The sequence below is a fragment of the Saccostrea echinata genome, unplaced genomic scaffold (assembly GCF_033153115.1).
Source record: "Saccostrea echinata isolate AGI-Se365-2 ecotype Australia unplaced genomic scaffold, CSIRO_AGI_Sech_v1 ptg000003l, whole genome shotgun sequence".
NCBI lineage: Eukaryota > Metazoa > Mollusca > Bivalvia > Ostreida > Ostreidae > Saccostrea > Saccostrea echinata.
This window is the reverse complement of record NW_026889752.1, coordinates 8,536,196-8,608,284: the sequence shown is the minus strand read 5'-3', so window position 1 is coordinate 8,608,284 and position 72,089 is coordinate 8,536,196. Positions and strand designations below refer to the sequence as shown.

Below are 72,089 nucleotides of genomic sequence, written 5' to 3'. Positions count from 1 at the left end.
AATTACTGCTAAAAAATTTAAGGTTACTCAAAATTACTTGATCCGCCTTACACTGCACATATTATACATCATGATGATATCATGATGTTGCTATGCCGAAAAGTTAAATACAATCAGATACTTGCTCTCTCTCTCTCTCTCTCTCTCTCTCTCTCTCTATATATATATATATATATACAGTACCAACCAGACCCAACCTGACACCCAATCAGTCCCAGAAAGCAGTCCCCGGGACTGCTTTGGAACTGCTCTGGGACTGCTGTGGACTGCTTAAGAAAGCAAACCCAGCAGTCCAGCAGTCCCTGGGACTGCTTTCTGGGACTGCTTTTTTCACCCATCCGTGAAAATGATTCTGAGTGACAAGAAAGCCCCGCCCCTTGTGTACTCCGAATTGGCAGGTTTTATTTTGTACAGTAGTTTTGTTTACTATCAGCAGAAAAATCACTTCGGATTTCCCCCCCCCCCCCCCCAAAAAAAAAATAAAACAAGTACGTTTAGTTACTGAAGAAAAATGGGATATTAATGTTCGTCAACCGCCTATTTCGCTCCATTGCATTGTAAAATCAATTGAAAAATTAATGAAATGTTGGTAATAATATAAAAAAGTTGTTTTACCAGTTAAAAAAAAACGGAAGTCAGAATTTTTTTAATTCGTGTATTTAACGTAAATTCAGGTGTTTGAAACTAAGCAATTTGTTTTATTAATTAAAGCTGTTAAATTATGTACTCAAAGTTTACATTATTCTATGTCCGAAAGAAGGAAACAATCACGTCATTAAAGTTTTAAAAAATGTTCAAAGCTACATGCTGCACTGGAAAGAGAGTATTTTTAAATTGTAAAGACCGCTATGATGAAAAAAAAAATCAAAACCTATTAATTAATTCAAATTAAAACAATCTTTTTCTATGAGATAAGTTATCTGACATTCTCCTGTCATATAAACAACGTGAGCAATTATTCGTTGATTTTTTTTTTCGGATTAAAATTTCAACTTCTAAGTTTTACAAAAAAATACAAAATTATATTTTTAAATAAATATGGTTGAAAATATCGGAATTTGTGTTTTATTTCTTATTTCTTTTTGTGTACGATTGAGGAGAAACAAGATACACGTAACAACTGCATTTCTGGTTGATTAAAAGCCATACACATGTATAAAATGACAGTGTAAACACCTGGCAAAGGTTTCAATCGCCTTTGGGCATAAATAGCAGACAGTCCATGCGTTTTATTTGGGTATCAATGTTGCACATCACTGACCATGCTGGTCAACAATGGCATTCATTTCATTCTTCAAACTGCAAAAAATCCTTGTTTTAATTAATAAGTTATAAATGGAATTCAGGATTATTTAATTTTCAAAATATCTGAGGTATCACTTTCATGATTTACATGTACATGCACACTAATGTAAGGGCTCAGAAAATATTTTAGCAAAATTATTTTACTTTGCCTAAAGATTCTAACAATAATTAAATCGACAAGTCAATGAAAATGATAGCCAGAATATATTAGTATGCAAGATTTCAAAAAGAATTAACTGTCATCAGATTCACGTTATATTTTCTCAAGCTTTAACGTAAATGAAAAACGTATACTGAGTGATATGGGAATAGGCCTTGCTCTAAAATTGTAGGGTCTCTTTCAAATTCATTAAATTCTAGTCTAAAAATAAGCAATTCACTTTAATTAGCACATGATAAATTTTCCATGAAAAAAATATTCGGTTACCATTATCAATAAATCAAATTTAATAAACAAATTGGTTTAATTTAGTGTCAAATTGATATGCTACAGAATGATGTAATTATTTAGTGTGAAAGTCTCTTTTCTGCTATTATTAATTGTTTTTATTTATGTACTGTAATTTTGTTAATTATTCAGAAATATTTGTCTCATAAGAATTGTGAATATGCTGTACATGTAAATTGTCTACTATAACACTTTTTTCTCCTAAAAAAGAACTGTATCATTAATTTCAACTGCCTTTATATTACTGACATTATTTGTTGATACACTGTCTAATCTCAGTTATGACTAAGCTCCGCCCATTGCATTATTGACCTTGCCTACTGTGACTGCTTTCGTGGACTGCTTTCTGGGACCACTGGGATAGCTGGGACCATTGTTGGACTACTGCGGGATTTCTTCAGCAGTCCCAGAGGAGTCCCAGAAAGCAGTCCCCGGGACTGCTCTGGGACTGCTCTCTGAGAGGTTGGGCCTGGTTGGTATTTTATTTAGGAATTAAATGCAATCAATATTGAATGCATGATTTTCAACCGAATTTAACTGAAGTCAGTTAATAAATGGTTGAAGAATAGTTGAAGTTATTCCGCTTTAATGTTTTACAATGATGAAGTCCTGAGTTTTCTTGTTTTCAATTATCATCCTTTAATTAGTAAAGCAAATCTGAGACGTAAACATGAACAGTGCATTACTCTTGTTATTCATCTGCTTCAGAATCCATCAGTTCCGCCATCTAAATGAGAAATATGACATTATTAATGCAAAGTAAATAAATACACGAGACAACTGTTTTTTTTTTTCTGAGTTCCTTTAAAGTGTACTCACTCGAATTTGTTCTGGTTCAATTTTTTTCACATCGTGCTGTAATATGATAAAGGTAGGAAGATAATATAGGGACAATACTTTTTAAGACAAAAACTCTTGCTCTCATCTTTCACAGGTGTCTCTGGTCCGTTTCAACACGCTGTAACCCATAGTGTATTAATTGTGTTATTTAAGATGGGATTCTTGATATCAATTGATCTCAGATCTTACTAGCAAACATTGATTATTTAATAGACAGAATGATGTCTTAATATTACAACATTAAAATCAAATAATGTTAGATTTGACCTTTAATGACTCTGCCTCTATAGACAAAATTTTATTTTATTTTTTAAGCTTTGTTTTTGAATTTTTTCTGTTACTAAACACACATTCTAGAAATATCCCGTTTGGATATACTGGCATTCACAATTTCTTTAGTGAAACATATGGAGATAACAAACAGTATTCAAGCTCAAAAGTCAATTGAACATTACAAAATAGGAGCAGAGCAAACACGGACCTCCAAAACATCAGAGGTGGAATCAGGTGCCATGGAGGAGTGAGCATCCCCTGCCGACCGGTCACACCCTTGTCATGACTGGGAAATAACGGACAAATCCGTCGACAATTCAGTGTGTAAATAATGGCCAAACAATTAGTATGAAAAACGTCAGCCAGCATTTGACGTAATGATAAATTGCATTTGCTGACAATGCCATTGTATCGACCATAAAACCTACGAAATGATGACTTTAAACGAGACTGCTGATATACTTGTTTCATCAACTTGTTTGTCAATAATTTAACTCGTTTTAGAAATTGTACATACGTAGAGCATGCTCTTGCCTATCGAATCAACTGAGATATATAAACCTCGTAAGCAGGTGATGAAAGTATATTGCTGCATAAGTAAGGGAAGTTGACGATTGAAAAGTTAATCATCACGTTTATCAGGAAGCACTTAAAGATTTGTCAACCTTTATCAACTTAGTTTATATTTTTGTTAAAAGCATGAATTAGGTAGTCCGATAGGCAAAGGGTCTGTGAGGATTGAAAATGGTCAGATGGCAAAAAATAATTAAAGTATCTTTTCTCTGCAATCTTGGTCTAGAATCTAATTCAAACAGATTTATAGAGTATTACAATTCATGTAAAAAGAAATATGATTCAATATAAGTTCTAAGACTAATTTAAAAGAAAATACAGAAAGAGTGCACATATTTGGAACATAGACAAAAATGATTTGCATAATAATCAAAGATATCGTGTTTACAATTTTTTCCCTGACCCAACAACGACATCCCCACTAGCCGCAATCGCAACCCCCTTTCGTTTTCTTGGCCGTTTTAGTTTCTCCTTCCTCAAACAGACAATAGAAAAGTAGCAGAACAACCAAGTACATTGTAGTCCTCATCTAAATGAAGTAAGATATACTTATTTTAAAAACGTTATTCTATTGCAAAAAAGAAAAAAAGAAAAAGAAAACTTAAGAGCATGTTTAATATAAACTTATTTACATTTCTCCCACACTTTAAGTCTTGTATATGACAAAACTCGAAAATGTAAAACGCATCAAAGGTTTGGAACATTTGAAGGATAATCATGGCACGAATCTACTAGAATAATTCAGTAACTTGAAAAATGGAACATGCAGATATGCTATCGAATTTCCCGAAATAAAATTTAATTCCACTAATTAGAAGATCTGAGATTCTATGAAGTAACAAAAGTTGATACATATTTTGAGGTTATGTAGATAGCAATGACGGTGAATCATCAAAAGCCGATTTTAAGATTGAAAAAGAGACAATTTTTTTTTAAAAAGGTGTGGTATCCACATTATATTTTTTCCTGTTCAGATTGCAGTTGAAGAACAAATAAACCTTTTCATACATTGAGGACAAAACGCGTAGTATGTTTCACGGGTTAAATTGCACTTCTCAGTGTTAAAAGGGAGCAGTGTATTGCCTGATCTTAATATGTATTGTTTATAAAGTTTATGATATTGATCTTTATATTCAATTTTTATTTATTTAGTTTTTTTCTTACTTTGAAACACCAAATGCAAAGAAATATACTGCTAAGCCTTTGAAATCACGTCCAAATTCATATAGTAGAATGCTTTCGTTTTGATAACTCATTACTTTGAGATGGCCATATCAACATGTTTTGTTTCACTCGATGAATTGATAAAACCATAAATATTTTCAAACGTTTTGGCACAAGCCGTGTTTTTTTTTTCAAAGCTTACATGAGTTGGAAGAAAAATATACAGTTATGTAACTCTTTTAAAAGAAGTCCTTCCATTTCTGAAGGGAAGAGTAAAATATAATGTCAACTTAATAGAATAAAGGTAAACGATTACGTCTTAATATCGAAATGAAGTGCTCTAAATGGCATCAGCAATATACAGAATTGTTTTTGTAGCCAGTAGATTTGCTTATGTAGTTGATTTTCTCCACACCTTTGCAGGGAATGGATATGAGTGGGATTCTTTCTACCTCTCCTTTTATATATATATATATATATATATATATATATATATATATATATATATATATATATATATATATATATATATATATATATATATAATTTATATATATATATATATATATATATATATATATATATATATATATATATATATATATATATATATATATATATATATATATATATATATATATATATATATATATATATATATATATGTATATATATATATATACACATATCGGGTTGCATTGTTCCCGGAGTCAAATTTGAATATATATATATATATATATATATATATATATATATATATATATATATATATATATATATATATATATATATATATATATAAAACACTAAAAATGACCAACAACACGAACAATAAAAATTGTCAAACTTTCTGGACGAGCTGTCCCTTCATCAGGACAAAGAAAAAAAGTTAAGAAGTCAAAAAAAAAAAAAAAAAAAAAAAAAAAAAAAAAAAACAGAAAGAAAGGAAACAGAGAAACAAAAACAACTAGCACTACTACTTAACTACCAAACACTTAATATTTACATTGTTACATTTTTAATTTGAAGTTTATAAACAGTTGTGAAGAAAGAACTCCGGAGCGCTGTGAATTGCGTCCGGTCTATCGGGTGTACTCTGATACTCACTAATATATTTTAATATATCTCTTTGTCGGCTTTGGAAATCAAAAACGGCATAAGATAGAGAGCTGAAATTTTCAGCGATGATAGACGACTCATCGCTTTTGTACACCTGGGTTTTCAAATTTTACGGAAGTGCCTAGAATGTAAACTCGGTAGGGGTCGAATTTTCGGACATTTTTTATCATTACTTCAAAACCATGAATATTTTCTTACAATATATTGATTTTTTTTTTTTTTTATAGAATTACAAGATATTTTATATGATATCAAGAAAAAAGGGACTGACTCGTCATATTAGGGACCAAGAGATGCCAAAAGTCAAATCCATAACTCTTTATTGATCAATATTTTGTTATGTATAATTGAAGCAAAAATGCTTATCTTAACAATCTACAACTATATAGTATGATATTTTCGTCATATGTTACATAAATAGGGGCCATAAAAGACCGGAATGCTAAATATTTGAGGCTTTATATCTCAAACGTGGGGAATATTTCGATATGCAAATTGAACAAAAGATGGTCAAAATGATATTCTGAACAATATGCAACATTTCAGGTTTTGCTAAACGTCCTCACAAAGGAGTTGAAAAACCGTCCCCTAAATATTTCTTTTGCAAAAATCTCGGAAACGAAAAATAATTTTTTGAAAAGTTGTTGAACAAAAACACTACTGGACGAAAAATGTGCTGAGAATCCCAAATTTTACTGATAATGTTTGATAATTACTGATACGGTGCTGTTCTTGCTGATAAATACTGATATTTACTGTTATTAATACTGTCGTTGCTGATAATTTTAGTTGTTTCTGATAAATACTGATAATAACTGTCGTCTTTACTGTTGAGTCTGATGAATACTGATAAATACTGTTGATGTGCTGTTTATGCTGAGATTTACTGATAATTACTGTGGTCTTTGTTCTTAAGCTGGGAAGGGCTAAAGAAGAACTGAGGGCTGTAAAAACCTTCAATTATTTCTTTCTTTTAATTATGAATTATTATTACGACATTTTCATATTTCTTTAAATGTTCTGCTAGTGACAAAAATTACGCTGATCTCATTTACATGTAGTACAATACGGTTGTGAAAATGTTGACAATAAATAAATGAAACCTTCCGTGTATATTAAGCAAATGTTTTCTACCAATCTATGAAAATAGTATAATTTATCTGTGAGCAAGATAAATGGAATTTTATTAATGTACTGTAAATAAAAAGAAAATAAGGTTATCTTTTAAAAAGATTCATCGCCGCCCTCTCCCGACTCCAAGATATTTGGGTAGGGAGGTCGGTGATGTTTTTTTTTTTTTCAATAATAAGAAATAGTTCTTAATGGGTGGAAAAAAAAAAATCGGGATAAAAAATATTTCCTGCAGGTTAGAAAAGTTTGATTCGCACGGTTTCACTCCGTCAACTGGTCAATTAAGAGAGGACATTTTTTTTTTAAAGATAACCTTTCATATAGCTATTTTTGTTTTTTCTTTCTCAAAGACATTTTTTTAAATGTTCGGTTTTCTGGTCTCTGTCAAGATATTTGAAAATTTGCTCGACAATTAGAAATTTTATTCATTTTTAAATTTAATAAAGAGATGAAAACAGAGGTGAATATGTTCAATCTGGAGGCACAGATTATTTATTTATTTATTTATTTATTTATTTATTTATTCATTCATTAATTCATTCATTCATTTATTTGAACGTAATATAGGCATTTTAGATTCTTCCAGAATATCTCTTCTACATCTACATGAACATGATACAATCATACATGTGCAACCGGCAGATTGGGGGCTGATTAAAAATTAGTGCATTGTCAGAATCCCCAGTGTCAGAGCGAAGGTACACATGTGTTTATGATTTTTTGATGTTGGTCTCTTAAAATTTCATGTCACGAAACATTTTTATCCAATAAGTTTTAAAATTTCATTAATTTAATTTTATGGCATGTGAAATAAGAAATGAAACCTAATATAATACATGTATGTTTACTTAGTAAAGTACATGTATATGATCAAATTGATCGATTTTAATCTTGTGTGGTCAAAAATTGCATGGAATAAATTGATCTTCATTGATCAAAAATCGAAGATCAGTCTCTGATTTGGCTGTATTGTGTACACGTCTTCCGCCCCGGGGTAGAACGGGGTACAACTTGTATATTCCATGTAAATTGTAGTGGTCAGCTTAACAATGGGCACTAATTACCTATTGTTCCTCGTCTGCGTCCACCGGGGTACATAATAAACAAACTACCTACACTGTACATGTACTTTCTTCTTTGAGCAGGAAAATCTTTACGGTCGCACGGAAAAAAAAAATTATCCAGTAATATTCAATTTGTTGACGAATAAAATTGAAAATTGAAAGAAAAAAAAACTATTTAGCAAAATAGGACATTGCAGTACTAAGATAATAAAAAAAAAAAAAGAAAAGAAATGAAGTTATATATTTATACATTGTACAGACTTAATATTCAATAATTATTTTAATTCACATCAATCTATCTTTGCTCAGTATTTAATTTTATTTGTTATTTTTATGCACATTTCTTGACATGCTTGAGACAAATTTAAAAGAAAATCCCGGGGAGGGGGCTACATGTATTTTCAATTCTGAATCTCGGTTAACGATGGTTTGGGGCCCGTGAAACGGAGACGAGAAATTCACACGGAATATTTGACTTCATCTTATAATTAAAACATTATGCAAAATGTACATATAAATTTAAAAAAAATATAGATGGTTTAGTGAAAGCAATTATTGAAATTATATTAGAATTAACTGTTCACAATTCAGAAACAGGGAATTAAACTCCACATCGCTCAGAATCCGTGAAAAAATCTTTTATGAATTTTGAATGACAATAACATGACGTTGTTTATCGCACCCATAAATAAATGTTATAGTTCTGAATTTGGTATCGTTCATTGATTCTCTAAAATAATTTTATTCATGTATATAAAAAATATGTAATAAGTAATTATAACATGTATGCCTTTTTAAACATAAAACTAAAGAATCAACCTTGCGTGTATCAGTTTTTCAGTTAACAGTATTTCACCCCTTCCCCCCCCCCCCCCCCCCCCCACCCCCTTTTTGTGCTACAATAAAGCATAATCAAGTCGGTAAGCGCCCAGCCTGTACTGTTCGTTTATACAAAGGTCTCCGACAATGAGAAAATGGAATTAAAAAACATTATAATCTCTGTACAAAACTATTTCTAATTTTACAAAATTTATGTCGCACGATACACAGAATGTAGTAATAATTGACCCGATTCTCAAAACGAAAGTAGAACTTTTACACGTGATTGACATGTGTGTTCCAGAACAGCAATTTAACTAGACGGCATTAATGGACGAAAGTAACTTCAAGTTTTGTTTTATTAGGTCTTTCCACCTTTCTGTCGAAAGACCTCTTGAAATGCTTATGTTTATTATTATTATTATTAGGTCTTTCCACCTTTCTGTGGAAAGATCTATTGAAATGCTTATTAGGTCTTTCCACCTTTCTGTGGAAAGACCTATTGATTTTCTTCTGTTTATTATTATTCTTCTTCTTCTTCTTATTCTTCTTATTATTATTTTTCTTCCGCTGATTTTTTGTTTCGACATTTATCGAAAAGACTTTTTGTTCATCGTAAAGGTCATAAAAAGTTATGAACAAATTTGACCCAACGCATATAACCTATGACCCCTTTCGCAGTTATTGCCCCTTTCACTAGAAACCTTGTTATCGCTACTCCTCCGAAACAGTAAACCGTAGAGTTACGAAACCTTCACCAATGTGTTCGACTAATTGAGAAGACTCTTCAATCTATTCATTACGAAAGGATTTGTTGAGCCCTTTTATGAGTTATTGCCCCTGAAAGTTTTTGAAGTTTACAAATAATGAAAAAATTTTTAAAACGATAAGTCGTAGAGACATGAAACCAACTGCATTAGATTCTTTAACCCTAGACCTTGAAGATTATGTCAAGGTCAAAGGTCAAGGTCACTCCAAATATGAGAAATAAAGCTCTTTTTAGAGCTTTTTTGTCTTTCAACATATACAGTATATCTTTGCATCTTTTATATGTACTTTTAAAACTATTTCAAAGATTTCAATCTTGTCCCCTAAGCTTAAACCTTTCAAAAGTTATTGCCCCTTGTGCGAAAAACCTTGTTATCGCTACTCCTCCGAAACCGTAAACCGTAGAGTTACGAAACCTTCACCAATGTCTTCGACTAATTGAGAAAACTCTTCAATCTATTCATTACGAAAGGATTTGTTGAGCCCTTTTATGAGTTATTGCCCCTGAAAGTTTTTGCAGTTTACAAATAATGAAAAATTTTCAAAACGATAAGTCGTAGAGACATGAAACCAACTGCATTAGATTCTTTAACCCTAGACCTTGAAGATTATGTCAAGGTCAAAGGTCAAGGTCACTCCAAATATGAGAAATAAAGCTCTTTTTAGAGCTTTTTTGTCTTTCAACATATACAGTATATCTTTGCATCTTTTATATGTACTTTTAAAACTATTTCAAAGATTTCAATCTTGTCCCCTAAGCTTAAACCTTTTAAAAGTTATTTCCCCTTGTGCAAAAAACCTTGTTATCGCCACTCCTCCGAAACCGTAAACCGCAGAGACACGAAACCTTCATTAATGTATTCAGGGTCTTTAGACACAACTTTAATCTATTCAGTGCGAAAGTATCCGGTGACCCCTTATATGAGTTATCGCCCTTTAATGTCTTTGCACTTACTAGTAAACCTTATAACTTTAAAACTTAAAGTCGTAGAAGCATGGGGTTAATTGCAATGTGACCCTTGACCTTTGACCTTGAATATTTGTTCAAGGTCAAAGGTCAAGGTCATTTCAAAAAATTTAAAAATTTTCATTTTTTCCATCTCTCAAGCCATTTCTGGTTTCTTTTGTATAAAAATAAGCAGTAGAGAGTTAAATGTGAAGAATATATGAAATTTAAAGAAGGTGGAAAGACCTCTAATTGTTTGAGAACAATTAGTCTACTAGTGTTTATTATTATTATTTTTCCGTTACCGCCTTTTGAACCAAAATACTTTTCGAAGAACTTTATAGTTCATGATACTCGACATCAAAAGTTATTTCGAAAAAACTACCCAACGAGTATGACCTATGACCGCTTTCGGAGTTCTTGCCCTTTGAACGAAAAACCTTGTTATCGCTACTTCTTCGAAATTATAAACCGCAGAGGTACGAAACCATTACCAATGTTTTCGACTACTTGAGAGGACTTTTCAATCTTTTCATTGCGAAATGATTTGTCGAGCCCTTTGATAAGTTATCGCCCCTGAGATTTTTTTATGTTTATGAATAATGAAAAATTTTCTTAACGATAAATCGTAAAGACATGGGACCAACTGAATAAGATTCTTTGACCTTATACCTTGAAGTTAAGGTCAAGGTCAAAGGTCAAGGTCATTCAAAATGTAAGAAAATTAGCTCTTTTTATAGCTCTTTTGTCTTTCAACATATACTACATATCTTTGCATCTTTAATATGTCCTTCTAAAACTATTTTAAAGATTTCATTCTTGTCTCCCAAGCTTGACCCATTCAAAAGTTGTCACCCCTTTCGCAATAAAACCTTGTTATCGCTACTCCTCCGAAACCGTAAAGCATAGAGATTCCAAACCTTCATCAGTGTCTTCGACTCATTTAGTACACTCTTCAATCTATACAGTGCGAAAGGGTTCTTCGGCCCCTTCTATTAGTTACTGTCCCTGAAAGTTTTCGCTGCTTACATTAAATGAACTTTTTTCAAAGGGTCTATTCTAGAGACATAAAACCAACTGCATGGGCATGTTTGACCTTTGACCTTGAAATGAAGGTCAAAATCAAAGGTCAAGTGCATTGAAAACTATATAAATTGTTGATATCAGCTATTTATCTAAATGACCATGAACTTTGACCTTGACCTTGAAATTTGACCTTTAACCTTTGACCTTGACACTGACTCAAAGGTAAAAAAAATTCAGAACATGCATCTAGATTCATGTACATTTCAGTGTTGAACTCAGTTTAAAGCAAAGTTTTTTGTTTTTGTTTTTTTAATGACCTTGACCTTTGACCTTGACCTTTGACCTAAAGTCATAATCAAGATTAAGTTCGTGGAGTTTGCTACAACTCTTACTTTAAAAAAATGTTAGGAATAAATAAATAAATAATTAACCCCCCCCTTAAAAAAAGAAAAAAATCAATAGCAATGTAGAAAATTTCTCTAAAACTCATACAACACCTCAGATCGACATAAGATTTTAAGCAACCGCAGTAAAGACTTCAAAAAAAAAAAAAGTTTCCTGAAAGTTTTACGGTGAGTCTCTGAAGTGTAACGAAATTATGAATTTTATCGGCAAATACTACATTTTTTTTATCTCAAATTTAGGTGCTGATGAGCATAAAAATGAATTTAAGCTTTTATCGGCTATTTCTTCAGCTGTTATTAATAGCATTCGATTCTCCTGCTCTAATACAATATTTTAATACCAAGCATTCTTGATTTCTTTAGTATGTGGAATTTATTTCAATTTTATTTAGATTTAATATTAATGGAAAGAATCTCGAAAATAGCAATTTTTCCTATCAAATAAATGTCCACGCTCTCATTGACACCTTTTTTTTTCTTCCTGAAATGCATGTCTGAAATTTTAATTTATGCTAGTTACATTTAACTCAACCCACATAGAGATGTTTATTTAATCTTACCTATTATTTTGAATCACCATATTCGGTCAAACCGAACGCGACATTTTTCATAAATTCGTAAACAAAGTCTCGGCACGGCAGTTCTAATGTATCCTAGACTCTAGATGATTAACACCATTTATTCAAAGTATAAACCAACTCAAATAAATTATTTTTACACAAAATCTGCTTTTTATTATACACCAATCGTGTTTCTCAAAACTATTTATTACTGATTACTACATTGGACAACAAACAAAAGGACACGTGCTCTTATATTCCTATTTATTCCTAAACAATATATTTACTACCTCCGTCTTCATCGGAGTGCGTGGCCTAATGGTTAGCGCACCTGCCTTTCAAACCAAGGGTTTTGAGTTCGATCCCAGCTGGAGGAGTTTTTTTTTTTTTTTTGCATTTTCTCCTTTTTTTCAACCCAAATGACACGGAAACACTTAAAAAGGTGGAAAGGCCTCTAATTGTTCTCTGAACAATTAGTCTCCTAGTTAGGTCTTTCCACCTTTCTGTGGAAAGACCTCTTAAAATGCTTATGTTTATTATTATTATTATTATTATTATTATTAGGTCTTTCCACCTTTCTGTGGAAAGACCTATAGATTTTCTTCTGTTTCTTGTTATTATTATTATTTTTTATTATTTTTCCGCTGTGTGATTTTGAGTTTCAAGATTTATCGAAAAGATTTATAGTCCATGAGAATGTACTCCGTAAAAGATTTTTGCAGTTGATCCTGCGTATATGAACTTTGACCCCTTAAAGAGTTATTACCCCTTTCGCAATGAAAGCTTGTTATCGCTACTCCTTTGAAACCATAAACCATAGAGGTACGGAACCTTCACCAATGTCTTCGACTAATTGAGGGGACTCTTCAATCTTTTCATTGCGAATGTATTCGTCAACGCCTTTTATGAGCTATTGCCCCTGAAAGTTTTTGATGTTTACGAATAATTAAAAATTTTCAAAACGATAAGTCGTAGAGACATGGGACCAACTGCATAAGATTCATTGACCTTTGACCTTAAAATATATGCAAAGGTCAAAGGTCAAGGTCATTCAAAATATGAGAAATTAAGCTGTTTTCATTTCTCTTTTGTCTTTCAACATATACTAAATATCTTGGCATCATTAATATGTCCTCTTAAAACTATTTCAAAGATTTCATACTTGTCCCCTAATATTTACCCCTTTAAAAGTTATTGCCTCTTTTACTGAAAACCTTGTTATCGCTACTCCTCCAAAACCGTAGAGGCACAAAACCTTCACTAATGTCTTCAGGGTCTTTAGGCACAACTTCAACCTATTCAGTGTGAAAGTATCCTATGACCCCTTATATGAGTTATTGCCCTTTAACGTCGTTACACTTACTATTAAACCTTATAACTTTAAAACTAAAGGACGTAGAAGCATGGGGTCAAGTGCAATGTGACCCTTGACCTTTGACCAAGGTTAAAGGTCAAGGACATTTCAAAAAAATTTAATTTTTCAATTTTTCTATCTTTCAATCCATTTATGGATTCTTTTTGTATAAAAGTTAACTTTAGAGAGTAAAATAGGAAAAATATATGAAATTTAAAGAAGGTGGAAAGACCTCTAATTGTTCGAGAACAATTAGTCTACTAGTTTTATTTTGTTTTTTTTTAACTGACTGACCGCGTATAACATGTATATAAGCAGATATTTATTGATCTCCCTGATACTGGCGTATGTCCATAGACCTAATGCAGATTTATGTACTATTAACAAAGAATTAAAGAAAGACGTGTATTTCATTGATTGAAAATCACACAGTGACTGCATAAGATTTATAGTGTACTGATGGCTTAACAAATAAAATTAAAAAAAAAAAAACAAAACAAAACAAAACAAAAAAAAAAAAAAAACAAAAAAAAAAAAAAAAAACAAAAAAAAAAAAAAAAAAAAAAAAAAAAAAAAAAAACGAAAGATAGAAAGCGTCGATACCACAAAATGATATCAAATTCGCATCGAGGACATAATCAGAGAACTAGAGCACACTGGCTATATGTATATAAAAGAGATTATTCTACAAATTAAGGATGTTTTATTTTTATTATTTAAACCTGTCACATTCTTCAATAAAAGGACATAGTGTACACAACATAAAATCAGAATAGATCTTTTTGTGAGATATATATAATACTGGCTAAAGTGTCTTCTTAAAATGAGAGTTGTATGTTAATAGAGTGGGGGGGGGGGATCTCAACTTATAGAGCTCATACATGTTCAGTTCTTCACACGAAAAGATATATATTGACAGTAACAACCATTGACTATATTAAAGATGCCCTCTAAAAGCTTTTGATGACAATACAAATACACGTGGAAAAAATATGAGATGGGATTTTTTTTAACCTTTAAAAATAAAAACTTGTTTTAAAAAGTACTTGGGGAGAAAAACCACTGCAATAACAACACAATTATTATTTTCCGTAGATATTGAAAAATTGTGAAAGGAGAAATATAAAGGTAAAGAAAAACACAAACATTTATGATCTAATTTTAACATTACCATGTAAAAATGATTATAATAAAATTAATACATGAAATATGAAACAAATAAAATGTGACTTTTTTTTCTAGAATATTTTTTTTTGTTAGAATACGGTAATGAATTTGTTGATAAAATACTTTCTTTAAAACAAATAATCATTTCTTAGGCTATTTTGGTCCCTTCCCAGATTGAAAACAATGACCACAGTAATTATCAGTAAATCTCAGCATCGACAGCACATCAACAGTATTTATCAGTATTTATCAGACTCAACAGTAAAGACGACAGTAATTATCAGTATTTATCAGAAACAACTAAAATTATCAGTAACGACAGTTATAATAACAGTAAATATCAGTATTTATCAGCAAGAACAGCACCGTATCAGTAATTATCAAACATTATCAGTAAAATTTAGAATTCTCAGCACTTTTTTCGTCCAGTAGTGAATGTGTTCAAAGTCATAAGAGCTTTAAGACGATATAAATAAAAAGGGATTGGCCCCTCAAAATTGGGGTCGAGAGAGGCAGAAAGTCTTTAATTAATAACTATTAAACGATCAATATTGTAATACATTACTGAAGTAAAAATGTTTATCTCAACAACATTAAAATATATATTATGATATTCACATCATACGTTGCATAATCAGGGGCCATAAGAGTCAGAGTGCCAAATCATTAGCACTCACTATTTCTTGAGTGGAAAATAATTTGACATTGAGCAAAAGATGTTCAAAATAATGTTCTGAATAATATGTAACCTTTCAATTTTTGCTAAACGTCCCCATTAATGAGTTGAAGGGCCAGCCCCTAAATATATTTCTTTTGCATATATCTCGGTAACGAAAAACAATTTTTGAGAGGTTGTTGAACAAAAAGTGTTTAAAATGATATGAGCTTTAAGGGGACATTAAGAAAATATGGGGCTGACCCTCAAATAAGAGGCCGAGAGGGACAGAAAGTATTCAATCAATAACTCTTTAATGAACAATATTTTGTAACACATTACTGAAGGAAAACATCTAATCTTCACACGCTTTAACTATATAACACGATGTTTGCATCTTATGTTACACAAAAAGGGGTCATTCTGTGCCAAATTACCGAATCTTTGGCGCAATATATCTAAAAAATGAGTAATATTTTGGTAAGTAATATTGAAGAAAAGACTTTCAAAATAATGTTCTTCACAATATGCAATCTTTCAAACTTTGCCCAACGTCCCCATTTAGGATTTGAAGAGCCGGCCCCTTAATATTTCTTTTGCATATATCTCGAAAGCAAATAAGACTGTCTGAGTAATCGTTGAACAAAAGTGTTCAAAATCATGAGAGCTTTAAGACGATATCAAGAAAAAAGGGGCTGGTCCCTCAGAACAGGGGCCAAGATGGGTCGAAAGTCTATAAACAATGACTCTTTAATTATCACCATATTGTTATACATTACTGAAGCAAAATTGTTCATCTTTACAATTTATTTATAGCATTTAATTTGAATGAAAATCTCAGTAAAATTCTTAACACTACTGGACGAAAAATGTGCTGAGAATTCCAAATTTTACTGATAATGTTTAATAATTACTGATACGGTGCTGTTCTTGCTGATAAACACTGATATTTACTGTTATTATTACTTTCGTTGCTGATAATTTTAGTTGTTTCTGATAAATACTGATAATTACTGTCGTCTTTACTGTTGAGTCTGATGAATACTGATAAAACTGTTGATGTGCTGTCGATGCTGAGATTTACTGATAATTACTGTGGTCTTTGTTCTTGAGCTGGAAGGGTTAAAGAAGAACTGAGGGCTGTAAAAACCTTCAATTATTTCTTTCTTTTAATTATAAATTATCATTACGACATTTTCATATTTCTTTAAATGTTCTGCTAGTGACAAAAATTACGCTGATCTCATTTAGTACAATACGGTTGTGAAAATGTTGACAATAAATAAATGAAACCTTCCGCGTTTATTCAGCAAATGTTTTCTACCAATCTATGAAAATAGTATAATTATCTGTAAGCAAGATAAATGGAATTTTATTAATGTACTGTAAATAAAAAGAAAATAAGGCTATCTTTTAAAAAGATTCATCGCCGCCCTCTCCCGACCCCAAGATATTTGGGTAGGAAGGTCGGTGATTTTTTTTTCAATAATAAGAAATAGTTCTTAAAGGGTGAAAAAAAAAAATCGGGATAAGAAATATTTCCTGCAGGTTAGAAAAGTTTGATTCGCACGGTTTCACTCCGTCAACTGGTCAAGAGAGGACGACATTTTATTTTTAAAGATAACCTTTCATATAACTATTTTTGTTTTTTTGTTCTCAAAGACATTTATTTTATTCATTTTCAAATGTTCTCTTTTCTGGTCTCTGTCAAGATATTTGAAAATTTGCTCGACAATTAGAAATTTTATGCATTTTTAAATTTAATAAAGAGATGAAAACAGAGGTGAATATGTTCAATCTGGAGGCACAGATTATTTATTTATTTATTTCATTTATTCATTCATTCATTTATTTGAACGTAATAAATGCATTTTAGATTCTTCCAGAATATCTCTTCTACATCTACATGTATACGATACATAAATGTGCAACCGGCAGATTGGGGGCTGATTAAAAATAAGTGCATGGTCAGAATCCCCAGTGTCAGAGCGAAGGTACACATGTGTTTATGTTATTTTGATGTTGGTCTCTTAAAATTTCATGACACGCAACATTTTTATTCAAGAAGTTTTAAAATCTCATTAATTTAATTTTATGGCATGTGAAATAAGAAATGAAACCTAATATAATATGTTTACTTAGGAAAGTGCATGTATATGATCAAATTGATCGATTTTAATCTTGTGTGGTCAAAAATTGCATGGAATAAATTGATCTTCATTGATCAAAAATCGAAGATCAGTCTCTGATTTGGCTGTATTGTGTACAAGTCTTCCGCTCCGGGGTAGGACTTGGTACAACTTGTATATTCCATGTAAATTGTAGTGGTCAGCGTAACAATGGGCACTAATTACCTATTGTTCCTCGTCAGCGGAGAGCGGTGTACATAATAAACATACTACCTACACTGTACATGTACTTACTTCTTTGAGCTGGAAAATCTTTACGGTCGCACGGAAAAAAAAAAACAAAAACAAAAAAACTATCCTGTAATATTCAATTTGTTGACGAATAAAATTGAAAATTTAAAAAAAAAAAAAACTATTTAGCAAAATAGGACATTTGAAGTACTAAAATAAAAAAAAAGAAAGAAATGAAGTTATATACATTGTACAGACTTACCGGTAATATTCAATAATTGTTTTAATTCACATCAATCTATCTTTGCTCAGTATTTAATTTTATTTGTTAGTTTTATGCATATTTCTTGACATGCTTGAGATAAATTTAAAAGAAAATCCTGGGGAGGGGGCTACATGTATTTTCAATTCTGAATCTCGGTTAACGATGGTTTGGGGCCCGTGAAACGGAAACGAGAAATTGATACAGAACATTTGACTTCATCTTATAATTAAAACAATATCCAAAATGTACATGTAAATTAAAAAAAAAAGATCGTTTAGTGGAAGCAATTATTGAAATTATATTAGCATTAACTGTTCACAATTCAGAAACAGGGAATTAAACTCCACATCGCTCAGAATCCGTGAAAAAAAATATTTTATGAATTTTGAATTACAGTAACATGACGTTGTTTATCGCACACATGAATAAATGTTATAGTTCTGAATTTGGTATCGTTCATTTATTCTCTAAATTAAAAATTATTTTATTCATATATATAAAAAAATATGTAATAAGTAATTATAACATGTATGACTTATTAAACATAAAACTAAAGAATCAACCTTGCACGTATCAGTTTTAAGTTAACAGTATTTCACCACCACCACCCCCTTTTTGTGCTACAATAAAGCATAATCAAGTCGGTAAGCGCCCAGCCTGTACTGTTCGTTTATACAAAGGTCTCCGACAAGGAGAAAAAGGAATTAAAAACCCATTATAATCTCTGTACAAAACTATTTCTGATTTTACAAAAATTCATGTCGCACGATACACAGAATGTAGTAATAATTGACCCGATTCTCAAAACGAAAGTAGAACTATTACACGTGGTTCGAGAACAGCAATTTAGCTAGACGGCATTAATGGACGAAAGCAACTTTAAGTTTTGTTTTATTTTATTTTGTTTTGGTTTTTATTAAACTGACTGACCGCGTATAACATGTATAAGCAGTTATTTATTGATCTCCCTGATACTGGCGTATGTCCATAGACCTAACGCAGATTTATGTACTATTAACAAAGAATTAAAGAAAGACGTGTATTTCATTGATTGAAAATCACACAGTGACTGCATAAGATTTATAGTGTACTTAACAATTAAAATAAAAAAAAAAAAAAAAAAAACAAAGATAGAAAGCGTCGATACCACACAATGATATCAAATTAATTCGCATAGAGGACATAATCAGAGAACTAGAGAGCACTGGCTATATATATATATAAAAGAGATTATTCTACAAATTAAAGATGTTTTATTTTTATTATTTAAACCTGTCACATTCTTCAATAAAAGGACATAGTGTTCACAATATAAAATCAGAATAGATTTTTTGTGTGAGATATATTTAATACTGGCTAAAGTGTCTCCTTAAAATGAGAGTTGTATGTAAATAGGGGGGGGGGGGGGGTCTCAACTTATAGAGCTCATTCATGTTCAGTTCTCCACACGAAAAAATATATTCAATTTGACAATAACAACCATTGACTATATCAAAGATGCCCTCTAAAAGCTTTTGATGACAAAACAAATACACGTGGAAAAAAATATGAGATGGGATTTTTTTTAACCTTTAAAAATAAAAACTTGTTTTAAAAAGTACTTGGGGTGTTTTATTTTTATTATTTAAACCTGTCACATTCTTCAATAAAAGGACATAGTGTACACAACATAAAATCAGAATAGATCTTTTTGTGAGATATATATAATACTGGCTAAAGTGTCTTCTTAAAATGAGAGTTGTATGTTAATAGAGTGGGGGGGGGGGTCTCAACTTATAGAGCTCATACATGTTCAGTTCTTCACACGAAAAGATATATATTGACAGTAACAACCATTGACTATATTAAAGATGCCCTCTAAAAGCTTTTGATGACAATACAAATACACGTGGAAAAAATATGAGATGGGATTTTTTTTAACCTTTAAAAATAAAAACTTGTTTTAAAAAGTACTTGGGGAGAAAAACCACTGCAATAACAACACAATTATTATTTTCCGTAGATATTGAAAAATTGTGAAAGGAGAAATATAAAGGTAAAGAAAAACACAAACATTTATGATCTAATTTTAACATTACCATGTAAAAATGATTATAATAAAATTAATACATGAAATATGAAAACAAATACAATGTCTTTTTTTTCTGGAATAATTTTTTTGTTAGAATACGGTAATGAATTTGTTGATAAAATACTTTCTTTAAAACAGATAATCATTTCTTAGACTATTTTGGTCCCTTCCCAGCTTAAGAACAATGACCACAGTAATTATCAGTAAATCTCAGCATCGACAGCACATCAACAGTATTTATCAGTATTTATCAGACTCAACAGTAAAGACGACAGTAATTATCAGCATTTATCAGAAACAACTAAAATTATCAGCAACGACAGTAATAATAACAGTAAATATCAGTATTTATCAGCAAGAACAGCACCGTATCAGAAATCATCAAACATTATCAGTAAAATTTGGGATTCTCAGCACTTTTCTCGTCCAGTAGTGTAACTAATCTGAACAAAAATCGGACGGAAAACCCACTTGTTACTCGCAATGAGATCGCATCTAGTTATTTTCATTATTCATTTTTAGACAAAATTTTGTGCACGCGATTTCTCCAAATTTATTCAATGAATTTCTTTGTAAATTTCAGGGATAAAAGATCTTTATATGAATTTTAAATAAAATTCCGATTTTGGTAATTTAGGTTCCAGTATCAAGTTGTTGACAATTGTATGATTTTAAAATGATTTTTTTCCTCGAAGGATCTATGAAACAGCTAAAGATATGAACTGGAGACTTGTTAGAGATGATAGAAGTCGACGTCTAGATGTGCAAAATTACTTTTTCGTGCGTCGTCAGTACTTTTGGTCGCTACCGGATGCGAAATTGAAAAGTCCAGTTTTTCAAGGTTTTTTTTCTCTCAATATTTTTCTTTGATATTTGTAGAGTTAACAGAGGCTTTTCTGAAAATTCTTAATATATAATTTGTTTATAAATTAATAAATCCAAACTCAAGATATTCCCATTTGTAAATTTGAAGTGGTGATCCAAAATGGTGGCTGCCTCCGTAATCTCCGACGAGCATGTCAGAGTTTACGGAGACAGCCGAGCGTCTGGTTGAACGAAACTGCCTTAAGATCAATGGGATGTGAAGGAATTGTTGTATAGTCAGACAGACGATCCGTGTTCAATCCCTAATGTGTCTGAATTTTTTTAAATACTTTTTCCAGATTGAATTTATGTTTTTATCTTTCAATTGATATATGGCAAGACCGTGGAACAAAAATTGGCAATATAAGAACCATGCAGCTATTTCGTAAACATTTATTACTTTCAAAGCGTTTGATGACAGCAATAAAAATGTCACGTACAATTTGTCGCGTACATCAAAGAAATTGAATTGAAATGAAATTTTAGTTTGAACTGGAGTTTAACTCTTCCCTTTACTCGGACGTCCGCTTCAAATTATTGCGGACATCCGAAAAACCATTACGTCGCAATTACGTTGCAATTCTGTTTCGAAATAGAGTTTTAATTCGAGGTTTCCCCAAACGTCTACTTTAATTGTTTTTGTCTGTATCTCGAAGTAGAAAACGACGTGATTACAAGTGGAAATACGAAAACTACAACCTTTTGTTTTGCACCACGGAAAAAAAAAAAAAACCTGATCGAAAACCAGCTCCAGGCAACAATATCATGGTCAATCATACGGAACACCTCTCATTGCTTGCAATGAGTTTCTAGCTAAGGTCTTCTGACTTCCTTCGGAAGACCTTATTGTTTTCTATTGTTATAATTATTCCACTTTTCATAGTACAGGCGATATCTCAGCTGTGAGTGCTTCAATATGAAAGATTTGTTCAGGGAAGATGCAACATGTACCTATCTCCAGAGGTGTCCCCCAGTCATTCAGATTTCATTTCCTTGTGAGATTTTGGGCAGATTTTTATTTTTTCTCCGCTCATTTTCTCGAGAACGGCTAAAGATATAAAACTGAAACTCACTGACATGATAGACCATCACGTATATGTGCTAAATGACCTTTATTTTTCGTCATCTATACTTCCGGTTGCAAACGGAAGTGGTTTCTAAAAGTCCAAATTTTCGACATTTTTGTTTTATTAACATTTTTCTATGAAATAAATATGATTAATAGAGAATCTCATTTGAAGGCTAGCTACATAATGTGTTTTAAAATTGATCAACACATACTCGAAATTTTCGTCAATTTTCAATTTGAAGCGGTGGTCCTCGCTAGCGCAATGGTTGTCATGTTGGATTTTCACGCAGGCGATCCGGGATTCATCCCTAGAATGCCCTATTTTTCCCCCTCTCTTTTTTCAACATCGTAATCAGATTTTATCTTTAAAATGATGTCTTTTTTTGGTTTGTTTGAATATTAACACTTTATTATATTTTAGGTAAGAATGCAGCTACAATTACCGGGAATACACAAAGTGAAATATGCTTCGTTTTGAGTAAGGAATGAACTTATCTGATGACATGATATGGCCGATTCAAACTGGAAGCGATTTTTTTTTCTCTTCTTTTCCCCTTTTTTCAACTGAAAATGACATTTCTGTTTGGTACATGTACTGTTCATCGATTTTTATAAAGCTTTGGTTTTACGGATTTAATTGAAAAAAAAATGCTACAGTAATAATCATGGTGTATTTTTGAAAGCCTGTGGTACTTGAATATATAAGAAAAGTTGACATTCAGGTATGTTTCTAATGAGGTTTTGCAACATATCTTTTCAGCGAAGAATCGGTCGGAAGACCACTTGTTGCTTTAGGAACAAGCACGCATCAACTTATTATTATGTTCCCCAAACGAAGTAGTTTTAAGTCACGTGGTACATATACCTCGTTTAGCATGTAAATTTAGTCTGGTCTGACGCCAAAAAAATATTATTCCTCTGCAAGCATGTTTGTCCAAAATTTTTTAAATACATAACAGCAGAAAGTAATGTCATAAAGAATTATTGACGTTTGAATGAATTCTTTTGAGATTAAAGTATATTTCCACTGATATAAATCAGTGGTAAAAACTGAAACGTAACATAACTTTTCTGTTTACCACGTCTCAATGTGCTAATCACTTCCGAACTACATTTCTGTGAATAATTTACGCTGTCCGTTGACATTCTTTCTATAGTCTCACTAAATCTTGCCAAAGCTACTACGAACTCCGCGAGTAGTATAATTTGCAGAACACCGAAAATAAAAAGTTCCCAACACATTAGTAGGGGAAAGTATATACATTGAACGGTTATGAAACATCTGTTCCGATATACTAATATACCTCATAAAACCTACATGTTATCCAAGATTTTTTTTTTCGAATAATGGCACACTTTAATTTTTTTTTGTCGAATAGGCATCATCCAAGTATGAACTAAAAGTATACGTATTATTATATGAAATTGTTAACTCCTTACAAAAGAAAAAAAAAATACTGGTCACTTAAAAGACTTATAAGATTTGTATGTTAATTCTCTTGCTTCAAGAAAAAAAAGCTCTTTAAAACATTATCGACCGAGCGGCAATTTTTCTCCTTAAAGTATTATCATATTGATTAATTGAAGAAAAAAAAAATCTTGCATCTCGAAAGTTGAATTTACTGCATGCTTTACAAGTACCAAAAATAAAAGGGCGGGGGTGTCTAAATACAAAATAAACTCTTGTTCTAATTTCGCTGCCTGATCCGTTTATTCAAAACTGGCAAGAAAAGAAAAGCTCAACAGAAAATGGAAAGCCATTGGCATATTGATAAAATATGATTTTTATTGATGATCAAGCATTTTATTCATTATTTTGAAAATCTTGCTTATCGAATAATCCTACTAGAATCGCCCATTTGATATATTGCAGCATCATACATTGGGTCTGGAGTATATTACATTGCATTATACTTTGTCTTAACAGGACCACATACGTTTTACATTATTACGGATAATGCTTATCCACTTCAGTTCAATTAAATGTCTGATAAATAAAAGAATCTTTACAACATACGTCTATAACTTTAACAAAAATGCATATTATTTCATGGATGAGTGTGGCATAAAAATACGTATGACATAAAGTACATGTAATTGAAGAATAAAATATTTCTAGGTCATTTTTTTCTAAAAAGAAACAATAGCAATTATGAATATTCAGAGATAACATTTTAGAAACTTTTAATTTGTGTAGGCAAAATTTTTATCTTGTATACATACAAAATCGTGTGCAGTTACTTCTAAAGTTTATTCCTTTAAAAACATATTTCTATTTTCTCTTTACAAAAACTAGAAAATGAAATAGAACAAATAAAACAACAATGGGATGATATGTTAAAAGCAAAATTAAGACCTGCGAACTCTAAAAATACTTTTAACTTGGTTATGAATGTCAAATTCTTTTATATGTTATCCAGATAGAATGCAATGTAGCTCATGTTAATAAGTCTACAGATCAGCTCACGTTCTCTCTCTATCTCCCACTTTCTTTCACACACATACACGTAATAAAAACATAAAAAATGCATATATTTGAGAAATACCTTTGCTGTGCCTGTCGTACAGTGAGTACAGCCAGCGAGAAACCCTAAATTTATTTATAAATATTCTTCGGTACAACATATGTTACAAACCGCTGATAATTAGATTTTAAAACAGACAATTTATTTTCAAAACATCAACATTTAAGAAGGAAACTTATGTCATCGAAATACTTTTTCTGTCTGATCAAAATATAAATGACTGAACAGAGTAGCTGCAGTTGTTTTGAAGAGAAATCAATATTAAATACACTGCAGCTACTCTGCTCAGTCATTTATATTTTGATCAGACAGAAAAAGTATTTCGATGACATAAGTTTCCTTCTTAAATGTTGATGTTTTGAAAATAAATTGTCTGTTTTAAAATCTAATTATCAGCGGTTTGTAACATATGTTGTACCGAAGAATATTTATAAATAAATTTAGGTTTTCTCGCTGGCTGTACTCACTGTACGACAGGCACAGCAAAGGTATTTCTCAAATATATGCATTTTTTATGTTTTTATTACGTGTGTGTGTGAAAGAAAGTGAGAGATAGAGAGAGAACGTGAGCTGATCTGTAGACTTATTAACATGAGATACATTGCATTCTATCTGGATAACATATAAAAAAATTGACATTCATAACCAACTTAAGAGTTAAAGCTACAAAAAAGAAAAAAAAGGGGGGGGGTGGAGCTAATTTATACGATAAAAATTGACTAAACTAACAATTTAAAAAGAAAAGTACCACAAAATAAAAAGAGATGCTATTTTAAACTGTATGAGAGCTTTAAATTGCATTAAAACTTACTACGACATGCTGATTTGTTGTTAGTTATATCCAACAATGCAAGGTATAAACAAGCTAATGATAGAGATGCACTTGTCAATGACGTCATTCGGTAAAAGTTGACGCAGTTTATGTGCAGTGAAAGGCGGATCAAATAATATTTTTACAACAGAAAATATTTTTAGATCTCAATTTGAAATATTATTTGCAAATATATATAAGAGGTCATTAACTTGAATGCAATGTCTATTTCAATGATTTTATTCATATGACTGCCGTCATGAGAAAAGGGGCCCTTATCTTTTGACGTCACAATGTGCAGAAAACGACGTCAAAGTTGAGGTATTGTAAACACGGAAGTAATTTTTGTCGAGTGCGTTTTGTGAACAAGAAATAAAATTGGATTTCCAGATGTTACAAGAAAAAACATTAAATGATATGAAATTTGATGCGGAAATTTTTAATAAATAATATAATTACATACTAGTACATGCATTCATTAATTATTCGGTTTTAGTATTTAACTTGATATCACATAATTAAGCTAAACGCGACATTGAACTCATTGTTAATTACGACTATTTAAAGCGACGTTTTTATATGATGTATGAATAAAGATACTGTATACTTGTTGTCTGAGCAATTTGAAAATGTTTAAAGGACTATATTCTATAGTGGCCAGTATCTGCCCCCAAAATAAAACTTTGATGGAGAAATCTTTAATTATGCTCTAAACCAGGTGGATATTTGCAGACTTCAAAGCATTAAATATTTTTATCAACTATGACACCATTAGTTAGATATGACGTCAATAAAATGACGTAAATTCCAAATTGCAATGATTTTGAGAGAAAATAGTGTATTTTACGTCGGTATTTTGAATAGAAATTATCGAGCGCAGGTCTGCTCAGACTAGATCTTTTGATATAATGTGTAGAATGATAATATCAATGAAATATGTGAATATGGTACCTGAGCAAGCTTGCGCTCTATAAATACTATAGTCAAATTTGAACAAACTCTGTGCATTTTGGCCTCTATTTTAAAAATAACGGATATAAAAAATAGTTTGTGACGTCACAGAGACGAGAAAAGCCAACTAATTTTTCAAATTTCATAATATATTGTCTTAATTTGGATTATTTTATACAACATATGCACTTTTGCTCATTTCAAGAGATTTTCAAAATTTGACTATTATGGGGGCAGGAATACGCCCTTACCGTATATAGTTCTTTGACTAATATTCAGTAGACTAAGTCTTATTATGAAATGATATTCTACATACACGTAAATATTTTTTTTCAGAGAGATAGGGGGATGAGAGATCAACGCACATACACACTTTTCTTTAAAAAAAAAAAAAACAAACAAACAAAAAAAACTTCATTTAAAATGTATTTACCCATTTTAATACATAGAAAATCATATCCATATGCGCAGTTAGACCAGCTCAGGGTGAGGCGTCGATATCCAAATATGTCTTTGAGGGGGAGTGGGGGGGGGGGCAGAGATCATTGAAAAGGAAAACAAATCTGCGAATAAAAAAGCAATCCGTAAAAATTCATTCTTAAAAGAGAACGTTTTTTTACTGGGGGTCTGGGAGTGGGTTAGATACTGGTATCATGGGAGATTCGGACTTCCTACTACTACAACGAATGAGAGGGGACGGCCCCTATCTAGATAATTCTTTGCTGAATTAACAGCAATAGCATACATGTATGCAAAGGGGAATACGGAAGAGGGGGATGCCACCGAAATTTTGCATAAAATAAATTATGGTAAAAGACATTTTGAAATGATCAAATAAATACATAAAAAAGTAGTCTCTGTAGTATCTACAACATACATACATGTAGAATTATTTCAAGTACTTTATTGATAAGCAATATTTATGAGAAAGTTACATATAAAAATAACGTAGTTTATCTCCTAAAACCTGAAGTTGAAGTTTTTATTTCCGGTGGAATCTATCTTATTTCAAAACAGCGAAAGAGATTCAATAAAGTGATGCAAGTTTAAATTTAAAAAAGAAAAGTTAAAATTTTTGATTTATTTGATGACTTTCTGTGACAAGCGGAAGTGATGACTGACGCGTTTAACCCAAATGGTTTTGCCCACTCCTCAAGGTCTATTACTCATAAAAGTTTGGTGTTTTAATGTTTTGCCTGTTTTTGAGATCTCGCTCAGACAACGTCTCATTTTGAGGACAGGAAAACACGCGAACCGGAAGTGAATTTTTGAAAGATATTTTTGGTTACTCTAGACATTTGCACTCTGAATAACATATGAAAAGTTTATTTTAGGTACTTTATCTATAAAGAATATTTATGGGAAAGTAAAAAATACTCAAATTATGTAGTTTTTCTCTTATAACCGGAAGTTGTCGTTTTTGTTTCCGGTGGGACCAACATCTTTCCAATCTGCGAAAAAGATGCAAGAAAGTGATACAATTTTTAATTTAAAAAAGGTGAAGTTTTCGATTTCTTTGATCACTTCCTGTGACGACCGGAAGTGACGGCTGACGCTCTGAACCCAAATGGTTTTGCCTACATCTTAAGGTCTGTTGCTCATATAAGTTTGGTGTCTTAATCTCTTACTGTTTTCGAGATCTTCTTCAGACAACTTCTCACTTGGAAGACAGAAAAACACGCGACCGGAAGTGAATTTTACAAAGATATTCGATGTTACTCTAGACATTTGCAGACTGAATAACATATTTAAAATTAATTTCAAATTTTTTATCTACAAAAGATACGAATGGGAAAGAAAAATACTCAAATTATGTCGTTTTTCTCTTGTAATCGGAAGTTGACGTTTTTGTTTCCGGAGGGATTAACATATTTCGAAACTACAAAAGAGATGCAATAATGTGATGTAAGTATTTATTTAAAAAAGAAAAGTTGAAATTTTACGATTTCTTTGATCACTTCCTAGAGCGACCGGAAGTGTCGACTACGAACGAGAGGTAGCGACCCGGCTAGTACCTATCACGATCTATAATTCCTGACACATTGACATTGATATCTTTTGTCGTTCTTGAGATTATCCGCGGACAAAATGTCATTTTGAAATCAGAAAAGGGTCTGTAACATGACACCGGAAGTGAATTTTCAAATTTCCTCTCGGATATTATAAATTCTTGTTACTACACATAACTCCTGAAAATATCATGCAAATCCATTTAACAGTCTTCGAGAAATCGCGTGCACAAAATTAGAATGTCAAAAAATAATAACAATAACTAGAAACTCATTGCGAGCAATGAGAGGTCTTCCGTCCGATTCTAAAAATAAAATCGAAAATCCAAGCTGAAAAAGTGATAAAAGAAATTCAGACACTCTGGAGATTTAACCCTAGTCGTCAGCTTGAAAATCCGTGCTAACCATTAACCATTCACCTTTTTACATCACTTCCTGGAAGTAACGGCGATACAAGATTTTCTCACAATTCAAATAAACTGATGACTGACTATCAGTCCTGAACGTTTTAGTCTTCAGTCTTTTACTGTTGCCGAGAAATATTGTGAGAACAAATTCTAATATTGTGGACAGCTAAACACGCGACCGGAAGTGAATTTAATAAAAAAAATCTCTGTCTCTAGACATTTGCTGTATCTACAACATACATAAAATCATTTCAAGAACTTTATCGATAAGCAATATTAATGAAAAAGTTAAATATCAAAATAATGTAGTTTAACTCCTACAACCGGAAGTTGACGTTTTTGTTTCCGGTGAAATCTAACATATTTCAAAACAGCGAAAGAGATACAATAAAGTGATGCAAGTTTTAATTTAATAAAGAAAAGCTAATTTTTTTGATTTCTTTGATCACTTCCTATGACAAGCGGAAGTGAAGACTGACGCGTTTAACCCAAATGGTTTTGCCTACTCTTCAAGGTCTATTACTCATAATAGTTTGGTGTTTTAATCTTTTGCCTGTTTTTGAGATCTCACTCAGATTTAAGGACAGAAAAACACGCGACCGGAAGTGAATTTTTGAAAGATATTTTTGGTCACTCTAGACATTTGCAGTTTGAATAACATATTTAAAATTAATTTCAAATACTTTATCTACAAAAGATATTAATGGGAAAGAAAAATACTCAAATTATGTCGTTTTTCTCTTATAACCGGAAGTTGACGTTTATGTTTCCGGTGGGACTAATATATTTCGAAACTACAAAAGAGATGCAAAAATGTGATGTAAGTTTAGATTTAAAAAAGAAAAGTTTAAATTCTACGATTTGTTTGATCACTTCCGGAAGCGACCGGAAGTGCCAACGACGAACGAATGTAGCTCCCCGCTAGTATCTATCACGAACTATAATGCCTGAAAGTTTCACATTGATAACTCTTGTCGTTACTGAGATTATCCGCAGAAAAAAATGTCATTTTAAATTCAGAAAATGGTCCGTAACTTGGCACCGGAAGTAAATTTCCAAATTTTCTCTCATATAAATCATGTTCATGCTAGGACACATAACTCCTGAAAATATCATGCAAATCCATTTAACAGTCTTCGAGAAATCGCGTGCACAAAATTAGAAAGTCAAAAAAATAAGAATTACTACAAACTCATTGTGAGCAATGAGAGATCTTCCGTCCGATTCTAAAAATAAAATCGAAAATCCAAGCTGAAAAAGTGATAAAAGAAATTCAGACACTCTGGAGATTTTACTCTGGTCGTCAGCGTGAAAAAAACGACGTCCTAACCATTAACCATTCATTTTTTTGCATCACTTCCTGTCACGACCGGAAGTAATGGCGATACAAGATTTTTTCACGATTTAAATAAACTGATGACTGACTATCAGTCCTGAACGTTTTAGTCTTCAGTCTTTTACTGTTGCCGAGCAATATTGTGAGAACAAATTCTAATTTTGAGGACAGGTAAACACGCGACCGGAAGTGAATTTTAAAAAAAAAAAATTGTCTAGACATTTGCAGTATCTACAACATACAAGAAATCATTTCGAGTACTTTATTCATAAGCAATATTAACGAGAAAGTTAAATATAAAAATAAGGTAGTTTATCTCCTATAACCGGAAGTTGACGTTTTTGTTTCCGTTGGAATCTAACATATTTCAAAACAGCAAAAGAGATGCAATAAAGTGATGCAAGTTTTAATTTAAAAAAGAAAAGTTAAAATTTTTGATTTCTTTGATCACTTCCTGTGACAAGGGAAAGTGACAACTGACGCGTTTAACCAAAAGGTTTCGCCTACTCTTCAAGGTCCATTACTCATACAAGTTTGGTGTTTTAATCTTTTACCTGTTTTTGAGATCTCGCTCAGACAAGTTCTCATTTTGAGGACAGGAAAACACGCGATCGGAAGTGAATTTTTCAGAGATATTTGAAGTTTCTCTAGGCATTTACAGTCCAAATAACATGCTTAAAATTCTTTTCAAATACTTTATCTTTAAAGAATATTTATGGGAAAGTAAAATACTCAAATTATGTAGTTTTTCTCTTATAACCGGAAGTTGTCGTTTTTGTTTTCGGTCGGACCAACATCTTTCGAATCTGCGAAAAAGATGCAATATAGAGATGCAATTTTTAATTTAAAAAAAGAAAAGTTGAAATTTTTGATTTCTCTGATCACTTCCTGTGACGACTGGAAGTGACGGCTGACGCTCTGAACCCAAATGGTTTTGCCTACATCTTAAGGTCTGTTGCTCGTATAAGTTTGGTGTCTTAATTTCTTACCGTTTCCGAGATCTTGCTCAGACAACTTGTCATTTTGAAGTGAATTTTACAAAGATATTGGACGTTGCTCTAGACATTTGCCGTCTGAATAACATATTTAAAATTCATTTCAAATACTGGATCTACAAAAGATATTAATCGAAAAGAAAAATACTCAAATTATGCCGTTTTTCTCTTGTAACCGGAAGTTGACGTTTTTGTTTCCGGTGGGACCAACATATTTCGAAACTAGAAAGCAGATGCAATAATGTGGTGTCAGTATTTATTTAAAAAAGGAAAGTTGAAATTTTACGATTTCTTTGATAACTTCCGTAAGCGACTGGAAGTGCCGACAACGTACGAAAAGTAGCGACCCGGCTAGTATCTATCACGAACATTTCGAAACTACAAATAAGATGCAATAATGTGATGCAAAAAAGATTCAAAAAAGAAAAGTTGACATTTTCGATTTCTTTGATCACTTCCTGTGACGACCGGAAGTGACGGCTGACGCTCTTAACCCAAATGGATTTGCCTACTCCTCAAGATCTATTACTCATATAAGTTTGGTGTCTTAATCTCTTACCGTTTCTGAGATCTCACTCGGACAACATATTTCTGAAAAAAAAAAAACGGAAATCGAACATATCTGACGACCGGAAGTGAATTTTGAAAAAAAAATGAAAAATGGTTTTATAGGTATTTTCATTCTCTATTATCCCTGAAAATTTCAAGAAAATCCGTCAAGCTGAGAAATCGTCAAAACAAGAAAGGGAAAAAAAATAATAAGAAGAAGAAACTAGATGCGATCTCGTTGCGAGCAACGAGTGAGTCTTCCGTCCGATTTTCGATAAGATGAGATAAGAATTTGACTGAGATTTTCGTAAAAAAAATTATATAAATAAATTGTTAAGACAAACAATTTTCCTTCACTAAGGTGTAACAAAATATTGATCATTAAAAAGTTGTAGATTAAACACTTCCGGCCCGTCTTGGTCCCTTATATGAGTGTTCAGCCCATTTTTCGTGATATCATCTTAAAGCTCTCATGATTTTGAACACTTTTTGCTCAAAAACTATCCAGAAATTCTTTTCCGTTTCCGAGATATATGCAAAACAAATATAAAGAGCCGGTTCTTAATTGGGACGTGTACCAAAAATTGAATGATTGCATATTATTAAGAATATCATTCTGAACATCTTTTGTTAAAATATTGGTTATCAAAATATTCTTCCTATTCAAGATTTGTTGCGCCAAAGATTATACAATTTGACCCCCAATTAACCCCTATTGCATAAAATATGATGTAAACACCATGTTATATAGTGAAAGAGTGTGAAGATGAACTATTTCGCTTCAGAAATATATTACAAAATATTGATCATTAAATAGTTATTGATTAAAGACTTCGGCCCCTCTCAGCCCCTATTTTGAGGGGCCAGCCCCTTTTTCTTCATACCACTTTAAAGCTCTTGTGATTTTGATCACTTATTGTTCAACAACTATTTAGAAATTCTTTTTCGTTTCCGAGATATATGCAAAAGATATATTTAGGGGCCAGCCCTTCAACTCCTTAATGGGGACGTTTAGCAAAGATCGAAAGGTTACATATTGATCAGATCATTATTTTGAACATCTTTTATTCAATATTGCTTACCAAAAAATTTTCCACTTTCGAGATATAGAGTGCCAAAGATTTGGCATTCTGGCCCCTTATGGCCCCTAATTATGTAATATGTGATGTGAATATCATATTATATAGTTGGAAATTGTTAAGATTTACATTTTTGCTTCAGTGATGAATAGCAAAATATTGACCGTTAAAGAGTTATTGATTAAAGACTTTTGGCCCCTCTCTGCCACAATTTTGAGGGATCAGCCCCTTTTCTTCATACCACTTTAAAGCTCTCATGATTTTGAACACTCTTTGTTCAACAACTATTCAGAAATTTTTTTTTGGTTTCCGAGATATATGCAAAAGATATATTTAGGGGTCAGTCCTTCAAGTCCTTTATGGGGACGTTTAGCAGAAATCGAAAGGCTGCATATTGTTTAGAACATTATTTTGAACATTTTTTATTCAGTATTGCTTTTCCAAATATTTCCCACTTTCGAGATATAAAGTGCCAAAGATTTGGTATTCTGGCCCCTTAAGGACCCTAATTATGTAACAAATGACATAAATGTTATAATATATAGTTGGAAACTGTTTAGATAAACATTTTTGCTTCAGTAATGTATACCAAAATATTGATCGTTAAAGAGTTATCGATTTAATACTTTTGGCCCCTCTCAGCCTCTAAAATGATAAGTCAGCGCTTTTTTCTTGATATCATATTAAAGATCTTGTTATTCTGCACAAATATTGTTCAGTATGTTTTAACAAAATAATTATACTTTAATAGATATAATACAAAATGTCTCAAAAATTCACTCATGATTCGTGTCCTAAATTTCGACACCTACCGAGCTTCCATACTAGGCACTTCCGGAAAATATCTAAACCCAGATGCAAAACGGCATTATGTTCTGTATCATCACTAAAAATGTCAGCGCTCTAGCTCAAGCCGTTTTTTGAGTTACATCGCAGACAAGGAGGTCCTCTAAATTTTGATAAAAGGGCGACAACTTCCGACCGGAAGTACATTTAAAAAAATTGAGAAATACGTATAAGGTTCAGGTAAAGATACATCTTCCCTGAAATTTTCAAGTAAATCGATACAGCCATCTCCGAGAAATCTTCTGCACAAAAATTGTAAAGAAAAAAAGAATAACTAGATGGTTCTCGTATAAAAGGTAAAATGATGCATAATGTTCAAAACATTATTTTGAGCATCTTTTGTTCAATATTGCTTATCAAAATATTTCCCCTTTTCGAGATATCAAGTGTCAAAGATTTTGCATTCTGGCCCCTTATGGCCCCTTATTACGTAACATATGATCAAAATTTTATAATATATAGCTGCAGAATGTTAAGATGAACATATTTGCTTCAGTAATTTATAACAAAATATTGATCATGAAAGAATTATAGATGATAGACTTTTGGCCCTTCTGAGCCCCTAATTTGAGGGGTAAAGCCCTTTTTCTTGATATCAAATAAAAGGTCTTGTGATTTTGAAGATTTTTTGTTCAACAACTATTCAGAAATTTCCTTTCGTTTAAGAGATAAATAGAATAATAATATTTAGGGGCCAGCCCTCCAAGTCCTTAATGGGGATGTCTTGCAAAAATTAAAAGGGTGTATATTGTTTAGAACATTATTCTGAACATCTTTTCTTCAATATTGCTTGTCAAAATATTTCCCCTTTTCGAGATATAAAGCGTCAAAGATTTAGCATTCTGGCCCCTTATGGCCCCTTATTACGTAACATATGATCAAAATTTTATAATATATAGCTGCAGAATGTTAAGATGAACATTTTTGCTTCAGTAATTTATAACAAAATATTGATCATGAAAGAATTATAGATGGAAGTATTTTGGCCCTTCTGAGCCCCTAATTTGAGGGGTCAGCCCCTCTTTCTTGACATCAAATAAAAGGTCTTGTGATTTTGAAGACTTTTTGTTCAATATGTTTTAGCAAAATACTTCTAATTAAAATTTTATTATCAGAAATGTCCCTAAAATTCACTCATAAATCACGTCCTAAATTTTGACCCCTACCGAGCTTCCATACTTTGCACTTCCGGAAAATATGAAAACCAAGGTGCACATCTAGAACATGTCCTCTATCACCACTAAAAGTTTCAACACTCTAGCATTTGTCGTTCTTGAGTTTTTGTGCAGACACAAGGTCTATCTAAAATTCGATTAAAGGGCGATAACTTTTGACCGGAAGTTATTTTCAAAAAACATGCCGTTATAAACTTCAGATAGCAACGCATTAATCCTGAAAATTTGAAGCAAATCGATCGAGCGATCTCCGAGAAATCTTCTGCACAAAATCGGTAAGAAAAAAAAAAAATAATAACTAGATGCGATCTCGTTGCGAGCAACGAGTGGGTCTTCCGTCCGATTTATGATTAGATGAGATATGAATTTAAATGAGATTTTCGTTCATGAATATATAGAGAGTCAAAACATACAATTTTGTACAATTTCTTCAGCTATGTTTCACAAAATTTTGATCATTAAAAAGTTATAAAGAAAAGGTTTTCGGCCCCTCTTATGGCCCCCCAATAACGTAATATTTAATAAAAAAAAATTTAAGATATATATAGGTGCAGATCGTGAACAAGAAAAATTTTGTTAAAAAGTTACAGGTGGAAGACGTTTGGCCCCACTGAGTCCCTAATTTGAGGAGTCAGTCCCTTTTTCTTGATATCACATGACAGGTTTTGTAATTCTGAAGACTTTTTGTTCAACAAGTATTCAGAAGTTTCGTTTCGTTTTCGAGATATGTGGACTTGAAATATTTAGGGGCCGTCCTTTTAAGTCCTTAAAGGGGCTTATTAGGAAAAATTAAAAGGTTGCACATTGTTGGGAACAACATTCTAAACAACTTTTGTTCAATATTGCTTTTCAAAATGTTTCCCCTTTTCGAGATATAAAGCGTCAAAGATTAAGCATTCTGGCCCCTTATGGCCCCTAATTACGTAATATTTGAAGAAAACTTTCAGATATATAGTTGCAGATTGTGAAGATGAACATTTTTGCTTCAATAATTAATATCAAAATATTTAACGTTAAGAAGTTAAAGATGAAAGACTTTGGCCCCTCTGAGCCCCTTTTTTGAGGGGTCAGCCCCTTTTTGTTGATATCACATGAAAGGTCTTGTAATTCTGAAGACTTTTTGTTCAACAAGTATTCAGAAGTTTCGTTTCGTTTTCGAGATATGTAGACTTGAAATATTTAGGGGCCGTCCCTTTAAGTCCTTATAGGGGCTGTTTAGGAAAAATTCAAAGGATGCACGTTGTTGAGACCATCATTCTAAACAACTTTTGTTCAATATTGTTTTTCAAAATATTTCCCCTTTTCGAGATATAAAGCGTCAAAGATTAAGCATTCTGGCCCCTTATGGTCCCTAATTACGTAATATTTGATGAAAATTTTAAGATATATGGTTGCAGATTGTGAAGATGAAAACTTTTGCTTCCATAATTAATATCAAAATATTTAACGTTAAGGAGTTATAGATGAAAGACTTTTGGCCCCCCTGAGCCCCTAATTTGAGGAGTCAGCCCCTTTTTTCTTGATATCACATGAAAGGTCTTGTAATTCTGAAGACTTTTTGTTCAACAAGTATTCAGAAGTTTCGTTTCGTTTTCGAGATATGTGGACTTGAAATATTAAGGGGCCGTCCCTTTAAGTCCTTATAGGGACTGTTTAGGAAAAATAAAAAGGATGCACATTGTTGAGACCATCATTCTAAACAAGTTTTGTTCAATATTGCTTTTCAAAATGTTTCTCCTTTTCGAGATATAAAGCGTAAAAGATTTAGCATTCTGGCCCCTTGTGGCCCCTAATTATGTGCCATACGACGTAAAAATTACAATATATAGTTGTAAATTGTTAAGATGAATAATTTTGCTTCAGTAATGTATACCAAAATATTGCTTGATTAAGAGTTATCGATTAAAGACTTTTGGCCCCTATCGGCCCCTAATGTGATGAGTCAGCGCTTTTTTCTTGATATCATGTTACAGATCTTGTAATTCTGCACAAATTTTGTTCACTATGTTTTAACAAAACAATTATACTTTAAAAGATATGACACAAAATGTCTCAAAAATTCACTCATGATTCGTGTCTTAAATTTCGACCCCTACCGAGCCTCCATACTAGGCATTTCCGGAAAATATCTAAACCCAGGTGCATAATGGCAACATGTCCCCTATCATCACTGAAAATTTCAGCGCACTAGCTTAAGCCGATTTTGAGTTCCATCGCAGACAAGGGGGTCCTCTAAATTTTGATAAAAGGGCGATAACTTCCGACCGGAAGTAAATATCACTTAACGGAATTGCCGGAATTAACTTCAGATATCAACGCATCTACCACGAAAATTTGAATAAAATCGAACGAGCCATCTCCGAGAAATCGTCTGCACAAATTTTGTAAGAAGAAAAAAGAATAAAAATATTAATAACTAGACTCTTGTTGCCATGGCAACAAAAAAGTCTTCCGTTCTTTTAAATCTGTAAGAATTTGCTTTTTCTGTGTAAAAAGCATACATATATTTACTGTGAAAGAAAAAAAATAACTGGAAAAAAGTCCTTTCAGTACTTAAGGTACTTTGATTTTCATTATCAATCTTGTATAATACATTTGGCACCTATAAGAGATAAACGTATATCATTAGCAATTTAAAAAAAATTGTTTGCAATCATTTCTAAGACAAACAAACAGACGAACGAACACCGTACTATCATAAACTTCCTTGTGTGTATATTTTGGCATAATTGTGATGGTGTTATAAAAAAGTTAGTATCACACTAAACGTAAAGTCACTGAGTTTTGTAAAGTTATATTATCAAGATTTGACAGCATACCTATAAGACAGATTATTCAATTACATTAATTCTTCAGCAATCGATTGATTGATTGATTGATTATACGTATGTTGTTTAACGTTCCTCTCCAGAATTTTTCACTCACATGGAGACGCCACCACTCGCCGGTTGAGACTGCAAATTTTTGTCCTATACTTTGGCACTTATCGCAATTGAGCAGTGGGGAATCTTTTTTATGCCAGCACCTTCTGCGACAAGGGACCTCGATTTATACGATCTCATCCAAAGGACCGGTCTCCACGTCCCACAATCGAAGTTCACAATACAGAGACATTTTATTTTTTTATTTTATTATATTTTTTTTACAAGTTTGTTGCATCAGATTTACTTAAAGATCATACTTCAAGATCATTTCGAACTCAGGCTACTTAATTGCAGTGCATACAGCGTCAAGGGATTTTGATTGACAGGTCAACACACGTGCACTTCGTGTGATACTTTTTAAGCTGAAAAAATATACAGGATGTGACCATGACTGACTATGAAATCAGAAAACATTTAATAAAGAATGGGTGTGACCGATATAGAACTAATTTTGGTCTATGTAAATGGATAGGAGGATCGGGATTAAGAGGGAATCTCTCTCTCCCTCTCTCTCTTTCTCAGACGTAAATTGAACATTTCATAATGACAAATCTACCATTATAGAATATGAAATTCTGTATACATGTAAATGGTAATTATATTCACATGTTCCAGATTTAAATCTGAAACGAATATATAATTCAAATGCCTAGCTGCACGAACGTCTCCAAATAATCAAGACGACTTATCCCACATATCAAGAGACCTGTGCAATTTTTTTAATCATGTTTTTTTTTTTTTTTTTTTTTCAAAAGAAACATATACACAAGTAGCGTACCACTATTTCACACAGAATCGCGTTTTCACATATTTTGTTTAACTCTTTGAGTATTTCACAAGAATCCAAGAATCGTCTTTTCAAATCTTTTATAATTCCTTGGGTATATAGAGTATAGATCATGTGTCATAAATAATTTAACTTTTTATCAAATATACAATCATGTAATAACCAAATCTAATCTATAGATTGATTTTCTTTCTTTTAAGTGGCAGATATCAATTAATTTATAAAGGCTTTAAAACAGTACTGTATTACAATTTTCTATCGCTCAATTCCTTTTTGAGTGTATGTAATTTTTTTTAATATTGAAAATAAATCGGGATAATTTCGCATTCAAATCATAGAGAATAATAAATCGTCTACATTATAGAAGGCTTATAACTATCGTATTCTGAACTTACTATACGAGATGGATAAAATTGCATGCCTGTCCATCACTGTAAATGTATATTGGGTGCTTATAATATATTTACTTGAGTTAGGTACCTAGCATATATATTAATTTTTTTTTAGATATATTCATGTGTAAATCAATTAACTGTCAATACAGACTTACACTACACTGGCAACTTTAAACTATACATGTACTGGAAGCGGTAACCAACGTACTCTTACATTTAGAAGAGTGCATATGGAACGTCTAAATATTTTTGATATGGAGAGTGTATATGTCTCTGACGTCATCGATACTATTTCCGCCTTTATCTCGAAAGTTCTATTCTCACTTACAAGTCAGAGTTATCTTTCTTTGCCCATTGTATACACACTAGGTAAATGGGGAAAATGACGGTACCTAAAATCTAGAAAATGCGCAATCCAATTTTAAAACAAATTATATATTTAGTATTTGTAGAATAACCTCTGTTATACATAATAATATCTTGAAAAAATATTAAAAAACAAAAAAGTTGAAAATTGACCAAACACAAGTTCACTTCCCGTTCGGACAGGAAGTACCGAAAACATACGAAAACAACTTCGAAACAAAGAGAATGTCATGATCTAGTATTCCTGTAAATTTCACATCCTTACCTCAAACCGTTTCCGAGAAAAATTCCGGACAAAAGTCCATTTAAAAATTGGAAATTCGGCCGTAACTTCGGACCGGAAGTGAATTTTTCAAAAAACGGAATTTTATATAAACTTCATATATCAGCCTACTACTATGTGAAAAATTGTGAAAATCTATCCAACCATCTCTGAGTAATCGAGCTCACAAAATTTGGGAGGAATAATAATAATAATAATAAAAAGAAACAATACAATCACTATAAGTCTTCCGTTGTGAACGGAAGACTTAATAACTAGATGAGATCTCGTTGCGAGCAACGAGTGGGTCTTCCGTCCGATTTTTGATAAGATGAGATAAGAGTTTGACTGAGATTTTCGTTTAAATATAACGATATAAATAAATTGTTAAGACGAACAATTTTGCTTAATGTTTAACAAAATATTGGTCATTAAAGGGTTATAGATTAAAGATTTTCGGCCCTTCTTGGCCCCTAATTTGAGAGGTCAGCAACTTTTTCTTGATATCATCTTAAATCTCTCATGATTTTGAACACTTTTTCTTCAACAACTATTCAGAAATTCTTTTTTTGTTTTCGGAATATATGCAAAAGAAATATTAAGGGCCGGCCCTTCAAGCCCTAAATGGGGACTTCTAGCAAAAATTCAAAGACTGCATATTGTTCAGAATATTATTTTGAACGTCTTTTGTTCAATACTGTTTATCAAAATATGCTTCCTTTTCGAGACATATTGCACCAAAGATTATGCAATCTGGTCCCTTAAAGACCCCTTGCTGCATAACATATGATATCAACATCATGTAATTTAGATAAAATGTGTGAAGAAGAACTATTTCGCTTCAGTAATATATTACAAAATATTGATCATTAAAGAGTTATTGATTGTGTACTTTCGGCCCCTCTCGGTCCCTTATTTAAGGGGTCAGACCCTTTTCTTTGATATTACTTTAAAGCTCTTATAATTTTTTACACTTTATCTTCAACAACTAGTCAGAAATTCTTTTCGTTTCTGAGATATTTGCAAAAGAAGTATTTAGGGGCCGGCCCTTCAACTCCTTAATGGGGACGTTTAGCAAAAAAAATGAAAGGTTGCATCTTCTTAAGAACATTATTTTGGACATCTTTTGTTCAATATTGCTTATCAAAATATTTCCCACTTTTGAGATATAAAGCATTAAAGATTTAGCATTCTGGCCCCTTATGGACCCTAATTATGTGATATATGATGTGAATATCGTAATATATACTTGTTAATTGTTGAGATAAACATTTTTGCTTCAGTAATGCATTACAAAATATTGACTGTTAAAGAGTTATTGTTCAAAGACTTTCGGCCCCTCTCAGCCCCTTTTGTGAGGGTCCAGCCCCTTTTTCTTCATATCACTTTAAAGCTCTCATGATTTTGAACACTTTTTGTTCAACAACTAGTCAGAAATTCTTTTTCGTTTCTGAGATATATGCAAAAGAAGTATTTAGGGGCCAGCCCTTCAACTCCTTAATGGGGACGTTTAGCAAGAAATGAAAGGTTGCATCTTGTTTAGAACATTATTTTGGACATCTTTTGTTCAATATTGTTTATCAAAATATTTCCCACTTTGAGATATAAAGCGTCAAAGATTTTTCATTCTGGCCCCTTATGACCCCTAATTATGTAACATATGATGTGAATATCATAATATATAGTTGTAAATAATTGAGATAAACATTTTTGCTTCAGTAATGCATTACAAAATATTGACTGTTAAAGAGTTATTGTTCAAAGACTTTCGGCCCTTCTCAGCCCCTATTGTGATGAGTCAGCCCTTTTTCTTTGATATCATATAAAATATCTTGTAATTCTACACAATTTCTGTTCAATATGTTTTAACAAAATACTCATAGTTAAAAAGTTATCGTAAGAAATGTCTCTTAAATTCACTCATGATTCGCTTCCTAAATTTTGACCCCTACCGAGCTTCCATACTAGGCACTTCCGGAAGATTTGAAAACCCAGGTGATCAATGGCAACATGTCCTCTATCATCGCTGAAAATTTCAGCACTCTAGCTTTAATCGTTTTTGAGTTCCATTGCAGACAAGGAGGTCCTCTGAATTTTGATTAAAGGGCGATAACTTCCGACCGGAAGTGAATTTCAAAAAAATGAGAAAAACGTATAAGGTTCAGACAAAGATACATCTTCCCTGAAATTTTCAAATAAATCGATCAAGCCAACTCCGAGAAATCTTCTGCACAAAAATTGTAAAGAAAAAAAAAAGAATAATAATAACTAGATGAGATCTCGTTGCGAGCAACGAGTGGGTCTTCCGTCCGATTTTTGATAAGATGAGATACGAATTTGACTGAGATTTTCGTTCATAAATATATAAATAGTGAAAACGTACAATTTGCTTCAGTTATGTTTAACAAAATTTTGATGATAATGGCACCTAAAAACGCAATGTTTGATGAAGATTTTAAAATATTTATAGTAGCAGATCGTGAAGATGAACATTACTGTAAAAGGGTAATAGATAAAAGACTCTTGGCCCCTCTGAGCCCCTAATTCGAGGGGTAAGCCCCTTTTTCTTGATATCACTTGAAAGGTCTTGTAATTCTGAAAACTTTTTGTTCAACAAGTATTCAGAAGTTTTGTTTCGTTTTCGAGATATTAGACTTGAAATATTTAGGGGCCGTCCCTTTAAGTCCTTTTAGGGTCTGTTTAGGAATAATTCAAAGGATGCACATTGTTGAGAACATCATTCTAAACAATTTTTGTTTAATATTGCTTTTCCCTAATTACGTAATATTTGAAGAAAACTTTCAGATATATAGTTGCAGATTGTGAAGATGAACATTTCTGCTTCAATAATTAATATCAAAATATTTAACGTTAAGGAGTTAAAGATGAAAGACTTCTGGCCCCTCTGAGCCCCTAATTTGAGGGGTCAGCCCCTTTTTCTTGATATCACATGAAAGGTCTTGTAATTCTGAAGACTTTTTGTTCAACAAGTATTCAGAAGTTTCGTTTCATTTTCGAGATATGTAGACTTGAAATATTTAGGGGCCGTCCCTTTAAGTCCTTATAGGAGCTGTTTAGGAAAAATCCAAAGGATGCACATTGTTGAGACCATCATTCTAAACAACTTTTGTTCAATATTGGTTTTCAAAATATTTCCCCTTTTCGAGTTATAAAGCGTCAAAGATTAAGCATGCTGGCCCCTTGTGGCCCCTAATTACGTAATATTTGATGAAAATTTTAAGATATATAGTTGCAGATTGTGAAGATGAACATTTTTGCTTCTATAATTAATATCAAAATATTTAACGTTAAGGAGTTAAAGATGAAAGACATCTGGCCCCTTTGAGCCCCTAATTTGATGGGTCAGCCCCTTTTTCTTGATATCATATGAAAGGTCTTGTAATTCTGAAGACTTTTTGTTCAACAAGTATTCAGAAGTTTCTTTTCGTTTCGAGATATGTAGACTTGAAATATTTAGGGGCCGTCCCTTTAAGTCCTTATAGGGGCTGTTCAGGAAAAATCCAAAGGATGCACATTGTTGAGACCATCATTCTAAACAATTTTTGTTTAATATTGCTTTTCAAAATGTTTCCCCTTTTCGAGATATAAAGCGTCAAAGATTTAGCATTCTGGCCCCTTGTGACCCCTAATTATCTGCCATACGACGTAAAAATCATAGTATTTAGTTGTAAATTGTTAAGATAAATATTTTTGCTTCAGTAATGTATACCAAAATATTGCTTATTTAAGAGTTATCGATTAAAGACTTTTGGCCCCTATCTGCCCTTAATGTGATGAGTCAGCGCTTTTTTCCTGATATCATATTACAGATCTTGTCATTTTGCACAAATTTTGTTCAATATGTTTTAACAAAATAGTTATACTTTAAAAGATATGACACAAAATGTCTCAAAAATTCACTCATGATTCGTGTCCTAAATTTCGACCCCTACCGAGCTTTCATACTAGGCACTTCCGGAAAATATCCAAACCCAGGTGCAAAATGGCAACATGTCCTCTATCATCACTGAAAATTTCAGTGCTCTAGCTTAAGCCGTTTTTGAGTTCCATCGCAGACAAGGAAGTCCTTTGAATTTTAATAAAAGGGCGATAACTCTCGACCGAAAGTAAATTTCGGAAAACTGTTTGGCCGGAATTAACTTCAGATAACCTGGCAACAATCCTGAAAATCTGAAGCAAATCCATCAATCCATCTCTGAGAAATCGTCTGCACAAAATTTGTGCAGAAAAAAAGAATAATAACTAGATGAGATCTCGTTGCGAGCAACGAGTGGGTCTTCCGTCCGATTTCTGCTAAGATGAGATAAGAATTTGACTGAGATTTTCGTTCAAATATAATGAGGTAAATAAATTGTTAAGAAGAACAATTTTGCTTCGGTAATGTTTAACAAAATATAGATCATTAAAGACTATCGGATGAGACCGTATAAACCAAGGTCCCGTGTCGCAGTAGGTGCTGGCACGAAAAAGATCCCTCACTGCTCAATGGCCGTAAGTGCCGAGTATAGGACAAAATTTGCAGCTCTCCACCGGCAAGTGGTGGCGTCTCCATATGAGTGAAAAATTCTCGAGAGGGACGTTAAACAACATACAAACAATTAAAGAGTATAGATCAAAGATTCTCGACCCTTCTTGGCTCCTAATGTGAGAGGTCAGCCCCTTTTTCTTGATATCATTTTAAAGCTCTCAGGATTTGGAACACTTTTTGATCAACAACTTTTCAGAAATTCTTTTTTGTTTTCGGGATGTATGCAAAAGAAATATTAAGGGCCGCCTCTTCAAGTCCTAAATGGGAGCGTCTAGCAAAAATTGAACGAGTGCATATTGTTCAGAATATTATTTTGAACGTATTTTGTTCAATACTGTTTATCAAAATATTCTTCCTTTTCGAGATATTTTGCGCCAAAGATTATGCAATCTGGGCCCTAATCACCCCTTATTGCGTAACATATGATGTCAACATCATTTATTTAAAAGAGTGTGAAGATGAGCGATTTTGCTCCAGTAATATATTACAAAATATTGATCATTAAAGAGTTATTGATTGTATACTTTCGGCCCTTCTTGGACCCTAATTTAAGGGGTCGGACCTTTTTCGTTGATATCACCTTAAAACTCTCATTATTTTGAACACTTTTTTTTCAACAACTATTCAAAAATTGTTTTTCGTTTCCGAGATATATGCGAAAGATATATTTAGGGGCCAGCCCTGCAACTCCTTATTAGGGACTTTTAGCAAAAATCAAAAGGATGCATATTGTTAAGAACATTATTTTGAATATCTTTTATTCAATAATGCTTATCAAAATATTTCCAACTTTTGAGATATAAAGCGTCAAAGATTTAGCATTCTGGCCCCATATGGCCCCTAATTATGTCACATATGATGTTAATATCATAATATATAGTTGTAAATTGTTGAGATTAACATTATTGGTTCAGTAATGCATTACAAAATATTGATTGTTAAAGAGTTATTGATCAAAGACTATCGGCCCCTCTCAGCCCCTAATTTGAGGGTCCAGTCCCTTTTCCTTCATACCACTTTAAAGTTCTCATGATTTTGAACACTTCTTGTTCAACAACTAGTCAGAAATTCTTTTTTGTTTCCGAGATATTTGCAAAAGATATATTTAGGGGCCAGCCCTTCAACTCCTTAATGGGGACGTTTAGCAAAAAATGATAGGTTGCATATTGTTTAGCACATTATTTTGAACATCTTTTGTTCAATATTGCTTATCAAAATATTTCCCACTTTTGAGATATAAAGCATCAAAGATTTAGCATTCTGGCCCCTTATGGCCCCTAGTTATGTAACAAATGATGTGAATATCATAATATATATAATTGTTAATTGTTGAGATAAACATTTTTCTTCAGTAGTGCATTACAAAATATTGATCGTTAAAGAGTTATTGATTGAAGACTTTCGGACGTTCTCAGCCCCTAATTTGAGGGTCCAGCCCCTTTTTCTTCATATCATTTTAAAGCTCTCATGATTTTGAACACTTTTTATTCAACAACTAGTCAGAAATTCTTTTTCGTTTCCGAGATATTTGCAAAAGAAGTATTTAGGGGCCGGCCCTTCAACTCCTTAATGGGGACGTTAAGCAAAAAATGAAAGGTTGCATCTTGTTTAGAACATTATTTTGGACATCTTTTGTTCAATATTGCTAAGCAAAATATTTCCCACTTTTGAGATATAAAGCGTCAAAGATTTAGCATTCTGGCCCCTTATGGCCCCTAATTATGTAACATATGATATAAATATCATAATATGTAGTTGTAAATAGTTGAGATAAACATTTTTGCTTCAGTAATGCATTACAAAATATTGATCGTTAAAGAGTTATTGATCAAAGAATTTCGGCCCTTCTCAGCCCCTAATGTGATGAGTCAGCCCTTTTTCTTTGATATCATATAAAAGATCTTGGAATTCTACACAATTTCTGTTCAATATGTTTTAACAAAATACTCATAGTTAAAAAGTTATCGTAAGAAATGTCTCTAAAATTCACTCATGATTCGCTTCCTAAATTTTGACCCCTACCGAGCTTCCATACTAGGCACTTCCGGAAGATTTGAAAACCCAGGTGATCAATGGCAACATGTCCTCTATCATCGCTGAAAATTTCAGCACTCTAGCTTTAATCGTTTTTGAGTTCCATTGCAGACAAGGAGGTCCTCTGAATTTTGATTAAAGGGCTATAACTTCCGACCGGAAGTGAATTTCAAAAAAATGAGTAAAACGTATAAGGTTCAGACAAAGATACATCTTCCCTGAAATTTTCAAGTAAATCGATCAAGCCAACTCCGAGAAATCTTCTGCACAAAAATTGTAAAGAAAAAAAAAAGAATAATAATAATAATAATAATAATAATAAAAGTGAAAAAGAAACAATAGAATAATAGAAGGGTCTTCCGTTGGAGACGGAAGACCCTAATAATAAGAAGAAGCTTGAAAAAGAAACATAAGAATAATAGAAGGGTCTTCCGCTGAAGACGGAAGACCCTAATAAAAGTGAAAAAGAAACAATAGAATAATAGAAGGGTCTTCCGTTGGAGACGGAAGACCCTAATAATAAAAGTGAAAAAGAAACAATAGAAGAATAGAAGGGTCTTCCGTTGGAGACGGAAGACCCTAATAAAGGTAAAAAAGAAACCGAAGAATAATAGAAGGGTCTTCCGCTGAGGACGGAAGACCCTAATAACTAGATGGTTCTCGTTGCGAGCAACGACTGGGTCTTCCGTCTGATTTTGGATAAGATTAGTCAAGATCTTGACTGAGATATTCGTCTATGAAAAGTGAAAGGATGCATATTGTTTGAAACATTATTCTGAGCATCTTTTGTTCAATATTGCTTATCAAAATATCTCCCCTTGTTCGAGGTGTAAAAGATTTGGCATTCTGGCCCCTTATGGCCCATTATTTTGAACATATGATCAAAGTTTTATAATATATAGTTACAGAATGTTAAGATGAACATTTTTGCTTCAGTAATTTATAACAAAATACTGATCATTAAAAAGTTATAGATAAAAAACTTTTGGCCCTTCTGAGCCCCCAATTTGAGGGGTCAGCCCCTTTTTTTGATATCAAATGAAAGGTCTTGTGATTTTGAAGACCTTTTTTTCAACAACTATTCAGAAAGTCCCTATCGTTTAAGAGATATATAGAATAATAATATTTAGGGGCCAGCCCCCCAAGTCCTTAATGGGAATGTCTTGCAAAAATTAAAAGGATGTATATTGTTTAGAACATTATTCTGCACATCTTTTGTTCAATATTGCTTATCAAAATATTTCCCCTTTTCGAGATATAAAGTGTAAAAGATTTAGCATCCTGGCCCCTTATGGCCCCTTATTACGTAACATATAATCAATATTTTATAATATATAGTTGCAGAATGTTAAGATAAACATTTTTGCTTCAGTTATTTATAACAAAATATTGATCATTAAAAAGTTATAGATGAAAGTATTTTGACCCTTCTGAGCCCCTAATTTGAGGGGTCAGTCCCTTTTGTTTGATATTAAATGAAAGGTCTTTTGATTTTGAAGACTTTTTATTCAACATGTTATAACAAAATACTTCTATTTAAAATGTTATTATAAGAAATGTCTCTAAAATTCACTCATAAATCACGTTCTAAATTTCGACTCCTACCGAGCTTCCATAGTTCGCACTTCCAGAAAATTTGAAAACCAAGGTGCACATCTAGAACATGTCCTCTATCACCACTAAAAGTTTCAACACTCTAGCATTTGTCGTTCTTGAGTTTTTGTGCAGACACAAAGTCTATTTAAAAATCAATCAAAGGGCGATAACGTCCGACCGGAAGTAATTTTACAAAAACTGAAATGTCGTTATAAACTTCGGATAGCAACGCATTAACCCTGAAAATTTGAAGCAAATCGATCGAGCGATCTCCGAGAAATCTTCTGCACAAAATCGGTAAGGAAAAAAAAAGAATAATACTAATAAAAAGAAAAGTGAAAAATCAACAATAGAATAATAGAAGGGTCTTCCGGAGAAGACGGAAGACCCTAATAAAAAGAAAAGTGAAAAATCAACAATAGAATAATAGGAGGGTCTTCCGCAGAAGACGGAAGACCCTAATAATAAAAGTGAAAAAGAAACAATAGAATAATAGAAGGGTCTTCCGTTGGAGACGAAAGACCCTAAAAACAGTAGAATCACATAAGGTCTTCCGTCTGAAACGGAAGACCTTAATAATAAGAAAAAGTAGAATCACTATAGGTCTTCCGTTGAAAATGGAAGATCTAATAATAATAATAAGAAGAAGAAACAGTAGAATCTCTATAGGTCTTCCGTTGAAAACGGAAGACCTAATTAATAATAACTAGAGCAAAGCTTGTTGCAAAGCAACGAGTGGGTCTTCCTTCTTAGCGATTAGCTTGTAAATTGATGAAATAAATGATTTAATTTTCGTTTAATTTCCCTCTAAAGGTCAAATGTTTCTGTTTATATTATCAACTTTTCTAATATTATTTTCTCCTTTGATCTTTGAAACTTTGACCCAAATATTGACCTCCTTCTGGAACTCTGAATCTGAAGTGATCTTGAGGCTACATAGTCCAACAGTAGTCTATCGCGGGTGAGTTAAGGCTAGGTATAGGCATTTCTATGCAAATTATCTAACTAATATGCTTAAGAACTATATCTATTATAAAGAGAAAGTAAAAACTTCTTGTCTAATACATACCTGGTATCAACGACATGAGAAAGCCATTATACATTATGACGTCATATTATGACGTCATTGTACTTTACTACACAAGATTATAATGGAAATCAATAAAAATGCTTCGGCTCAAGGGCATGATCTCTTTGATTTAACTTAAACAAGGCATATTAAGAAGCAAAATATTCCAAGGTTTGCTGGTATTGCTGCACAAATATCAACATCTCATTTGTATAATTTCTATTTGTAAAGTTTTAAGTTGAATAAGGGTAGAAATGTACAGTCCGGTATAAGTTTTCTCACATTCCGATCAAATGAAAAAATACTTAGGATTTGTGCAGCAGTTTTATTAATCTATTAATAGAATATTCTTCTTAGCATTACACAATTTTTATGTAAAAAAAAAAAGGATAATCCCTTGCGCCAAAGCTGTTTTGTTGATGTGTTTTATTACCTCCAGTAGGTAAGATCAGTGACGCCATAATATGACGTCATAATGTGTACTGGCTATAATATATCATGGGTACTAAGTATGCATAAGAAAATAAATCAACACTTTCTCTGAATAATAAATATACCTTAAAATTATGCTCTTTCATTAGCTCATTTGCATAGAAACGCCTATACCTAGCCTTAACTCACATGCATCTGCAACAGTACTCTGTAAATTTTATACACAACACTAATAATCCCTCATATCTCAACCTTTACGACTTCTGATTTTTAATTACTAGACTTCTCTCTAAATTAATCTAGCATCTTTGAAGCAATTATGTTAGTAAAATGATGAATGACATACTATGTGCTTTGCTACATCAGTGTCAAAAAAAAAAAAAATGTTTTAAAAATATTTACTAGATAGTAAGTAAACCAAATGTGTAACTGATTGATGATTTCCAATGTTTGACAATCAGCAAGTGGAGAATACTCTTATAAGGAATCCACATGGATGATTTCTTGTCTTACCAGAGGGGGGAAATCAATATCAGTAAAGATTAAAAAGGCGAAGTCGCAAAACCAAAGTATCAGTAAGACAGTGTTACTTGTGGATATTTTAACATAACCTCTTTCTTAACCTTTTAAATACAGTTGAACTTCATAATCTCGAATACCGATATCTCAATTCCAGGATATGTCATAATGAGTTGGTTGTCCAAATCACTTATCATGTTTTTTACCCTTCCTGTTTATCTTGAATCAACAGATATCTTGAAATTTAATTTTGGGTCCATTGAGGTTGAGATAACAAGGTTTGAGTGTACATCTTGGATTCATTTATTAAAATGTTTTACAAGGAAAGAAAAACACACACATATTTAAATTTTGCAACATGTTTAAATAATTTTTACATGCATATTACAAATATATTCAAGTAAATTTGCTATCAAATTCACTTAAAATATCTGAATCCATTGAAGTTTATTGCAGTAGATACAATACAATATAACATGACGGAACAAGTGAACCTAAGACACAGCAAGAAAATTCAAAGAATTCTTGTCTCATTCTTTCGGAGTCTTAGTGGTTGACATACAATTATCTATGGCATATTTTACCTGTCTTGTCCATGTGTCCTGTCTTGTCTGTCTATTGTACAAAAAAATATAAATTTTGATAAAAGTTCTGACCAAGACTGAAGTTTCTGAAAACTGCATCAAATTTCAAGATCAAGGTCATGAAGTCAATTTTCATAATACAATCCAAAAGGTAACACATAATGCACATGTGAAAAAACTTTTTGGTAACAAATAATGCACATGTGAGAAAACTATCTTCTGGAGCAAAAATTATAGCCAAAATTAAAATGTTTCATAAGTAAGTTAGAACTATATTTAAATAAAACCATAAAATTGCAAAAATTGGTCACAGTGACCTCCATATCATTCGACTAACTCTGCAGACCCAAGATGCATCAACTGACAAAGTTTGACGTTTCTAAGCCAATTATTACCTGAAATATTTAATTATAGTAATATAAATTGAAAAGTAGGTCACGGTGACCTATTTTTCAGTTGACCTACTCTGAGGACCCAAGATATATCAACTGGCAAATTTTGATGATTCTATGCCAAAATAGTTCCTGAAAATGGTAAATACAGCCAAAAAAATTCAAAAGTAGGTCGGGTGACCTACTTTTCAGTTATCGTATTCCAAGGACCCAAGACGCATCAACTGACAAAGTTTGACGATTCTAAGCCAATTAGTACCTGAAATATTTAATTAAAGCCATAAATTTTCAAAAGTAGGTCATGGTGACCTACTTTTCAGTCTACGTACTCTGAAGACCTAAGACGCATCAACTAACAATGTTTAATGATTCTAAGACAATTAGTACCTGAAATATTTAATTATAGTCATATAAATTGAAAAATAGGTCAGGGTGACCTACTTTTCAGTCCACCTACTCCGGGGACCCAAGATGCACCAACTGACAAATTTTGATGATTCTAAACCAAACATTCCCTGGAAATATTAAATACAGCCATAAAATTTCAAAAGTAGGTCAGGGTGACCTACTTTTTTGTTGTACTCCGAGGACCCAAGATGCATCAACTGACAAAGTTTGATGATTCTAAGCCAATTAGTACCTGAAATATTTTATTAAAGACATAAATTTTCAAAAGTAGGTCATGGTGACCTATTTTTCAGTCGACTTACTTTGAAGACCTAAGACGCATCAATTGACAAAGTTTTATGATTCTAAGACAATTAGTGCGCGAAATATTTAATCATAGTCATATAGATTGAAAACTAGTTTCACGGAGACCTACTCCGAGGATCCAAGATGCATCAACTGACAAATTTGGATGATTCTAGCCAAACATTCCCTGAAAAATATTAAATACGGCCATAAAATTTCAAAAGTAGGTTAGGGTGACCTACTTTTTTGTCGACATACTCCGACTGACATCAACTGACAAAGTTTGATGATCACAGGCCTTAAATTGTTCAAAATATGCCTCTAAATCATTTTGAAAAAGAATGGCCGCAAAATTTGAAAAAGTAGGTCACCGTGACCTACTTTTGAGACAACATAATATGAAGTCCTTAAATGCATCAACTGACAAGATTTGGTGATCCTAGTCCTTATAGAAAGCAAAATATCAACATTTTAATAAAATATAATTTTTGGTCAACTTTAAAGTGACCTTGATACCACGCCCTTTGCCCCAGGGTGGTGCCTTGAACAAATTTTAATCTTCAACATATCCTCATCCTTTTATGTATGTTTGGTGATAATCTGCCCAGTGGTTCTTGAGAAGAAGATTTTTTAGCAACCAGTACTTTTGTTTCTATTCTCTTATTATCTCCCCTTGTTTAAGGTTCACAGCCTTCGTTTTACTATAAATGGGAGCCCTTGGGCTAAGGATACCCTGTGACAAATTTGACAATAATTGACCAAGGGGTTCTTGAGTTATGGCCCATATTCTAAAAAGTTTACGCACACTGCACAAATGGCCATAGCAATAGCTCTTTGAGTCTTTGCTCAGAGGAGCTAATAACTATAACAATGACTGATTTATTTCTTAGTTGAAGAATTCTTAAGATAATTCCTACATACTGAATGGACTTTTGAGCTTGAATACTGTTTGTTAAATCCATATACCAGGTACAGTAAAACATGGTACTGCTTATAACAAAGTGTCAGGGAACGACGATTTAGCTTCGATATAAGCATAATTGATTATATCTGTTAGGTTTACAAATATTTCAAAGTCACAGGGAATGAAAATCACTTCACTGTAAGCATCAATTCATTATAAACATGTTCGCTACAACCCTTTCTTACAGTAAAACTTTTATGTTCTGTTGTGGCCCTGTTCTAGCCCATGAGGTCATGAATCTTCACTACGCGAGTATGCTTTTATTCATGGATTTGCTATTGATGAGAAAAAGATATCTAAAAAATTATCCTCTATATTGCCATGAAAAACTTGATCCGCTGCCATGACCCAACCCTAACACTGGGGGTGATGATTTAAACAAACTTGAATCTACACTATGTAATAAAGCTTTTACATGTGCAAGTTTTATCTTTTCTGGCCAGTGGTTCTTAAGAACATTTTTAAAGGATGCCTTTAGGTTTTCAATAATTCTTAATTATCTACCTGTGAAAGAGTTGCCCTCCACTAGAACAAATTTGAATCCCCTTCACTCAACAAGGTACTGTGCCAAGTTTCATTTAAACTGGCCCAGTGGTTCTGAGAAGAAAATGAAATTGTGAAATTGTGACTTTTAAAGTTTAAGACGATGACAAAAATGGGTAAATTGTGTTCAGTTATTGGCTCAGGTTAGCTAAAAATTGAAAAGTTTATAAAGGAAGTAAGGCAGACGAACACTGGGCACCCTTCGATCAGAAAAGTTCAAGTGATTGAACACCGATATCTAGAATACCATAGATATGTTGAAGTGATTTTGGGAGCCCATCCCCTTATTCTTTAAGAATTTTACCCTGGATATCTCAAATCCTCGGATATCTCAAAGTTTATTCTCGTTCTCATTTAATTCAAGATAATGAGGTTTGACTGTAGTTGTATATATGCCAAAATAGCTCTTCCTAAATTAAACCGTAAAATTACACATATTACAAGTTCTTAATGAATTAATTTAAGGCCTAATGTGTCCATAATCCTAGATGGACTTTTATCCTTGTGTGGCTGTTTAAATTTTACTATGCTGCTTATTCTGCATGTTCTGTTTCATCTCCCAACATGTTCTTCTGGCACATCATGGGCATGCTAGGTATCAAATTTCACATTCAGCTTTCAGATGACAGTCACACTTATCTAAAAGGAATTTGAAATTTCTCATTTAAGTTAAAATAAAAGAAATTGACATTGTGCAACATATAAATGATAAACCATCATTTTGAGTACAAAGATACTGTCACATTTTCTGTGCATTATTTGGTAAAGTACTGTTTTTTTTTTTTACATGCAGTCACTTGAGGATGTAATAAAAATAAAATAAAAAGATGAATGTAAAATATTTTTTCATGATTTCACATAAAGAAATGCACAAATAATGTAACTTGCAGTACATGTATAAAATTTATTAATGATGGCAATGGTTAATAGACTAATTGGTTAGAAAGATGGTAACCTGTTATGATTTTCATATATATTTTTCAGATATGACTGTCAAAACAAGTCCCATTTATCTAGTCATTATAATCCAATTATTAATCAGAAGTTAACAAATTAACCCCCGTGATAAAAAAAGTGACCTATATTTTCTGTTTCAATTGATGAGTTTAAAACAACAACTAATTTTCTACTAAGCAATGGTTTACAGATATTTAATCTAGTTCGTTACCTGTCATGGTAGCTTAATTAGTGGTAAGGTGTTTAATTTGTGATGTGGAAGTACCGGGTTTGATTCTCGTTTACTGCATCAAACCTAAGACATAAACATAGATAGTGACTGTTCCTTCACCAAACATCCAGTATTAGAAGTCAAAGTTACAGGTTTTTCAGATTAGAAGAACTGAGGCCCCATATCACAGTAGATGTTGGCACGATAAAGAACCCTCACTGTTCAATGGCCTGAGTGTCAAGTTAGGTCTAAATGTGAAGCCCTTCATGGTATGTGGTGATGTCTCTACATCAGTGAAATATTCTTGATTGGATGTAAAACAGCAAACAATCATTTTTTTTTTTCATTATTCCTATCTAGATTGTAACACAAGTTCTGATTGGTTAGCAGGCCAGGTGTAAATTTCTGTACACCTGGCTCCAGCTTGGGTAAATAATGTGACGTCATAATGTATTATTTCTCCAGCACAAAAGCAAATAACATGACGTCACAATCATGACAATGCAGCGTAGCCCAAAGTAAATCTCATCGATAATTTGAAACACCATTGATAAGACTTGGGTTTACAAAGAATTTATTCGTTACATAGGAAATAATTAGTTATTCAGGTCCAATCAAGGTTGTATGGGGTGTACGGCCTTCGGGTGTATGGTATAAAACCCGGGGTGAAATCCCCGTACACCCTTGATTGAACCTAGATAATATTAGTTATCCAGCTCCAGTCAAGGGTGTATGGGGATTTACCCCGGGTTTTATTCCAGACACCCTGAGGCCGAAGGCCGAAGGGTGTTTGGAATACAACCTGGGGTAAATCCCCGTACACCTCTGATTGGACCTGGATACTTCGGCCTCAGGGTGTCTGAGTAAAACCCAGGGTAAATCCCCATACACCATGATAAACCCTTGATTAGACCTGGGTAACAAATTTATTTCCTATGTACCCAAATAAATTCTTTGTAAACAAGTCCAATCAACTGTGTTTCATGCTATCGTTAAGATTTACTACGTCCTACAATGCATCATGACGTCATGTTTGCTTTTTATCATAGAGAAATTATGCGTTGTGATGTCAAATTTCTTACCCCCGGCTCAAGTTGGGTGTACAGAAATTTACACCAGACTTTGTAACCAATCAAAGCTCGTGTTACAAGCGACATAGGAAATAACTAATATTACAGCTTTTAGTTTATTAGCGAAAGTAAAGAATTCTGATTATTATCATTGTTTACAAATTGTTTTATACATGTAAGAAAATGAACTGAAAAAAAAAATAATAACGAAATTTCTAACCTGTCACCTGTTACTTGGTGAGAAAAATTTCGGACTAACCCGAGTTTCAAAAATTTATCCAACTCCCATCCCTAAAATTTATTTCAAAATTTCATATAAAACATTTCCCATTTTTTCCTGTTTATATATACATTGTACACTGATCATGAAATATACCTGAGAAATTTAATTAAGCTGCATGACTTTTTACATGTGTTAAAGAATATCAAATTCTGACATATGGCAATATTTAAAGTATTATGGATAGTGTATTGTTGAACCTATGCCTTTTTGTTTTCAAGAATAAAATGGCATAGTTGCTAAGAGTATTTTCTCATTTTGTTCTAGAGTTGTGAAATAAGGAGCTGATCCTCACTGCGCAAGGTTTGACACTTACATTAGTCCGTTAGTTTCAGGCTAATACATTTTCATTCTGACTAATAAAACTTATGGCTATAATTAGTCCAAATGGACATAACCCTTTATACTTCCAGTTCATGGGTTCAAATCCACTGAGTGACAAATTAAGACACAGATCCTAGCTATGGATAAAACCATATAAAACCAGGTCTCGTGTTTCAGTAGATGATGGCATAGGTGCTAGGAAGAGTGAAACCGCGAGTGAAGATTTAAAGAAAACAAACAACTAAAAATAAATTTGGATACCTAATTAGTTAACTTAATTCAATGTAGATCTACTGCTTGCGCAGGGATAAGAGCGAATGCTCTAGAGTCACCGAGTAAGGACTTGATCCTTATGTCTCAGGTTCGAATGCCACTGGACGTGGAGACAGGTCCTTTGGATGAGACCGTATAAACCAAGGTCCTGTGTCGCGGTAGGTGCTGGCACGGAAAAGATCCCTCACTGCTCAATGGCCCTGAGTGCCGAGCATAGGTTAAAACCTGCAGCTCTCCACCGGCAAGCGGCGGTGTCTCCATATGAGTGAAAAATTCTTGAGAGGGACGTTAAACAACTAACAAACAAATTATTCAATGTAGTTTACACATATCATAATAATTATCATGATTATGGCATTCGCTGTTTACAAGCTGGTATAACCGACTTCACACCGAATTTCATACAAACTATTAAATCATTCTCAAATAGTTACGACATCAGCGATTATAGCTATATTTAGAGTATTCACTGCCATGACTGTAAAATTTACACAGCCCATGAAAACTATCCATTAACAAACCTACAAGTTTTTGTTTTTCATTTGGGTCTGCCATGTACTACCCAACATACGGTTGCATTGTGCTCAAAATAAATTTCATAACTACACTCCACAAGGAAAACGAAGTTTGATATTCTATGTAATATACACTATTTTTTTCTTAATCTTATCACCATGATCACTGCAGCTGAACCGTACCATTTGAATTTTACAACTTAAAATCAATTATTTCAAATTCTTTGTGAAATAAAATCTAATAAAGTATTAATAAGCATGACAAGCTATTGTAGTAAAAGTTTGATAATATCATCAAAGTGTTTACAGTTTGAGTCTGTACTATAAAATAGATAACATCAGCTGATCAGTGTATACATGTATGTCATGTGCGTGCTGGCATTTATCAATCTGTGCATATTCCAAATAATATAATTACATAAAAAAGTTTTACCTTAATTCTTTTGAATCGTTCATACTTCACAGGAATGACATAGACAATATAACACATCACTAATAACTCTTTTCTTACTCGCTACACAAATAGAATTTCCTCGCAATCGCACACAAGATCTTCAGTTTAAAAACTCAGAATAAATCCCTTACACTAATGCTCCATATACGTGTTCAGAAATGTTAATCTGCACATAAGCCTAGCTGCGGATCGAATATAATGCATGCCTACATACGCAATCAATGTCAAACATACAGTGCGAATATTTTTGGTTCTTTGACAAATGCCGCCATGCTGGTCCCCTACCCACAATGCCGTTGAATGTTTACATCCAGTGCGATGGAACCAAAACATTTGCGATATTGTAACTTAGGAATTAGATAGGTGTTTAAAGTGACAAATATATAGGCACATTTCAGTACCAGCATGACAGAAAGCCGTCATATAGTAATAATTGTATACATTTAGGTCCTGATAAGGCATGTACGCGTTGATCTATTTTCAGTTTGTAGACAACTTGTTCTTATATTTACATGAAATTCATTTCGTAAAAAAGGCTTTAAATAAAGCATGATTTTTTTCTTTTTATGGCAAATAAAAAGATTTAGTATTCTAGTACGAATAGTATGAAATAAAAATTTTGTAGCAAATGTCAACATTTTAAGCTATTTCAAAAAAGACATTTATGACGTACTGACCCCTAAATATAGGGGCCAGCCCCTTTTTCTTGATTTCATCTGAAAGCCCTTGTTATTTCACACAACTTTTCTTCTATATGTCTTGGCAAAATATTTTTAGTTTAAAAGTTATTAAACAAAAAGCAACAAAATTTAATAAAAAAAATTCTGAAAATTTGCCATCAAATAATATAAAAATTTGAAAAGTTTAGCCAATATTTTAAACATCTTACACAACTACAATACGTTAGCTACATTTTCTTAAAATTTTCATACAACTATCTTATGTAGTTCCCAAGATCTCAGTCGGACATAGCCTCCAAATAATAATTAAAGGGCAATAACTCATAAATAAAGGCGTAAATAGAATTAAAAAAAAAATAAATTAAAAAAAAAAAAAAAAACAAAACAAAAAAAAAAAAAAAAAAACAAAAAAAACAAAAAAAAAAAAAACCAAAAAAAAAAAAAAAAAAAAACAAAAACAAAAACAAAAACAAAAAAAAAAAAAAAAAAAAAAAAAAACGTTTATAGGCCTTAACATAATGTTTCTTTCCTAAAAGTTTCATAAAAAAATCAGGCGAAAAATCTCAAAGAAATCAGCTGACAAAAACTTGCGGAAAAAAAAATAAGAAGAAGAAACAGTAGAATAACAGAAGGGTCTTCCGAAGCGGAAGCTCGGAAGACCCTAATAAGAAACAGTAGAATCACTATAGGTATTCCGTTGAAAACGGAAGACCTAATAATAATAATAAAAAAACAGTAGAATCACTATAGGTCTTCCGTTGAAAACGGAAGACCTAATAATAATAATAAAAAAACAGTAGAATCACTATAGGTCTTCCGTTGAAAACGGAAGACCTAATAAGAAACAGTAGAATCACTATAGGTCTTCCGTTGATAACGGAAGACCTAATAAGAAACAGTAGAATCACTATAAGGTCTTCCGTGAAGACGAAAGACCTTAATAATAAATAAGGAAATTCTAGAGAATTTTTATATATTTTTGCCGTTAATTTGATTCTTGTCCAAGATGCTTCATAGATAATATTTTACCTAAATACCTTTTTACCTCGATAAAAAAATGCATATTTATTACCTGAACAAAAGTGTGCTTGATAAAAGTTTTATAAAAAGGTTGTAAGTAATATTTCAATTGATTGTACGGTCATCGGCGCCTAATGTGTTTCACGAATGTAACTTTTTAATAAAAAAAAATTAATGTAAAGCATTATTTTTATGACTAGAAATCCGTGTATTGAAAACCATTATGCATTGTTTGATGTAGATGAGGTCTCTGATGTTGTTGGTTCTTCTTTTTCTTCTTCACTGTTTGGTCCAAAATGGAGAAAGCAAAGTTGCAAAAGAAACGAAAAGTTGTTCTTGTGGGTCGTTGGGATGTCCTTGTGATAGGGATTTGGTGAGTAATGATCTTATCATTTAGAATAAGAGATGTAAGTTAATAGTTTATGATGAAAACTCGAAGAACGTAAAGAAACTTTCATCGAAATATCAAACATGCCATACTTAAACCCGCGTGTAGTTAAAGAAAGGATCAGATGATGAATTTCTATTAGTCATGCTGTTTGATAAAAATGTACCCACAAATTATCCCAAACATTGAAACTCCATTGCTTACTAATTACATAATACCATTCATCAACAACAGTAATTATGATTTATCTTTTATATTTTAATATTTTAGCCTGTTGATGAGCTCAAAGATTCGGCTCTCATGCAGCATTATAAGAGGGTACGTAAAAGTCAAGTTGATGAATAAAAAGTAGAAGCTTAATTATATATTTTAAATACCCTTTTATTTTTTCTTTGCATAGATGAGGGAATTCGTGGATGAGACAGCAGAAGAATAAGACGCAATCCTGGAGTTGAAAGAAAAATGTAATTCTAAATTTCATCAATAAAACTGCATTTTTAAGCAATTTAAACTGTACACTTGTACAAAAAAAATCGCTCTATGTTGCCCTTTAAGACGTTTAAACTTTATGGAGAAGAGATAAATATATATATACATATATATAATTTTGAAAAGTAGTCTGTTTTATACCAGTGGTTAGAGCTAGAACCTATTAATATGTGTGTATAAAACAGTCTGTCGCAGGCGACTAATAAAGATTAATATGAGATCTTTTGTGGAAATCTGTAAGTAGAGTTTGGTCTCTAACTGTATCTTGCTTTGGAAAATGTGTAATGACTTTGTTTCCATACAAATTACGATATAGATTGGAAAATACCCTCAAATTGTCATGCTTATGATTTATTGACTCTTGATTCATTTCTCTCTACACCTGGCTATCAAGAATATAAACTGCTTTAATGAAACTAAGAAACAATTAGTTGTCCTACAAAATAATGAAACATATCCTTGTAGCCCAGGAATCAATTTGGCTGTTTGTAACCAAATTCGTAAGTTATCCTTTGTAAAAAAAAAAAAGTTTGGTGAGGCATATTTGTTCCGAAATTGAAATACCGTATCTATGATATTTTTTCTTAAAATTGTACATGATACAGGCTTACGTTTTGCATAAATACAATGAGTAGGGCTTTAAACTATCCTTCAGACACCTGAACTTGGTCTAGGTTTGTCCCTCATATATTGAAAATACAAAGTACAAATGTTTGAAAATGTTATTTGTTTTACGCGAGCATCTTGCAAACAATGTGCATTAAAATATAATGTCCAGGCATAAAAATTTTACATTCATTTCTTTGTTTCTGGCGGTAGGCTGGTTTTAGTTGGTCATATAACAAAATTTTATTTTAGATTGCAAAATACCATTCAAAATCTCATAAATTTAAAAAAACAATTTCTTTGTGTTTATATATATATATATATATATATATATATATATATATATATATATATATATATATATATATATATATATATATATATATAGAAACACAAAGAAATTCACTTTTATAAGGATACCCACTTCCGCCCCAGCCCGGGGTTGAACTCGTTCATATATATATATATATATATATATATATATATATATATATATATATATATATATATATATATATATATATATATATATATATATATATATATATATATATATATATATATATATATTGGGGGGGCATGGTTCTGCAATTATTAGGAGGCAAACAGTTCTCTCGAAGTGTTATATTTTCTTACTGGTCGAATTGTCTGCTTTGTACGATTTGTATGAAAATAATACTCTGTGATGTGTTCATTCATTACACCAGAATCACATCCTTACATGCATTGAATATAGAAAGGGGCCAATGTCTCTGTATTGAAAAAAGAGAATCTAGCCTCGGTAACACAAAGTGTTGTATCTGTAAACAAATTTTGCAACATTTATCCATTTACAAGCATATTATTTGGGAGATGAGGGTGGGGGATGGTACGGTTCTGCAAAATAAGGACAGAGAGCCACATAATAATGCCATGACGCGGCTAAAACACCTTGGGAAAACTTCTAGACAGGAGTATACTTTAAATCAACACTTGAATCAAAGTTTCCAGAAATTGTCCGTTACCTAGTAAAAAATATTTTGTTAGTACTAGTTCCTTTATGCATAAAAATGTTAATCAAAATAAAAATTAGATATTTTCTGAAAAAGCCATTGAAATCGACACCTTGAAATACAAAAATTTATATATATATATATATATATATATATATATCATAATTTGTTGGTATGACATTGCAACAATTTTGTTTTATTCGATCACAAAATTGTTGATGAAATTTATAAGAGAAAGAGATAAGAAGTTTTATAGAGGATACCTTGAGACGTTTGGTCACTCCTTTGTTAACTCGTTTCTTCAAACATATTTCCATGACTGAATCTTTACCCTGATGTCCATTTTATTATTTAGATCCATTCTCTGTTGCGAATAATTCTACTGTCCCGGTCACTCCACGACTTAGGCTTATGATGTTGGAATTATTTTTTTCTTAGCTCACCATAGCCCAAGACTTTCTGATCAAGGGTGCCCGTTGTTCGACTTTCGTTTGCCGTCTACAAACATTAAACATTCTCCATTTTTTCGCAGAAACGATAGTGCCAATTTTAACCAAACATACAGTAAAGCATTCTTCGATGAAAGGAGTTCATGTTTCCTCAAAGGAACAGTCAAACTCTCTTCCAATAGGACATGATTAGAAATTAGAGAAAAATTAATAGCATCATTTAATATTCTTCTTCTTAGGAACCACTCGGCCAGAAAATATGAAACTTATGTAAAAGCCCAATTACAAAGTGTAGATTTAAGTTTGTTTGATTCATGGCCTCCAGGGTTAGGGGGGCACAAAAAAAATCAAATTTTACATGGGAAACTGCTGGTAAAAAATCTTTGAAAATATCAGAAGGGCTAAGTCGTGCTTAATCACATTTATATTGAAGCATTCTCAGGTTTTGTAGATTCAAGATTTTTTTCAAATCATGACCCATGGGGATAGGAAGGGGCCGCAATTTGAAATAAAAAGTTTACAATAGAATAATATTTTTAAAAATATTCTGGAGAACAACAGAGAATTTTTTTTGAATATCAATTTTGAAGCATTTGCATCTTCAGGAAGTGTAGATTAAAGTTTATTCAAATCAATACCCCCAGATATAGGGTCGGGATACAAAAGTCTATCAAGTTTTAACATATGAATATACTAGTATAAGGAAAAATATTGTCAAAAAAACAAAGCCGTGATTAGTAAATAATAAAGTATTAGCCATACTAATGTCAGATTTCAAACTTCCTTGACTCACAAACGATTGCACTCGATTTTTGCCAGTGCATAGTGTTTGTTTCACTTACAGGTGTTGAAAACTTCCCTTCATTTTTATTCTCATTTACTTTTTTAAGGAATATAAAGCATATTAAAATGGTTGCTCGGGAAGCTCCAGTCTACATTAAGACGTGAACATTTAATGTTTTACTACTTGGTAGACATGTTGTATCATTCATCCCTTCATGAGAGACAAAAATGCTTATTAAAGATTAAATTCTATCTGAATTTTTCCTTTTCACATTTTCAAACTTTGAACTTCCCGAACAAAAAAAAAATTCTTTAGTTAACTATGGTTAGCTATAGTTAACTATAGTTTATAATGAAGTATAGTTCACTATAGTTTACTATAGTTAAATATAGTATCAACATTTTGCTAAGATAAATAAATGTTTTGACTATACCAAAGTTAAGTATTTTCACTATGGATTTATGGATAGTGACTTTTAATATTTACATAGTTCCCTATTCCGCTTTCTGTCATATGAAAATGACAATTATTGATAAAATATGGAGATAACGAACAGTTATCAAGCTGAAAAGCCCATTGAAACAATACAAATCTGAAGCAGAACAAACACGGACCTCTAGAAACATCAGAGGTTAAATCAGGTGTCATGGACGAGTAAGCATCCCATCTCGACCGGTCACACCCGTTCTGTGCTCCTTGTCATGATCGGGAAAAATTTATAGAGAATTCAGTGTGTACTTAATGGCCTAACAATTACTGTGAAACCATTTTAATTCGTGGGGGTCAATGTTCGTGGACAAGCAAAATTTTACTTGTTCGAGGGGACGTAATTTCGTGGGTTACTCGTTCCTACGGCAGATTCAATTAATAAATATGTTTACAAAATAAACGGTCGTGGGAATGTAAATTCGTGGGTAAGGGTAACCCACGAAATCCACGAACATTGGTCCCCCACGAACAATGATGATTCCACAGTAGTATGTAAAACGTCAGTCAGCATTCGACATAATAATAGATTGTATTTGCTACAAAGGTCATTGTATCGACCATAGATCTTGCGATATGATTACTTTCCACCATGTATAGCTATGATCCTTTGACTTATTTTGCTCCAGTCTTTCGCACCCCTCTGTTTCAGTTCTTCAATTTAAAAAAAAAAAAAAAAAAATTATTATTTTAATATTTTGGATTTCCAACGTTTCGGCATGAGCATCACTGAAGAGACATAATTTTTCGAAATGCGCATCTGCTGAATAAAAATTGAAACCGTATAAGATTTAGATTTGAGCAAGACTGTTGGTATCCTTGTTTCAACAACTTATTTGTCTATAGCTTGCCTAGTTTTAGAAATTGTTCGAAGGAAGGACATGTCCTGGCATATCGAATATTCTGGGAGACACAAATCCGATATGCAGGTGATAAGGGTACAGTCCCTGAAACGTTCTACATTCCCATTTTTCCGTTCGCTCACCGTTCGTTCACCGTTCGTATAGGGTGCGTTTACCGTTCGCTCTCCATTCACAGTTCTGCGTTCAGCGTTAACCGTGCGCTCGCGTTCACCGTTCACAAAGCGTTCAGCGTTCACTCTCCATTCGTTCACTTTGCGTTCACCTTGCGTTCAGCGTTCACTTATCGTTCAGTCTTCAGTGTCATTCGGAACCCGGAAGTGAAATGAATTATCTTTTTGTTAGTAAGGATTTACAGCTTTTTTAATTTGATAATTAACATATCGTGTTGAAAGAATTATTATCTCATGGGAAAAAAATTATCCACAATTTTCTAACTTATTGTTTCTTATCATTCTAACTTAGCTGTAAGGTAATTTACTCAGGAAAATAAATGTTGTTATAAGTATGTACCTATGTAGAACGGTGCTGAAAAATTAAATTTGAATACAAGCAAAATTTAGATACTTTAAGCACGCAACATTTTGTTGTTATGTTAAAGACGAAAAATCGTTAATGGATTGATAATTATCCAAGTCAATTAATTTACAAACTGCGGCAAAATTACGAAAATATTTATTTTTAACACGTTTTTTTTTCATTAACTCCAGAAATACATGATAGAACTAGTTCTGAGAATTATACATAGTACTTCTGATACCCTATTAATAAAATGTCTTTGGAGCGAATTTAATTTATAGTGTGGTTAAAAAATATGTATTTAAAATGTAATACACTACAGGAGTTTCTCTATTATAATATATAAAGTTTATAATTATAGAGAAAATAATTTTTTCCTTCACCGTAACTTTATATGTTTGCCATTCGATGTGTTTAAGAGCCCCCCCCCCCCCTCTAAATTGGTTACTTAGTATTTCCAGTATATTTAATTACCGTTTTAAGAAATAGTTAATGTGTTTTGTAGCACACAAACATTGCAGTCTCAAAACAACATGCATCTAAAAAAATCATTAAACAATAGTAGTTCAAAATATACGCGTGTCGGCGGTGCTATTTTAAATTGGCAGAGAGTATGTTTCAAATTCGTGTTAATGCCCAATGTATTTTATTTTATTTTTTTTTTAGAAATGTTGGAATCAAATCTAGGAATGATAAAAAAAAATGTTAAAACTTGTTGGAAATACTAGCACTTCTTTTTCGGTGTGACGAGACTCTCACACCTGCACAGTGTCGAATGTTTTTGATTGACAGGACAAGCACGTGGACTTCGTGTGAACTTGAAAGAAAAACGAATATGACTGTCAAACAAATGGATTTATTGATTAAAAAAGTTACTTTCATTGCCTGATAAATTTAGAGAAAAAAAATTAAGATTTTTTGTTTGATATAGGTACAAACATTTGGTGAAGCCTGAAAAAGGGGGACAAAACCGGAATCTCTCTCTCTCTCTCTCTCTCTCTCTCTCTCTCATTTGTCTGTTTAATAAAAACTGTGACAACATATAACTTAAATATCAAGTTCTGAAATTTTAATCTAAAACAAATAATATGAATATGCCTCTTTGTATTATCTTGTCAGGGTATAATCACTGGAAATGTCTAGAGGTAGATGTAAAAGTCTGCTCAATAAATCATCATAAAAATAGAAATAACACATAAATATATTATTGCATTAAGAATTTGAAATACATGTGTATTAATGCAAATACGTCCACAGACCTTTATTATTTCTTTTTCATTATTTTACACGGAATCGCCTTGGCACGGAAATATATGAATGGAAGTTACAACTGTTGTAATTCATTCTATAAGTCAGAAGTTTTCTCTTATTTGTAATGGTTATTATACCAAATAAGATAAACATATTTATTTTCCAGCTGCAATATTTTTTTCTTTAATACTACAGCGTTCGGTAACAATTACAATGTTTTACAGCGATAAAAAATCGTGTGATAAAAAAAATTGAATTTAAACATCATACAAAAAAGATACTTAATATGCATGTATCATCTTTCTTAAAGACAATTTTGTAGCATTTATTTATTTAATCATTGATTTGTTTATTTATTTATTATTTATTTATTTTTTGGTACCTGACATTAGAATACAATAGAATGGTTTCAATGCAAGGAAAAGATCAGAAGCATTCCGAATAAATCGTTCATCTTGCGTTCACTGTTCGTTCACCGTTCACTTTGCGTTCGCGTTTGCGCTCCGTTCGCGTTCTGCGTTTGTTCACCGTTCACCGTTCACACATCGTTCACCAAGTTGCGTTCAGCGTTCACACATCGTTCACTCACCGTTCGCTCTGCGTTCGTTCACCGTCCGTTCACCGTTCGTTCAGTGTTCGCTCACCGTTCAAGTGAGAATGTAGAACGTTTCATGGACTGCATATTGCTTCGTAAGTAAGGGGGTTGACAATAGAAAAGATGAAGTCATCAAGCTTTTTTTTTTTTATAAAGTTTTGATGTTATGTTACCATTTACGTCTTTCTCTTGTAATATTTCCAATTATGAAACAGATGTCTATGACTCTGCGATACCTTTTATTGCAAGTTTAAGTGGACATATGAATCGAAGTAACTATTCTTTATTGATGACTAGTATACGTCGTTGATGTACGAGTGGTGATCAAAAAGTTCGCGAACTAGTTGAATAACTTCCTTAAGGACGTTCGATCCTGAGCCTTTGAGCAGATTTTGGTCTTGAGTTTTATTTCTAAAATTCTGCATTATTTTTAAGTTCTAACATTAAATCTGGATTCTACAATGCAAATTATACTATATCCAATGAAAAAACCGCAATTAAATTCCATTCAAATAGGATTAAGCCAGGAACTATATTTTGTGGCGGAAGGTTTTTTAGAAGAAAATGATCATTTTTTCCCTTTTGAAATATATACAGTAGTGTTAAGTTTAGATTCCTATTTTTCCATGCTGGTTGCACACAGAGCTATTTTGTGCATTGAAATGATTAATGCTGGTTCTAAAATATCAATTAAATCAGTTTTTTGTGAATTCTATCATCATATTGTGACAAATATAGAAAATATATTCTGAAACTCCAGGAAAAAATTGAGCCAATTTTATCATAAAATTAACAGTTTTTTAGTAATATCTAAAAAATAACATCATAGATCTCTACTTTTGATTTTCTTTTCTGAATATATAAGATAACTCTGATCAATCTACTTAAATTCAGCAAAAGTTTAAGACTTTAAAATATTTTTCTTGCTTGTTAAATTTTTAATGCCCGAAAAATGACATTTTGTGAGTGCAGAAAGGTCAAATAATTGATTATGCGAAGCAATTTGAAATTTTTTTTTTGGTCACAATTTTAATGTGTCTTTTTTAAGAGAGAATAATTGCATACTTTGTCCCATGATTTATTTGGATAAAAAATATTGAAGGGAAAACGTCGAAGATGTTATTTTTGATTAAGACACAAATTCAGTGCAAAAAGGTCATTTTAAATGTACTGTAGCGCCAAAAGAAGCATATTGACCCCCTTTTTTTGTTTTGATTTTTAATTAAGCTATGTGTGTAGAAGCTAAAAATATACTTGACAAAAAAAGTTTAAGACTTTAAATATCAGGATCCAAAGTCGTTAAAAGAAATAAAATGAGGTTTCAGTGTTCATTATTTTTTAAAGTAGTCCTCTCCGATTTTATGCGCGAATCACGTGATTCAGGCGGTCACGTGACATGCTCCGTAGCGGTCTGTTCACAGAAGCTAAGAGATTTTTCCGAGTCTTATGTTTCTTACCATGCAATTAATTTTTTATAACAAGAACAGACCATCTGTCCGAAATGGCCAAATCTCGGCAATAGGATGGGTGGAAAAGGATATCCCTTCCCATAATTACCATGTTGACCATCACAATCCGAGTCCTCGGTCTCGAGAGCCTCGTTTATCCAATGTGGAAAAGTATGAGCGCCTTTTCTCTTTTTCATATCTCTTATGTTTAATGTCTAAAGTAAAGGATATTTTAGGGATTTAATAATTATATTATATCTCAGATATTCAACTATTTTTCTTACTGTAACTTGGCGATCTTTCAAAACAAATTGCTCAACTAAGGACACATCTTTTTACCGGCTTGCTTTCGCTGGTCGACAGAACAAACATCATTTTTAACCATCTCCCTGCCTTCATTAAAACATTCAATCCAATTAATGATTGAACCTCTGGTAAGGCTTTTGTCTTCATAAGCCTTATACAAATTATCATGTTCTACTGCAAAGGAATTCCCGAGATATACGTTAAACTTTACAGCCGTTCGTTGTTCAAGTACGACTGAGTCAACCATTTTTTGTCACAAGTGATCTAATTACGGACGTCATTTTCACATTGTGACGTTACAAACACGGAGGAAAACATTATTTAATATCTGGTATTTATAGAACATGTGTGTGCCTATATGTTTGGCAAATATCTGAATTGTGATTTTTTATATATAGAACTTTTTGATCATCCCTCTTAACTATCTAAATGTCGAGTTGAAGGCCACAGCAAGTGTTTTCTTCTCAAGTATTTTTTTTTTTTTTTTGAATTAATTCTGCTTCATATGAAAACAAAAATAGGTCTGCATATAAAGGGGTACAATTTTTACCCATTGTTTAAAAAACAATAAAATAAAGTTAATGATAAATTTCATAATTTCAATAAACAATACAAATCAATTTCAGGGGGTCCATGAAACAATGATCCTTACATACACCGAGAAGTGCAATTCAACATTCACTACATACTGTGCGTTTTTTCCTTCATGTATTGAATATGTATCCGTTCTTCAGTAAACATCAGATGCTACATGGATAAATTTTACGCTTTTTATATCATTGTATATTGATGACTAAAAAAAAAAATCATTGATATCTCAACAAACTTTGAAGATGTGTCTACGCATGCTACCTTTTATGAAATTTGAAGTCATCTTATCATTGGAGTCAAGTTTCATTTCCAGAATTTTGATAGTGTATTTTTATGTCTCATATCCATGTAGAGAGTTGCTGAATGATACTAGTTATGTCGTACTATGAGTTTGCTTTAACGTGTTTATGCTGTTAACAGCTGTTTGGTTACCATTTTACTGTCGCGGCAAGAATAAATGTAAGGCACATAACATCCTAATTAATATTTGTTTAAATTAAACATGTATCGTAAAATTTCACACCAACAAAGATTGATAACGTTATCATTATTAGAGCTTTCCCTTTCAGGCGAAAAGCCCTATTGTTTTCGTCTTGTTTTATTATTATTATTATTATGCTTTTCGAGTTTTGTCGAAAAGCCCTATTGTTTTCGTCTTTTTAGGGCTTTTCGCTTTCAGTCGAAAAGCCCTATAGCTTTCGTCTTGTTTTATTATTATTATTATTATTAGGGCTTTTCGAATTCTGGCCAAAAACCCTATTGTTTTCGTCTTTTTTATTAGGGCTTTTCGACATTTTGCAAAAAAACCCTATTGGTTTCGTCGTTTTTATTATTATTATTATTATTCTGAACACTTTTTCGTCCTAGATATAACTAGAGTTTTTCAATATATGCATTTTATTTATACCCGTCTTATAGAACATGCAAATATCTCCCGAATGTAAGGTTTTGGACTTCCCGTTTCGTTACTTCCGGTTTCTGTAAAAGAAAATCTGAAATTCCTAAAGCTTAAATCTTTCTCATTTCGATACCCATGTCTCCCAAATAAAATATATCATTTTTTGATACCCAATCCCTACAAAAAAAAAATCAACGACAGTGATTTTTGACCACTGATACTTTTTGAGATATACGACTTCAAACATTGAAGAAAGGTGGGGGGGGGGGGGGGGAGTGAAATTTTTCAAAGTCATAATTAACTTTGATATATGTTTAGACTAATGTGTAGAACATACACTGTAAGTTTCATGTCAATCCGAAGGGAACTTCCGGTTTTATGAGTCTTTGAAAATTGTCTATTGGACTTTCTATGTTGAATTGAAGTCACACATGGCACGTTGTCTCTAGAAATAAACATCATATTCTTTTGAAATTTAAGGCCTAGAATGACAGTTATGTTGTTCTGACCTCATTAGATTCTGAACATGAACATGAAATTCGAGAAAATAAGGGGTTTTCAGGGGACAGAGTTGAAAACCGACTTTTCGCTGTAACTTTTTTATTTCTCAAACAATCTGTAAACAGTTTTCGGATTTGAGTTAAGCATGAAGAGTTTTTTTTTTATGGTCCGTGGGGTCCCCTTTTGAACCCTTACAGGAGTTTCAGAGGCCTGAAAAACAGTACTTTTAGAGTTCTCTTGATTTCATTGCGTAATTAGAGTTATCGTCCTTCTCACGGTTGGCGAGCGTAAAAGCGAAAGTAAGGTTTGATTGTTAGCTGCGTAGCTATACTTTTTCAATAAGTACTCTGCTAGACTGGCCATGTATCCCATAATGGCTCCTATCATTTTGTTTCATCGAATATCACATCAAACATGAGATATCTCAGTGTTTTAAGATATTTGACCGAAACTTTAGTACGAAACTAAATTCGCTGCCACCTGAAATGCGTAGAACTAAAATACAGTGCAGGGAACTAATTCTGTTACAGCATTTATGCTGATTTGGATGCTTCCTTTGCTTGCTGATTTAGATGCTTCTTTGCTTGTTGATTTAATGCTAGTTATCCTTATCCCGATCCTTATGCTGATGCTACCTTTGCTGTTTCGAAACTAAGTCAATGCTAGTAATGCTACCGGAAGTAGGATTATCCTTCTAATGCTGGCGGAAGTCGATAATTTATTTTCAGCATTGCCATTTTAAGTCATAAAAATACTTTATTTTTTAATTTTTATTTGTATGTTGTATTACATTACTTTTTTCTTTATCTGTTTCCATTTTTTTATTGAAAGAAATTCGACGATTTTTTTTTTTTTTACCGAATTTCGCTTTGTCAAATTCCAATCGTAAAATTGAAAACAAAGATGGCGCTGCAGAGGGCATCGTCGCAAGCCACGGGTTTTGTGTCCATTCCATTTCCACAAACCCGTGGCCGTCTCCTACAAATTTCTCTCGTTCTCGTGAATATTAATAACATACATTCAACCAATGGAATAACATCTGACGCTTCAAGTCAGAACCAATGAAAATGTTCAGTCTATCTTGTATTTGGATGTAACCATAACCACGAGCTGCACATCAACTTCGGTTCGAATTTCCTTTCTTAACGAGTAACGCTATTCAGCGTTCTCACACAACGTCTACATTCGAAACCCTGTATTTTAATGTTAAACCTTGTAAGTATTTTAGAATATACGTTACTCACCTCTGTTCTTCAGGATCTATCGTATTTTTTTCAATAAATCTGCCACGCATAGCAAACATGATTTCATTATGGGCGCCGCCATTTAAGCGTACCAAAAATTGCTACAGAGTGATTTTATTGGTCAAGGTAAATCTGGCGTCACTTAATAAATATTCAATGATTCAGTCGCGAGAACGAGAGAAGTTGGTAGGAGGCAGCCACGGGTTTGTGGAAATAGAATGGACACAAAACCCGTGGCTTGCAACGATGTGCAGATGGTTGGAAGTAAACTTACGAAGTTAATTCAAGTTATCAGAACAGATTTGTTTGACAAAGGCTAGTTGCCAACTGCAATCCAGATAATTCTCATGTGGTATATTGAATGCACCCGACAATTATGATTTTTTATCCTTTTCTGAAGCGATTTCGCAAGAAGAGCACCAATATGTTCAATGTGTGCTCAAGGATACGTGATGGACGATTAAGTTTACGACAAACACGCAAGAAAAATCATTATGTTTCTTATGAATGCATAACCAGATATTTTAGTAAAAACATGCATTAAGTTGAAAAAGCGGTTTGGATTGAACCTGTTTCAAGGAACCATAAGATAATCAGTACCAACAGCTGACCCAGAGGGTATGTTAACAATGATGTGTTTGATTTTTATTTCTAAGGTCTTCCGTCTTCACGGAAGACCTTATAGTGATTCTACTGTTTCTTATTATTATTATTAAGGTCTTCCGTTTCCAACGGAAGACCTTCTACGCAGCACAGTTAAGGTGCCAAATGGAAATATCGGCGAATTTTTTTAGCTAGAAAATACATTCTTTACAAGGATGGGCATTTCTTTTTAGGACTTTACTATTATCGGACAAATGC

General features: G+C 32.4%; 1 long non-coding RNA gene across 1 annotated transcript; it reads left to right on the top strand.

The window, feature by feature from the left end:
• Positions 1 to 59,068: 59,068 nt before the first annotated feature.
• Positions 59,069 to 59,714, top strand: LOC133178840 (uncharacterized). Its single transcript, XR_009720051.1, has 3 exons — positions 59,069 to 59,194; positions 59,480 to 59,527; positions 59,610 to 59,714. It is a non-coding gene; the product is annotated as an uncharacterized LOC133178840 (long non-coding RNA).
• Positions 59,715 to 72,089: the final 12,375 nt, after the last annotated feature.